The 70,953-nt window shown below is 43.2% G+C and overlaps 4 protein-coding genes and 1 pseudogene across 5 annotated transcripts in view; 1 reads left to right on the forward strand and 4 right to left on the reverse strand.

The window, feature by feature from the left end:
- Positions 1-3,230: 3,230 nt before the first annotated feature.
- On the reverse strand, positions 3,231-11,958 carry LOC149320653 (uncharacterized). The gene is made up of 6 exons (XM_089504950.1): positions 11,874-11,958; positions 9,738-10,193; positions 9,456-9,564; positions 8,506-8,579; positions 8,195-8,315; positions 3,231-6,550 (listed from the first exon to the last, which is right to left on the reverse strand). Exons 2-6 carry the CDS (start codon positions 10,161-10,163, stop codon positions 5,523-5,525), a joined length of 1,758 nt encoding a protein of 585 aa, XP_089361076.1. The 5' UTR covers positions 10,164-10,193; positions 11,874-11,958; the 3' UTR covers positions 3,231-5,522.
- A 6,450-nt stretch (positions 11,959-18,408) lies between these two features.
- On the reverse strand, positions 18,409-27,034 carry LOC149320654 (zinc finger protein 202-like). Its single transcript, XM_089505201.1, has 6 exons — positions 26,952-27,034; positions 23,155-23,663; positions 22,868-22,961; positions 21,135-21,208; positions 20,822-20,942; positions 18,409-19,552 (listed from the first exon to the last, which is right to left on the reverse strand). The coding sequence occupies exons 2-6, from the start codon at positions 23,455-23,457 to the stop codon at positions 18,570-18,572; spliced, it is 1,575 nt and encodes a 524-aa protein (XP_089361327.1). The 5' UTR covers positions 23,458-23,663; positions 26,952-27,034; the 3' UTR covers positions 18,409-18,569.
- A 1,738-nt stretch (positions 27,035-28,772) lies between these two features.
- On the forward strand, positions 28,773-42,483 carry LOC149320655 (uncharacterized). Its single transcript, XM_089504368.1, has 6 exons — positions 28,773-28,893; positions 29,426-29,943; positions 32,087-32,180; positions 35,514-35,599; positions 35,842-35,962; positions 37,449-42,483. Exons 2-6 carry the CDS (start codon positions 29,494-29,496, stop codon positions 38,726-38,728), a joined length of 2,031 nt encoding a protein of 676 aa, XP_089360494.1. The 5' UTR covers positions 28,773-28,893; positions 29,426-29,493; the 3' UTR covers positions 38,729-42,483.
- A 2,911-nt stretch (positions 42,484-45,394) lies between these two features.
- LOC149320656 (uncharacterized) lies at positions 45,395-56,003 on the reverse strand (annotated as a pseudogene). Its single transcript, XR_016279355.1, has 6 exons — positions 55,890-56,003; positions 53,279-54,139; positions 51,034-51,160; positions 50,213-50,416; positions 47,143-48,000; positions 45,395-46,974 (listed from the first exon to the last, which is right to left on the reverse strand). The product of XR_016279355.1 is annotated as an uncharacterized LOC149320656 (transcript).
- A 5,871-nt stretch (positions 56,004-61,874) lies between these two features.
- Positions 61,875-70,953, reverse strand: part of LOC149320657 (uncharacterized) — a 12,162-nt gene continuing 3,083 nt past the window's right edge. Inside the window, exons 3-4 of the mRNA XM_089504412.1 lie at positions 65,845-65,971; positions 61,875-63,411 (exon numbers count right to left, since the gene is read on the reverse strand). Coding sequence (XP_089360538.1) covers positions 62,243-63,411; positions 65,845-65,971 — 1,296 coding nt within the window. The 3' untranslated portion in view covers positions 61,875-62,242. The remainder of the gene's footprint in view (positions 63,412-65,844; positions 65,972-70,953) is intronic.

The raw sequence follows: 70,953 nt of genomic DNA on the forward strand, positions 1-70,953 counted from the left end.
TTTTTTTCCTTTTTTTATTTGAAAGCCTGTTTTTTCTTTCAGTACTTTCAAATCTTCTCTTGAAAGATTCATTGTTAGCATCGTTTTTTCTTTATTAATCCTATACCGAGCTACTTTAGAATAGTTTTTGAGTACTTGCATCACCTGTTCACAATTTTCAGTTGGATTAGCTAATGTTAATACAAGGTCATCAGCATAGGCTCTTAGTTTATATTCTTCTTTTTTCATTTTATATCCTTCAATTAAATGGTAATCTCTAATATTATTTAGAAGTATTTCCTGTGTTAATACGATAATAATGGGGATAATGGGCACCCCTGTCTTACCCCTTTGAATATTTCTCCATTCACTATTATATTAGCCTTCCAGTTGGTAATGGCACCTTGACGAGACGGACTCTAGCAGGGCTCCGTGGAGACGTCTCCTAAGTGAGGGAATTCTGACCCTTGAGATTCAGCAAATTCCTCTTAGGAATAGAGGAATCAGAGGGGGCTCAGCGGAGGGTCCTAAACCAATACCCTGGGCTAAGAGATCAGAAGTATTTCCCCTCCGTTTGGAGAGAAGAGGAACGCGGGATTGGGGACCTGGAGAGCAATCCACACCCGCACTTGAAAGCAGTGAAGATTCCTTCACACAGAGGCTCCACCAGGGATTTTAATTTGGATGTAAGTAGAAGAAAACTTAAAGAAGGAAGGCTACAGATTTTCCTAGAGTAACTACTACATAGTAACGCCTAAGATCGGGGGATAAAGCCGGTCCAGTTTATGTTGGACTATAAGAGGAAGTTGGATGAAACCAATAGAAACCAACCCCCTTTTTAAAATTATTGGACTTAGAGACTATTAATTCTATTTTTTTCCCTTTTTTCACCCTGGGTTTGAAAAAACACTTTGTGGACTAAGTTGCGATTATTCCATTCCATTAAAAGAAATAGAGGATTTAAACTGAGCTAGATCCAAATCCAGTGTTTAAAGAAAACTTTTTTTTTACTTTTTTCACCTTTCTGGGACATTGGGAGTACATTTTTGACTTTGCAACTCTCTGTCTTTGAAATTACAACAATATAAGACCTCCTTGATTAATAAGCAGAAAACTGTCCTTGGAAATGCAACTGTGTATGTAGGGGAAGAGCTAGAGGAGGTCCTTGTTTAAGCGTTGAACAGACGAGGAGAGGAAGGAGGAGACCTGGCAAGAGCTAGCGAGTTGATAAGAGAGGACTGGAGGAGGAGATAGGAGGAGGGGTCGCCGAGGACGGGAGGAAGAGATAGCATGAGAAGACGAAAGGAGGGGTCGACAAGAACGGGAGGATGAGGAGAAAATGCGAGAAGATGGAAGGACGGCAAGGACAGAGGCGGAAGTAAATATAAGGGACAAACAAGAAGGAAGGCTAGAGTGTCAGCTGACAGAGAGACTAACGAGGACATAGAAAGGAGCAGTTGGAAGAAAACGGAAGTACAAATGAAAGAGTGGAGAAGAAAGAGTGGACAATGCGGATAGAAACGAAATATAGAATAAAGAAAAGGAGGGGGGAGAAAAGAAGAGGTTTTAAAAATTCTTTTCTTAATAGAAGAAGCTTAAAGAATTATACACACACACACACAAATAAATAAAAATATTGGGACTTTAATACTAGGGCTTGAGTGAATATTGTTGAATTGTTACTCCTGTACAGAATTTTGCAAGGACTTTTTGGAATATTGATATATAGAATCTGGGTTATTGGGTTTTTTTTTGGGAAGGGCAAGTATTTGGGAATTATGGGAAAGGAAACAACAAGGATGGGGAATGTAAAAGTTTAAGGAGACCTTGCTGAAAAAGTAAGGAAATATAAAAGTGGTTTAATTATTAAGTGGGGGGAATATAGGTGGCAATATAGACTGATTAACGTATGTCAACATCTGTTCCCTGGTGGAGGGCTGTGTTTTATTTTAATAAATACTAGAAACGCAAACGCAAAAGGCGAATTTGCAGAATCAAAACCAAAGAAAAGCATCAGTAGAAAAACTGAAAATCCCAGACATGAATCAACTATTGTTAAAAAAAAATGGAAAGCTTTTCAACGAATTTAACAAATTTAAGAATGGATATGAACAATTTTAAGAAAGAGATCAAACAAGAAATAAAAGCAGATCTAAGTCAAATAAACAAAACAGTGGAGAAATTAACAATGGACATGCAGAAACAAAGCAAAGAGTAGAGATTCTGAAATTTAGAAATGAAAAATTAGAGGAGGCCATGACTCAGACTGAAAATAAAAAAGAAGAATTAGATGAAAAAATGATCTGGGAACAGAAAATGCGAGAGAAATGTATTAAAATTAGAGGTCTCCTGGAGGAAAAAAAATGAACATTTAGTAGAAAAACTAATTCCTAAAACTGCAACTTTTTTAGAAAAAAAGGTAGACTCTCATAATGAAAACCCATTCCAATACGAAGGTCCTGAAAGACATTCCAGGAAGAATTTTGCGTAAAAGAAAGGAATATATTGGATTGACGATGTTTCTAACTAAAGAAAGAATTTCATATCGGTGGGAGCTTCTGGAAGGAGTGACTTTTTGGTGGCAAAATAAGAGTGAAAATTATATCCCCTGAACAAGCTAGAAACTTTCTGAGAAGAAACTATAAGAACATAGTGACAAGAATAAAGAAAATCTGGAGTCGGAGGAACAAATAAGAGAAGGTAAAGGAGCATCAGCCGCAACCTCATTAATCAAAGTAAACAGGAAGAAGAAGATTCTGTGGATGAAGAAGGATTAACCCAAGACTCAGAGGAACTACTTTTACCAGAACCAGACTGGACATCATATGCCTACAGGAAACGAGAATAAAGGGATAAAAGACATCTGAGATGTGTAAAATTAGGACAAGCATTTCTATCAGCCACTAATTTTTTTTAAAAAAAGGAGTGGTAATATATGTCAATAGGAAATATGAGGTACAAGAAATAGACCCTGAAGGACATTATGTTATCCTAGAATTAATACATAAAAGTAAAAAAATTCTAATAGTAGGGGTGTATGGTCCACTAGAGAGCAAAGGCAAATTCTACAAAAAAATTAAAAGAAAAAATAATGAAGTTGGAAACAGAATCAATAATTATGTTAGGAGACTGCAATGGAGTGCTTGACCCAGATTTTCAGAGAAAAAGAAAAAAAGAGCGAGGGAAATTACAAGAACTATTTAATTTGATGGAGGGATTAGCAATAGGAGATGGAAATTGTAAGGATTTTACTTTTTTTTCCGAACCCACATAAATCATGGTCCAGAATTGACATGTTTTTGATTTCATATCATCTTTTTACTTCCTATCTGGAGTGAGTGGGAGGAGCATAACTCAAACTACAGGATGTGGGGGTCTTATCTAATGGGAAATAAGTAAACAAACATAGTGACCTACTGCTTTTAGAAAAGGCACCTTGGCTTTTCACAAGTGAATGACACACACACACAAAGCAAAAACAATTCAATGGAACACCTGCATAGAGAAGTATAGATCAGGAGAAGTCATGATACCATCTTAATCTATTTTGCTCAGTTTTCACTTGATATACTATACAGTTGGACCTCCACATTTGTGGCTTTGACTTTTGCGGATTTGACTATTTGCAGTTTTGATTAATACGCTCTCTCTAGGAATCTCTAGGTCCTCCAAAGCAACTCTGTCAGAAGTTGACCATAGAGTTGTGCTGGAGGACCTAGATGTTCATAGAGACTTCTCCAGGCATTTGTAGGTCTTCCAGCATGATTCTATGATCAAACTCTGGCAGATGTTGACCACAGAGTTGCACTGGAGGACCTGGAGATTCCTAGAAAAGTGTTCTCTAAGGCAAAAAGAACAGTGATTTTTATTTGCATTTTTTCTACATTCACGGGGGTCTTTTAACCCTAACCCCAGCAAATGTGGAGGGACTACTGTATCCAGTTCTGGACACCAGAGTTTAAGAATGGAACTGACAAGCTAGCGAAGACCAGCCAAAATGATAATAGGTCTAGATACCAAGTTGCCACATACAGAAGATGGAGTAAAAGTTCATCTTCTGCTGTCGAGTACAGGATCCAAACCAACAGATTCAAACTGCAGCAAAGATTATTACAACTCAACATTAGGAAATCCAGACTCCATTGGAAAGCTGTCCTTTATTGGAGACTTTAAAACATAATTTATGTGACCACCTTTTAGGGGTGTTTTACTAGTGGTTCTGGCAACAAGTTGGACTGGGTGGCCTTGGGGATGCCTTTGAAATCTAAGTTTCTATGACGGGATCAGAAAGGGATTGGGGTTTGTGAAAGGCTATGGGGAAGGAGAGAGACTTAAGAAACCTAGTGGGTTGAAAGGAAAGAGAAGTGGGGGAGGATATCATGTCATCTCATGATACATCCTAAGTATTATAAATTCAGTTTTGTTATTTTGGTTTCTAGGGAAAGTTCAGGCTTTATTTGCTCTTGGACCCATTTGTGCGCCTGTTATGTTCCACAGACCTGTCCGCCAGCTCCATATTTCAAATGAGTTCATTTCTTCCTATCAGCTTCCTATCATTTACCAGCTTTTACACCCTTATACAGAAATCAGAAACCCTATGGCCTGAATGATCCTGACATTAGTATTCAGTTCTCTATTTTGCTAAGTGTCATCAATCTTTTTCCCCCCTTTCAATTTATAGCAGTCTTATGAATGACAGCTCTGCAACAGACATTTGCAACCTTGTTCGGGTCTTACAAATCGTCGTGGTTTCCTTGAGTCAGTCCGCCTATAATGTGGTTTTCCTCTTTTATTATTGCCTTCAATTTTACATGACTCACTGGAAGAGACAGTAAGGCTCTGTAATTTCATGACATGATATATCTCTACACTAAAGGATCTCATCTAGTTCCTTCATAGATGGCCTTCCATTTTAATCTTCTTCTGCAGTCTCCATTTTGACTGAAGACTATGCCAAGGTATAGAAAAACTTTAATTCCAATGTTTTCCTCATCATCTGGGGGCATTCCCTCAGTCCTCCCACTGTTCCTGGCACATTTGGTGAAGATATAGGAATGCACCTTTTTGCTGGCTGCTCCCAGACTGTGGAATTCTCTCCATGTGAAGTGAGGTTGGCTGTTTCTCCATGTCTTTCCACCAGCAGATGAAGAAATTTCTGTTTACTCAGATCTTTGAGTAACACTTGTCTGATGTCATTATAATCCTATTATAATGATTTCAGACGGTTACACCAGCCTTATAAAATTGTTTTAAATCAATGTTTCTAATACTTTTTTTAAAAAAATGTGTGTTATTGTTTTAATTCCTGTGGTGAATGCTCAAACATTAAAATGCTGTTTTGGATGTTACCCAGCTCCAAACCAGCAAGAGCCCTCCCCAGCCAAAAGGGCCGCAAAGGGAACAAGAAGTGATGCTACATCACTTCTGCTCGCCCAGAATGGCAGCTCAGACAAAATGCTGCAGCTCTCACGAGCTCCAAAGGAGTTGAAAGCCAGGCGGGCAAGCCACATGGGCTCTACAATGTACCCACCCAATTTGAATTGTTACACCTTGGTGTGACTTGCTTGATGATAAGTGAGGCACCACTTCCGAATGAAGCTCTCCCCACACTCCAAACATTTAAATGGCTTCTCTCCCATGTGAGCTGCTTGATGAGAAGTAAGATGCGTTTTTCGAGTGAAACACTTTCCACAATCCAAGCACTGAAATGGCTTCTCCCCTGTGTGGGTTGCTTGATGACGGGTGAGGTGCACCTTCCGAGTGAAACGTTCTCCACATTCTGAGCATTTAAACGGTTTTTCCCCTGTGTGAGTTGCTTGATGACAAGCAAGGTGTGGCTTCTGACTGAAACTTTTCCCACATTCGGAGCACTGAAATGGCCTCTCCCCTGTATGAATTCTTTCATGAGAAGTAAGGTGTGTCTTCTGACCGAAGCTTTTCCCGCACTTCACACACCAAAATGGTTTCTCCCCTGTATGAGTTACTTGATGACGAGAGAGATCTGTCTTCTGAGTGAAGCTCTTCCAACATGTCAAACACTGAAATGGTTTCTCTCCTGTATGAATTCTTTCATGACGAGTGAGGGTTCTCTTCTGACTGAATTTCTTTTCACACATCAAGCATTCAAATGGCTTCTCCCCTGTATGGATTCTTAGATGAGAGGTGAGGTGTACCTTTAGATGGAAGCTCTTTCCACACTCCGGGCACTGAAATAGTTTCTCCCTAAAGTGATTTCTTCGATGGGAAATCAGTCCTTTCCTGTCACTGATGATTTTTCCACGCTCACCACCTTGGAAAAAGATCCCCCCCATGTGAGTTCTTACATGACAGTTAAGATTTGCTTTACAACTGAAGCTTCTCCCACACAGAAGACAAATACATTCCTTTACATTCTGTGTGATATCCTCCACTGAGATTCCACAGATCTCTCCACTTTCAGAAGCTGATGTTTTCCTCCTCTTTCCTTCAGTGCCAGTGTTTCTTCCATTATTTTCCATTTGTTCATCTGTGGCTCTTTCAGGCAACACGCTGTATGGTTCCTCTTCATTCTTACTCAGTTGTCCATCAGCAGCTGGAAGGCAGAAACAGAATTGGTCAGAACCCCAGAACAAAATGGAGGCAGACCTCAGAATGCTTAGACAATCAGCTAGCTGACACTCCTTTGGATCAATGCGAGAAAGCTGTAGGAGGAAGTGAAGGGACTCCAGAGCCTTTCCACTGAGTTCCTCCTTTTCTATAAAAATTGAGAATGCTAAGATTTTGTATCCTGAAAAACTGGTAGTTCTCTCTATTTTCCCCTTCTAACCACCCCACTGATTTTTGTCCCTGTGTGTCACTCCTTTCTTTTACACGCTTCTGAGCAGGAACTGTCTGGACTGTTTCTCATCTTGAATATTAAAAAAACAGTGCTGCTGGGGCATTTTTAGCAAGAATACAAATCATATCTGTTCTTAACAAATCAACTGCAATACCTGCTGCTCTAATAATATTTCTGAATTGTAACTCTATCATCCATATGTAACATAGCTCATGGTGAATGATAATGGAAGTTGCAGTCCAGCAACATCTGGAATGCCACAAATTATCCACTCTCAAAATAACATTTTTAATAGGAATAGTGAATTATATTTTACACCAAGCAGTGTTGAGTCCTAGACTGGGGCACTCCACTATCAAACGCAATAGGCATAGCTGGGATATAGATGTAAATATTGATTGCTCTGAGACTCCACAATAAACTGTTGTTTAGATTACAATTCCAGTCTCTGTGGATTCAATTAGGAACATAAAGAATAATTACTTCGCCTTGTTTGTGAAATGAACGCTTATTCCCTTTGAGCAGCAAAGTTCATACACATGTGAATCACTGAAACACTAGCTGGTTGTACAAAAAGATGCAAAGCCACTCAACAGTCTATACAACAAAACAAAAGACTTCCACTGTTTTGTACAAGAGAACAATTCTGCTTACTTAGCATAGAAAAACGTCCTGTTCACCTACTGAAAGAACCACAGAATAGTATGCTCTCTAGTGGGGCAAAGAGAGTAATTGTGTGGTTCTTCACTTTCATGGGTGAGAATGACACAATTGAGGATTAATATTCAAGCAAGATTTGCATCAGTATATCATGCAATACAGCTCCAGTTCTCCACTGAAGCCAACCCATCCCTTGCTTTCACTTCATTATGCAACTGTCCCCTTCTCTATACAGGACTGGACAAGTGATTCTTTCCATTCCAACTACCCACCTTCCTTCTGGAATATTTTGTCCCTTTGTGCGTCTTTGTGTAGCCATTGGGATAAACTGGACTCTGCACTCCTGTCATCAAAATCTGTCTGCTCTTCAGTAAAGGGTGAGCTCATCCTTTTGCATTTTCATCTGCCCTTAATTTAGTCAATCTATCATTCTTAACAGTGCCTGAGTAGAACTACAGCAGCAATTGGGGGAGGAAAAGCAGACTCTCTCAAGGATGCTTTTGGGGGTCTGCAGATACACACACACAACATAGCCCGTTCTTGGCAGTACATTTGAACCTGATACCATATACCATAATCTTGACCAAGGTCTGTCAGCTTAGGGATACCTGAGAAGAGGCTCAGAAACCTGCCAGGCTGGAAGACAACTCAGCCTTCTGAAATACAGTTCTGAGTGAAAAGGTAATAATCATTTTTGGCACTTATAATCTATGAACCACAAGAAAGAAGTCGACTCACCCATAGAAGACACAAGACCCCAATTCTCTCCCATCACTTCCCAATGCAGGGCCCATTCACTTGGGCCCATTAGGGCCCATTCCTCCTCAGTGAAAAACACAGCCACCTCTTCAAAAGTCACCTGAAGAAAGATACATTATCCATGAGCACAAATAGCTAAAAGTAGTTCAGAAAGAAAACAAAGTCACTTGGGGTTCCCTAACTGCATTTAAATTCTTAAACAGGATATTCACCATAAGGAACTGTAAAGATTACTTTAGGCCCAGGGACACCTTCAGGAGTCAAGGGCCTTCCGGGATCTTGCTCCTTACCTGACTCAGTCTTGTGAGAGGTGCATCAAGAGCACCACTATCAAGAGATGTTGGCTGTGTCAATATTCCATCTCCTGTAAGGCACACAACAGGTAAAAGTGGGACTGAAATTTTTCTGCATTCACGAAAACACATACAATATCATACCAAATACACACAGAGTAAAAAGCAGCAAGAGAATTAATGTAATTCCAAAGTTGGCAGAGGTTCCAAAAAAAGAAAGAAAGAAAGAGTAAGAATATATATTAAGGGAGAACTAAATAGCCCCAGAATATTAACTGACTTAAGAGGGTGAAAAGCTGAAATTTTCTAGTGATGTTGGTACAGACAGAAGACCTAGGAAAGAGTAAAAAATATGGGAAAGTACACATGATGTTGTCTGGATGGATTATTTCCTGATTCATCCTGAGAATCCATAGATTAGGGATGGAAACGAGAACTGCCTTGAGTGCTTCCTTCCTGAACCCATGGACACACACACACAATACTCCAAAGTAGAACAAAAGTAGAATTCATCCTGCCTCATTTTGTTGCTGATCCCTACTAGCTTGTCAAATTTATACCCAAAATTTAAAACCACAAGTGACTCCCAGACTATCTTTCAATACAAATCCACACAAGAAAACAATATCATTGAGGAGTCTTTGGTATGCTTCTGTATGTTAACAGGGCAGAAGGTGTTTTTTCTAGCTGTGGTCTTTTGAGTTACTCTCCTGGTTCCAGGCTCTTCCCCACAGAGGAAGGGGACAGGAGGTGAAGACGGACTCTGGGATTGTCTGGTGACAAGGATATCTACAGAAGCAGCCCTTCCATTAATCTTTCATCCCTTATACACAAGTAGTTTCGGGTTCTGGCCACACAGAATTGTTAAAGTGTGGCAGCTCCCACAGTCTACAAGGTTTAGACATGCTCAAGGGGAGGACCAGCAAACAGTATCCCCTTCATCTTACCCATTGAAGTGGAAGCTTTGTTCCTGTCCAGCATCATCCACTTGGTCTCAGAAGGGCATTTCTCCATGTCAGCCATCTCCATCACAAACAGGTCCTGTCCCAGGAGAAGCTGCAACAAAGATCACAAAGAAAGGGAAGAATTATGAAAGAAATGGAGGAAGACAAAATCCTGGGGAAGCATCCTCTGGATGATTATCAGGAAATAAACTGGCACAGTTTCAAAATACCCATAAAAATAAGTACACCTAGCCCCCAGAAACTACCAGGATAAAACACTCTCACCTGCTGTTTTTCTTCCTCCTGCTTCTCCTGTGCCTGACTCAGGAGGAAACCTTCTGCCAGGGCCACCGCCTGGGAACTGGTCTCTGCTCCACACTCTCGGACCCAGCTCTCCATCTCTGGTGGAAGGATAGCCAAGAATTGTTCCAGGACCACCAGGTCCAGCATTTGAGTCTTTGTGTGCCTTTCTGGTTTCAACCACTGGCGGCAGAAATTGTGGAGTTGGTTGCAAACTTTTCTGGGCCCTTCTGCCTCTTCATAGCAGAACTGTCTGAAAAGCTGGGACTGTAAATCTGAGCTGAGCATATCCTCCCCAAAGTTCTTTGGTATGATTCTTTCCCAGAATGCCCTAGTGTTCTCAACCTGAACAAGAGGAGTGTCTTTTCCTAATTTGGACCCAAAGGACTCCTGCTTGACTGGTGCTCCCATTCAGACTCTATAGAGACAAAGAAGCTTCTCCTGCAAGGCAAAAGATTGGAAGAATTACAGGTGACAGAGAGCACTACAAAAAAAACCAACAAAACCAAATTGTTTGGTGAGAGAGCTATATGAACACTTTCCAGTCCTAGGAAGTTGTTTTATAAATTCAAAATGGCAATTACAGCAGAATGACATCCCTGCAAAGCGAGCAAAATGGCTGAGGTGGAAGCTCTTATACTTCATGTATAGGGAGATGTTTTACAATCCAGTGCAAGTGGCACTGTCTTGAACACAGCTCTGTCTCTAACAGAAGAGCATCTGTGACTTTGCCTCTTAACAACTGGTGCCTGAGGCAACTGCTTTGTTCTGCCTAAAGGTGGTGCTATTCTTTGTGGTTGTTAACTGTTTTCAAACTGACTTCCACTTACGGTGACCCTATGCATGAGAGACTTCCAATGACAGCAATGTCTTTCAGTTCCACCACTCCACAGAGGAGATAAGTGAAGAGATAACAAAGTGGGTAAGGCCACATTCTTCGCCAAAATCTTTGGAGCAATAGCAAGTACATTTCTATGCTTCTTTTCAGTGAATTAGCACTCCCTAAATGAGAGCATAGAAATGTACTTGCTATTGCTCCAAAGATTTTGGCGAAGAATGTGGCCTTACCTACTTTGTTATCTCAACTGCCCCCAACAAGCTGGAGACTCATTTTCCCGACCTCTGAAAGGATGGAAGACTGAGTCAACCTTGGAGCCCCTGGGATCGAACTCACAACCCTGTGACTGGAGTACTCACATTTAACCACTGCACTATCAGGGCTCCTTGCAAAGGCAAGATGGGATCATAATCAACACATGAATAGAGCCAAAAACATGTTCCCTTAGATTCAAGGCCAGGGAGGAGGCCTTACTTGATTTCCCCAGACTTAGAACTGCAGAATCACAGAACTGGAAGAGACCCCAAGGGCCATCCACTGCAACCCCATTCTGACATGCAGGAACTCACAACCAAAGCACTCCTAATAGAAAGCTATCCAGCTTCTGTTTAAAAACCTCCAAAAGAGGAGACTCCATCACTCTCCTCAAAAATGACATTGAGAAACTGGAGCATGTCCAGAGGAGGGCAACTAAAATGGTGAAGGGTCTGGAAACCATGTCCTATGAGGAAAGACTCAGGGAGCTGGGGATGTTCAGCCTGGAGAAGAGAAGATTAAGAGGTGATATGATAGCCCTGTTTAAATATTTGAAGGGATGTCATATTGAGGAGGGAGCAAGATTGGTTTCTGCTGCTCCAGAGACTAGGACCTGGAGCAATGGATGCAAGCTACAGGAAAAGAGATTCCAGCTCAACATTCGGAGGAGCTTCTCCCTGGGAGGATGGTGGGGTGTCCTCCTTTGGAGGCCTTTAAGCAGAGGCAGTATGGCCGTCTGTCAAAGGGGATGCTTTGATTGGGAGTTCCTGCATGGCAGAAGGGGGTTGGGCTGGATGGCCCTTGGGGTCTCTTCCAACTCTATGATTCTATGTTGGTGGTGAGGCATGATGGGAATGGTAGTTCCTCAGGACCCGGAGGGCCATGGCTTCCCTGTGACATAGAGAGACCCCTGTCTGCCCACCCTATTGGCAACCTCCCCTTCCCTTCTCAGTCCGTCGCCATCCCAAAGCAGAGGCTCTGGCCCGGGTTTGTCTCTGAGCGGAGGGCGGAAGAGAGGGGGAACTGACCAGGGAGGGGAAAGGGCTCCTGCTCCTGCTGCCTGCCTTCCGTTCTCTTCCTCCCCACACAAAGGGGCGAACACCTCCTTCTTCCCAGTCCTCCAGGTAGGAAGCAGCCTCAGCAGTGCGTCCTTCCGGTTTCCCCAGAGCTCCCTCACTGCTCCTCTCTAGGAATACTCTCTCTTGTGGCCGGAAGAGGCGGGGCCAAGGCAGATATGACAGCTGGGCTAAGCCTGAGACTCAGTGGCAGCTGTTCCCCGGGAAGGGCGAGTCTGAGGAATGGCGCTCTAGGAATACTCTCTCTTGTGGCCAGAAGAGGCGGGGCCAGGGCCAACAGTGACGTCTGGGTGGGGCATCTAAGGGCCTCTGGACTTCACTTCCCAGAATCCCAGGCTATTGGCCAACATGGCTGAGGTTTCTGGGAGCTGAAGTCTAAAACCTCTTAAAGGGCACAGTATGACGAGAGCAGCTAGGCTCCTAATAGCTCAGAAATGGAAAGAAACTCCCACTCCTTCAGTAGAAGCCTGGCCATTAAAACTATCAGAGGCGGCTGAATTAGCTAAGTTAGCATGTCTTTTGAAGGAAGGAAAAATTCAAGATGTTGCAAACATTTGGGAACAAGGAGCTTAAGTAACACAATACTTAAGTAAGGCACTGGCCCCCATTCTGCACTATTGCACCATGAACTGGGGATAACAACACAATGAGCTGGGTACCAAGTTGGCTCTAAAATGCTGCTGTGCTGCAAACAGCTGGCTTGACTCCTGCATCTGGGGCACAGAGACCTGTTGATGCAATCTCTGCTGCTGTTCATCAAATCATGTAAACAAAGCTTCTGAGACATTGGATCCTACTTGGGGCACCATGCCTGTATTCTTCACCATTGTGGCAGAGCATCCTCCCCTCCTGTGCTGCTGGTGGTATTTATTCAAGGTGTTTATACCCCTGCTCTGGGTTTCTACTACCTGTCCCTGGATCCACAGGGGACATGGCAGAATGGGGTTGGACTGGATGGCCCTTGTGGTCTCTTCCAACTCTATGATACAGCACCCCTACTTGGGGAACAAGTCTTAGCTGTATACAAGTTAGTCCATTTGCCTTAGCCCTCCATGGATCATCTGCTTGGGGCTTACAGCAGTCACACCGCATCTGTACATCGGGATTTGGAATAGAGATCAGTTGCCTGAGCCTCGGCATGCCCAGAAAAAGTTAGAGCCCATACAGACAGGCCAAAATAAAGCTGCTTTGGGTCATTTTGGAAGTATAAATGATGCATGCATCCTAAGAGGCCAGAAGCCGTGCTAAAGCCACGATCCAGCCCTAAGGACTGAAGCATAGCTTTGGCGCAGCTTCCAGACTCTTAGGGCACATGGATCATTTAAACAGCATACCCCCAAAGTGATCTGAAGCAACTTTATTTTGGCCTGTCTGTACAGGCTCATAGTCTTCTTACTCAGCTGTTCCTCCTTCTCCTTCCACCCTCAGTGCATTTTCTTGAAGCTAAAATGACACTTCATAATCATAACAAAAATGAGTTTGAGGCCGTTCCTAGAAAACAGGATTAGGGCCTTAAACCTGGCTTTTAGTTTCTGAATCTGAATATTCAATATTCAACATTAGGAGGAACTTACTGACAGTAAGGGCTGTTGGACAGTGGAACACACTCCTTCAATGAAGAATGGGGGAGTTTCCTTCTTTGGAAGTCTTTAAACAGAGGCTGGATGGCCATGTGTTGGGGTGCTTTGATTGAGAGTTCCTGCATGGCAGGGGTTTGGATTGGATGGCCCTTGGGATCTCCCCAACTCTATGATTCTGTGAGTCTAATATCTTTGGGAAACTGGTAGGGTTAAAATCAATTAACCATTACTTTTAATAAACAGTGAAACAACTACAGGCATACCTGTTAGCAAAGCCTCTGACAAAGAAGCTCCTGCTAACAAAGTCTTTTACACCCAATCAGCCCCTCTTATCCTCTCAGCCCTCTGTCTAGTGGGAAGCTGTTGTTTTTTTAAAGCAGCATTAGCATTAGGAGGATGTTGAAGGAGCACTAGGAAAAAGTTTTGGTGCTGTATTACAGCGGCATATCTGCAGCAAACTCTGCAATAACACTTTAGCTGGGGGAATAGCTCTGTGTGCCTGTCCACAACAGGCAATGGGAACAGCAGCTGGCTCCAGAAACAAGCATGGACAACAAAACAGAGAGAAAGGGAAAAAACAAACAAGCTTTCCTCACAAGTTCCCCTCTAGCATGTTAAAAAGTATAGATCTATAAGTCTGGCCACCAGCAAGGACAGCCTAAGAAAAGTGAAAGCTGGTGTAGAAAAAATGTTTTCTTGAAGAAGCTCTCAGATTGCCTTTAAAAGGTTCAAAATGTTTTTATTTACTCATGCATGGCTTACCTGACCTGATTTTTTTTCATGGGCGTATTGTTAAGTTTTGGATAAAAAGTCCGTAGAAACATGTTGAACTGATTTTTTTATAGTGCAGAGACATATCCCTTCCATGTTTGTTAACCCATCTTCTTCGTTAACTGAGTTATATCTGTATAACATTTTAGATCAGACAAGGCAAGTCATTTGTGAACCTCCAGATATGATTGGGCTACATTTCCCATCAGGCCTTGACAATCTAACCAATTGTGGGGAATCATGTGAATTGCAAGCCAACTAGGACTCTCAGACCTGTTCTTTTTTTCTTTTTTTTTCTTTTTTTTGGGGGGGGGTTTGAACCTTTGAGACCAGGCCATTATTTTGCTTACTCACAGACACATTTTACACACAAAAGAGAGAGAAAATACATAATAATATTGCATTAAATAATAACAGCAACTATCAGCTGAAGCATGTAACAATCTGACTACCATGACAGCATAGTTAAAAAATAAATATTGCAAAATTGAGTAAATAAAAGCACTTATCAAAAATACAGTTAATATATCAAACAAAATAGAAAAATGTAAAAACCTTATTGCATACCTGGGAGTGCTCAACTGCATGGTTTGTTAGGTTTGGGAAGGCTCTTAAATAGTTGTGCTTAGAGAGTGATGGATGCAACGGAGCTATTCCATCCACCCATTCATTGATTCTTCCCAGAGAGCGCCTAAAGAGGACTAGTAGAGTGTATTTATAGCGTTCTGTTACTGATTTGCACTAATAGAGAAGAATGCATTTGTATCCATCTGTGTGAATCCCTTCACCACAGGTCCAACAGTTTGAAAAGCACTCACATCAAACTTGTTATATACTAAGAGGATCCTATGATTATGTGCATCAAAGTAATCGTATTTTTCAAATGCCCATCTGTGATCACAGATGAAAATACCATAATACTGTTACTACTAAGAGGAAAATGGAGCGAGGAGAATTATTACTAAGGGCTAATTATTATTAAATGATTACTAAATTTTTACTAAGGGAAAATAGAACAGATAATGCAGTAGAGAAAATGAAGCAAAGATTGGATAAAGCAGTAGTACAGGAAAACCCGGCTACGCTAACTGCCTTCCAGTCTCCATGGTCAGTGAACTACATACAAGGATATAAAAAGAACTAGAAGAAGTAATCTCAGAACCACAGACAATGGACTTGCTAATGGAACTTCTAAAAAATTCCCACATGGCCAGAAGAAGGAGGGGTCTGCCTACATGAATGTCCCGCCAACAATAACTGAACTGAGAACAGCAACATTTTGACAAAATGCAGGTGTGGAACTAATTTTTTCCCCTACTGTATGATTTTTAACCTATATGACTAATGAAGAAGCCATGTATTGCACCATGTATTTTGTGCATTTTGGTTGGCCAACAAAGATATCACTGTTTTGTGGATTTTGGATGTTATTGTCCTTTGCTGCATGGCCAACATGTATGGATATGTTTTCAAATTAGAACAGTTTTATTTAAGTAAGTATTAACTCAAAGTATTTAACACAACACATGTGTTCATTTTACAGATAAAAAAGTTTGGGAAGAGGAGGTGGTGGGATCAGATCCTCCAAGTCCTGTCTCCCTTGAGCAAATCTTGCAGGGGGCCCAGGGGTCTTGCCCCACCGTTTGAGTACCACTGATTTAAGGTAATGCATGTGAGCAGGGAACATCAGATGCACAGACAGAATCACAGAATCAAAGAGTTAAAGAGACCACAAGGGTCATCCAGTCCAACCCCCTGCCATGCAGGAACTCTACTCAAAGCATACCTGACAGATGGCCATCCAGACTCTGCTTAAAGACCTCCAAGGAGGGAGTCTTCACTATATTCTGAGGGAATGTGTTCCACTGTTGAACAGCCCTTGCTGTCAGGACGTTCCTCCTAATGTTGAGATGGAATCTCGTTTCCTGTAGCTTATATCCATTGTTCCGGGTCCTGTTCTCTGGAGCAGAAAACAAACTTGCACCCTCCTCAATATGATATCCCTTCAAATATTTAAGCAGGGCTATCATATCACCTCTTAACCTTCTCTTCTCCAGGCTAAACAGACCCAGCTCCCTAAGGCGTTCCTCTTAGGACATGGTTTCCAGACCCTTCACCATTTTTAGTCACCCTCCTTTGGATACACTCCAGTTTCTCAACATCCTTTTTGAATTGTGGTGCCAGAACTGGACACAGTATTCCAGGTCAGGCCTAACCAAAGCAGAATATATAAGATGTATGACAACTAGCCAGGCAAAAATGAAGTGAAAAGAATCTAGGTGTCCTGGTAAAATCACAAATTAAGTGAGTCAACAGTATGACACTACTGGCAAAATAAATCCAGTTCAGTTGATGCTGAACTGGTGGTCTAGGATGAAGGAAAGGAACAGTTCCAATCTGCTCTACCAGACCTCACTTTGAAAACTCTGTCCAGTTCTGCACACCACAATTCAAAATAATTATTGACAAGCATGAAGGTGTTCTAAGGAGGGCATCCAAGAGGGTAAAGGTTTTGGAAGTATACTCCTGTGACGAGCAGTTGAAGGAACTGGATGTGTTTAGCCTAAGAAGGGAAGACTGAGAAGTGATATGATAGTCACCTTTAAAGAGCTACAATGGGGAATCTGAACTCATTTTGTGCTGAATCAGAAGAAAGGCTCCAAAAAAGAACTTAAACTCCTACTAAAGAGATTCCAACTAAACATGAGGAAGAATCTACCAATAGTAAGAGCAATTTGATAGTAAAATAGAGTACCTTGGAAGTTGTGGGCTCTCCTTCCCTGGATGTTTTAAACAATATTTCAATGACCACTTCTCAGAGGTACCTTTAGCAGCTGATTCTTGCACTGACAGGAACTAGGTGGCTTTTGAGGTCCTTTCCAATTCTATGATTTTGTGAGAGAGCCAGAGAAGACTAAGGATGTAAGAGGACAGTGGGGAACAATGTGATGGAAGAGAATGCATAAGCCAAGGTGCATGGAAGGAAAAGCATGAGGGGAGAGGATGACAGGAAAAAAATTAATACACAGATGGAGGACTAAAAAAAACCTAACTCATAATGTTATAACTGTAATAAATTAAAACAAAGAAGGATTGCTTGAAGCTAGCAAGGACCTCAGCTTAACTTTAAAAGTGGATGGTTACAATGGACCAGTGGATGGAATTTGTCAGGCAACCTTGCGACTGAAACCACCAACTAGCCTGCAACACAGACAAATACATGGCTTGCATATTGCACAGATTTCAAAAGGGAGAATTAAGGGATTTAAACTGCAGTTACTTATATGCTGTCCAATACATAAAGTGCAAAATATTCTTACATCCAAAATGGGATCAAAATTTTAAGCATACACTTTTCAGGCTATATAATATTATTTCCAATTCATAACTTTCAGAAAACAACACAAAATGTATTATATGATCTAGCATATCACCTTTTCTAAAGATTTCCATATCAGATTTTCAACTTTTTATATTTTTCACATACTAAATATTTTTGCCAAGTAATAGTTTGTGCAATAATTGCTAAGCAAAAATCTGAAATGCCTTTCTATCCTTTACAATAAATATTTGCACTTAATCTTCATTTGATCTATCATTAAGAGATTATTATATTGTTTACAAGAATTCCAATACAGCTGAAGCAAAATGATATTTTATAAGCATTTTCTAACAAAATCCAGGTCTTCCACAAGTTTTGATGTGAAAAACGAGATCTCTTCCTACTACAGCTTTTCTCAAACACTCAGTACATAAATGGTCTCCCTCCCACCCCCTTGTGAATTCTTTAATGAGAAATGAGATCTGTTTTCTTATAGAAGTTTTCTCCACACTTCTTTAAATATAAAGTGGCAATTGTGTGGCCTGCAAGCCACATGTAAGCCATAGAAGAGCCACTGTGGTAGGACCCTGAATATGGTCCTTGCAACCTATTTTACAGCAAAAAAAAAAAAAAAAAAAAAAAAAAGACTTTAAAATGCTTAAATTGCACCTTGTCACCTGAAAACAGCAAAAGACTTCCTCTCACAATGGTTCCAAAGGACACTAAAAGTAATGTCATATCATTCCAATCACGCAAAATGGTAACCACGATCTTCTTATGGTGGAGCCACCTCAGCTTTGTTGTTGCCCACTCCAATTTGAATTGCAACCCTCTTGTATGAGGTGCTTGATAGCAAATGAGGTGTACCTTCTGAATGAATTTCTTTCCCCATTTCAAGCACTGAAATGGTTTCTCTCCTGTGTGAACTGCTTGATGATGAATGAGGTTTATGTTTCAACTGAAACTCTTTCCACACTAAAAAAATTGAAATGATCTCTCCTCGTATGAATTCTCTGATGACAAGTGAGGTGCAGCTTCTGAATGAAGTTCTTTCCACACTCCAAGTATCGAAATGGTTTCTCCCCTATGTTGAGTTGTCTGATGATAAGTGAGATTTGCCTTCTGTCTGAAGCACTTTCCACACTCCATACATTGAAACAGTTTCTCACCTGTGTGAGTTGTTTGATGATAAATGAGGCCTTTCTTGCGACTGAAACTTTTTCCACACTCGGAGCACTGAAATGGTCTCTCCCCAGTATGAACTCTTTCATGACATGCAAGATTCCCCTTCTGACTGAAGCCTTTTCCACACTCCAAGCATTTAAATGGTTTCTCTCCTGTATGAATTGACACATGACGAGCGAGGTCTGTCTTCTGAATGAAGCTCTTCCCACATTCCAAGCATTTAAATGGTTTCTCTCCCATATGACCTTTTGCATGGCGAGTGAGGGTTCTCTTGTGATTAAATCTCTTTTCACACATCAAGCATTTAAATGGCTTCTCCCCTGTATGGATTCTTTCATGAGAGGTAAGATGCAGCTTTTTATGGAAACTCTTTCCACACACCAGGCACTGAAATGGTTTCTCTCTAATGTGATTTTTTTTATGGGAAACCAGGTCCTTCCCATCACCGATGATTCTTCCACACTCGCCATTTTGGAAAGACATCTCCCCTGTGTGTGTTTCCATATGACAATTAAAGCTTGCTTTACAAGTGAAGCATCTCCCACACAGAAGACAAACACATTCCTTTCCATTTTGTGTGACTTCTTCAACTGAGAACTCTCCACTTCCAGAAACTGATGCTTTGCTTCTCCTGTGTTCTTGAGTGTCAATGACACTCCTCTGTCCTTTAGTGTAAATGTTCCTTCCTTGCTCTTCTATCTGTTCATATGTGGCTCTTTCAGGCAACCCCCTGTATGATTTCTCTTTATTCTCAATCAGTTGCCCATCAGCAGCTGGAAAAGAGAGACAGAACTGGTCAGAATCCCAGAGAGAAATGAAGGCAGTCCTCAGAGTATTAACACAGTTGGTTACCTGACATCCATTTGCATCAATGTCTGGAGATTCCTCAGTGAGAACAAGAATCCTATTTTTGTTAATCTGTAATTTTCACAACTATATCTTTGCAAAACTACTACTCTTTCCCTCTGTGAAGCAAAACCAACACACATGAGGCACTGAACCACCAGCTGATTGTTCAAAAAGATCCAAAGTACACAATCACATCTTCTAATCCAAAAATGTCCATACAACAAAGAAGGAATCTTCACTGCTTTGCACAAGTGAAAAAGTCTGCTTCTTTGGCTCAAGCAACAATCCTGTTCTCCTACTAAAAGAACTATAGAATACCATGTTCTTTAATGGAGGAAAGAGAATAACGGGTTCCTCTCCTTCATTGGTGAGAATGACACCATCAAGGATTAATATTCAAGCAAGAATTTGTGTAAGTACAACTAAACACATTGCACAGCTTTTCCCTTCTCTTTACAAGAAGGAATGGACAAGTGATTCCCCCCATTCCCTCCAACTGCCCCCCCTTCTGGAACATTCTAACTTTATGTGTACTTTTGGGCAACAAGAGGAGAAATTGGACTCCACTCTCTTGTAGGAGTGAGCCATTGAAATCTGTCTGTTCTTCAGGGAAGAGTTCCCCCTTTTGTCTTCTTATTTGCCTGCCAGCTAGTCAATCTCTCACCCTTAATGGTTACTGGACAGAACCACAGCAGCAATTGGTGGAGAAAAACCGGGCCTTCGGGGGAATACCTCTGGGGACCCCCAGTTCTCCCCCACAATGGTCCATGCTTAGGAGTACATCCAAACCTAACACCATTTACTGTAGCTTTGACCAAAGTCTGCCAGCTTAAGAATTCCTGAGAAGAGACCCCAGAAACCAGCCAGACTGGAAGACAACTGAGACTTATGAAATAATTCAGATCAAAAAGGTACAGTCGTCCCTCCTTATTCATGGATTTTTTTATCTACGGATTCAACCATCTACAGCTTGAAAATATATTTTTTTAAATCCAAATAGCAAACCTTGATTTTCCATTTTATATAAGGGACACCATTTTGCTATGCCATTATATTTAATGGAACTTGAGCATCCACAGATTTTGTTATCCACGGAGGATCCCGGAACAAAACCCCAGTGGATAACAAGGGCCCACTGTAATACTAATTTTGGCACTTATAACTTATGAAGCATAAGGAAGAAGTAGACTCACCCACAGAGGACACAAGACCCAAATTCTCCCCCATCACTTCCCAGTGCAGGAACCATTGTCTTGGGTCTAGCAGGGCCCACTCTTCCTTAGTGAAAAACACAGCCACCTCCTCAAAGGTCACCTGAAGAAAGACACATTGTTTATGAGCGCAAAAGGCCAAAGGCAATTAGAAAAGAAAACAATTTTGCTTGGGATTCCTTAACTGGATTTAAATCTTTAAACAGTGCATTCACCATAAGCAACTGTAATGAAAGGCCCAGGGACACATTCAGGAGCCAGGGGCACCCAACCCGCCATGGATCTTGCTCCCTACCTGATTCAACCTCACTGAATGGGCATCAAGAGCATCACTATCAAGGGATATTGACCATGGCAATATTCCATCTCCTGCAAGGGACACAACAGGTAAAAGGGGACAGTTACATACAGTTTATTTCTGATTGATGTCTTTCCATACTCACCAAAACATAGACGTTATCATATGAAATACCTACACTACACTCCTGCTTCATTAAGTAGCAGGAGAGGATGGCAGGGATACCAAAATCTTAAAACATGCAAAGAAAGAAAGAAAGAAAGAAAGAAAGAAAGAAAGAAAAGGAACTGAGAATCTGTTCAGGGACAACTGAGTAGTCCCAGAATGTTAACTGATTCAAGATGGGAAGAACCTGAAATAGAAGTTGGTATGGAAGGAAGACCAAGAAAAAGAAAGGAAAAAATGGCTCACTTCCTGATTCACCCTGAGAATCTATATTTAATCCTTACCAGGGAAAGAAGTGATAACTGCTTGGTGTTTGTCTTCCCAAAACATATACATACAAAAACTAAAGAAAAACAAAGACATAGCCATGTTAGTCTGAAATATCAGTATGCAAAGGGATTTTGTAACACCTTTGAGAATGAGCAAAAGACGTAGCAACTACGACTTTTTTCCCCTCGGGGGAGTACATCTACACCGGGGCCCTTAATCTTATTTAACCTTAATTACTTGCTAATTAGCTTACTTGCTGTTCACCGCTATGATCTTTGGAATAGCGGTATATAAATAAAACAAATTATTATTATTATTATTATTATTAATTAATCTGGAGCATTACTCTCATGAACTGCCTCCAGGTTGACACAGGTGAAACATGTCCAGACAGGCAACCAGGCAACACCAAATTGCCTTCATTGGCTTCTCAGTGCTGCTGATGCTGTGGCCTCACCAACCAAATAGCAAGTGCCTGGCTGTTGCTTCTCCTGAGGTCAGAACGGGGCACCTGTGTGATCAGTGAAGAAAGGGTAAAGCAACCCCATCCATGTTGATCACATACTGGGGAGCTCTGTTTTCAGTAGAAACAATGGCAACAACCAGGCTCTCTCAGGGAGCTGCTTGGCTGGCAAGGCCACAATGGAAGTGATGGCACCGAGACAAGCCAGTAGGAACCATGAGATGAGTGTATACATGCATGGACGACTGGATCACTCTGGATCCAGCCCAATTCAGCTGTCCTCACATCCAGCACAAATGGATTCACTCCAGAGTTTCCTGTTAAACCAGATTAACACTTTAAAGAAAAAGTTTCACTGTATACGTCATGAGGACTCATAGTACCAGATACAAGGTGAATCCAGGGGTTTTGACCTGTATAGACAAGCCCCCAGTTAGTCTCAAAGGTACTACAAGATCCCTTTGCATATTAAAGAAAATCAAGTCTGCCAAAGCACCCAATGAGGACTGGAGATGCTCAGTGGGGAAGGAATATGGACTGAGTCAGAGGTGACGGTGATGTTGGGGGAGAGAAGACCACAGAAGCAAATTGTGGGAAAGTTGAACACTGATTCTCCATATTGTGCTTACACTCTCATCCTGTCACAAATCCTTGCTGGCTTGCCATATTTACATCTCTAATTAAATCAAGATTGGCTCTTACAGCAGTTTTCACTTCAAACCCACATAAGAGACTAACATTATTAAGGGTTCCTCGCTACTCCTATAGTCCACAAAAGTTGGGGCATATTCAAGAAGAGGGCCAAGAAGAGACTTATCCCTTTCATCCTTACCTACTACACTGGAATCTCTGTCCCTGCCCAGCATTATCTGCTTGGTCTCAGAAGGGCACATCTCCATGTCAGCCGCCTCCACCACAAACAACTCCTGTACCAGAAGAAGCAGAAAGGATGACAAAAGACAGAGGAGGATTACAAAAAGAACAGAAGAGCACAAAACCTGGCTGGACAATCCCCACTTTGGGTTATAATCAGAAAATAACTTCTGTACATAGTAGTTTGAAAACAGACTCAAAAGGAAATATTCCCACTCCTTTGAAACAATGAGAAAGCATTCCCACCTGCTGTTTTTCTTTCTTCTGCTTCTCCTCTGCCTGGCTCAGGAGAAAACCCTCTGCCAGGGCCACCGCCTGGGAACTGTTCTCCGCTCCACACTCTCGGACCCAGCTCTCCATCTCTGGGGGAAGAATAGCCAAGAATTGTTCCAGGATCACCAGGTCCATCATCTGAGCCGTCGTGTGCGCTTCTGGCTTCAGCCATCGGCGGCAGAGATTGTGGAGTTGGCTGCAAACCTTTCTGGGCCCGTTGGCCTCCTTGTAGCGGAATTGTCTGAAGCGCTGGCACTGTAAATCTGAGTTGAGCATATCCTCTCCCAGGCACTTCTATGTGGTTCTTTCCCAGAATGGTCCACTGCCCTCAGCTTGAACAAGAGGAAGACTTTTTCTTAATTTGGGCCCAGAGGAGTCCTGCTTGACTGACGCTCCCATTCAGATTCCAGATACACTAAGAAGCGTTTTCTCTTTTGCCAGGAAAGGCAAAAGACTGGAAGAATTACAGAATAATGACTGCCCTACAACGCGAAGAAGATATTTGTTATGGGAGCTCTTACAAACCATTTCATGTACTATGGACATATTTTACAATTCGGTGCAAGGTGGTGCTGTCTTGAACACAGCTCTCTTCTTCAAAAGAAGGGAAGAGCATCTGGGAAGAGCATCTTTGGCTCCAAGCAACTGAGGCAGCTGCTTCACTCTACCCAAGGGTGGTGATATCCCTGCCTATGTTTAAAACTTCATCAATAGCATCATCGCCAAGAGCCAGTGTCGCATAGTGGTTTGAGTGTTGGACTATGACTCTGGAGACAAGGGTTCAATTCCCTGCTCAACCATGAAACCTACTGGGTGACTTTGGGCAAGTCATATTCTCTGCGCCTCAGAAATTGTATTTCAGGTTATGAAGCCTTAGAACCCCCAGTTTTTGCATGAGGAGGAAAGCTTATGGTACACCTTATGTATTCTTGTTATTATTGGAGGGGTACAGACTGCCAGAAAGAGGCACCTCCCCGGTGCCTCTTTGACCACAGGAGTGCTCCAGCAACCAAAAATTGTGCGTCGCTTCTGCGGAGCAAAAAAGGAGCACCCTGTCTGGAAGCGGCACAGCTGTGACGTCACCGTTACACACCCTGTCTGGTGGGCGCACCGCAGCTGTGGCACCCTCGTCATGTGCGAGGGTTGCTGGGCATGTGGGTGCAAAGGCCCGTCTGTTCCGGGCCATTATTATTTTATTATATCCTGCTTTTCTCCCAACATAGGGACTCAAAGCAGCTAATAACAAATTTAAAAACAATACAATTTAAAAAGAATACAATTTAAAAAGAATACAAACTTTAAAAGTATAAATATAAAATTTAAAAAACAGTTAAACAGTTTCAAAAGGTAAAACAGTTATGAATTAAAATATAAAATATTAAAAATATAAGCCTTAAAATGTATAATGCACAATACTTAAATCCCAGCCCTTAGCAGCTTGAAAAGGCCTGATGGCATAAGAATATCTTTACCTGCCACCAAAAGGATAGCAGGAATGGAACCATCCTGGCCTCTCCAGGGAGGGAGCTCCAAAGCTTGGGAGCAGCCACAGAGAAGGCCATCCCTCTTGTTCCCACCAGATGCACTTGAGAGGGTAGTAGGTCAGAGAGAAGGGCCTCTCTGAGTGATCTCAACACCCTAGTGGGCTCATAAAGGGAGATATAGTCCTTCAAATAACTTGGACCCAAGCCGTACAGTCTCAAAGGTGCTACAAGACTCCATGGCAATGTGTTGTTGTATGCCTGTCAGAACCAATGCACTATCTCAATAATAACAGTTATAATAATAATAAAAAAATTATTTGTATCCCGTCTCCCCAAGCAAGTCGAGGCGGCTAACAATAATAAAACACCCTTAAAACATAATAAAATAGTTATCATTATTATAACTCAACCCTCCCAAACCCACCCATCCACAAAAAAATACAATTAAATATTAAACATTATTTAATATTGTTAAATAGTCTTAGTGAAGAGAAAACAAAAGACTTTTATTGCAGACATCAGAAACAGATGCCATCAGTAGTGTGTTTAGATCAGATCTAACAGGTCTCATACCATATACTACCATATACTAAAAGCACAAAAATCTATAAACTCCACTCCTCCTACTTGGCGAGCAAACTTTATTCCCACAGCTAAACCTCACAGTTTCTCCTCTCTCCCCTCTGCCCACTTACACGCCTTTCTCAAATATCAAAGCTCTACAGCCTGACAGAAAAAAATCCTTCAGTAGCAGACTCCATTAGCAAGCAGATTAACCCTTGATGGCACAATGCCCCAGCACTTTCACTAAACTACATCATACCCACCCTCCCCAGTAAAACCAAACCCTCCCCTTTGCAAGCCACCCATACATTATGGCAGACTTTGCTACAGATTCTGACAGCATCTTCAACTTGTTTCTGACTTATGGGGACCCTAAAGCAGACCTATCATGGGAGTTTCTGAGGCTGAGAGTGTGTGACTCAACCAAAGCAAGGAATTGAACTCCTTAGCCAAGCGAGGAATTGAACTCTGATCTCCAGAGTCCTAGTCCAACACTCAAACCATATGGTTTGGCTGGCCCTTTGCAATAAAGAGGATGTAAGAGGCCATTCACAAGTTCAACCTCGAGAATGAAGAAATAGAAATAGTAAAAGAATTCCCATACTTAGGATCAAACATTGATAGAAATGGGGGCTGCAGTCAGGAAATCAGAAGAAGGTTAAGAATGAGGAGAGCGGCAATGAAAGACCTAGAAAAGATTCTAAAATGTAAAGATATTCAACTCAGCACAAAAGTTAGAGTCATACAAGCCATCATATTCCCCATTACCAGGTATGGATCTGAGAGCTGGTCTGTTAAGAAAGAGGACAGGCAGAAAATCAATTCATTTGAGATGTGGTGCTGGAGAAAAGTGCTGAAGATACCATGGACAGCCAAAAGGACGAAACAAATGGGTCCTAGAGCAGATCAAAATGGAAATCTCCCCGGAACCCAAGATGACCAAACTGAGGCTGTCGTACTTTGGACACTTCATGAGAAGGCAGGACTCATTGGAAAAGACAATAGGATAGTAGAATCATAGAGTTGGAAGAGACCCCAAGGGCCATCCAGTCCAGCCCCATTCTGCCATGCAGGAACTCTCAATCAAAGCACCCTCTTTGACAGATGGCCATCCAGACTCTGCTTGAAGACCTCCAAGGAGGGAGACTCCACTACACTCCGAGGAAGGAGTGTCTTCCACTGTCCAACAGCCCTGACTGTCAGGAAGTCCTTCCTAATGTTGAGCTGGAATCTCTTTTCCTGGAGCTTGACTCCATTGCTCTGTGTCTTAATCTCTAGAGCTGCAAAAAACAAGCTTGCTCCATCCTCAACATGACACCCTTCAATAACGCTGGGAAAGGAGGAACCTCCTGACGGTCAGGGCTGTCGGACAGTGGAAGACACTCCTTCCTCCCTCGGAGTGCAGTGGAGTCTCCTTCCTTGGAGGTCTTTAAGCAGAGGCTGGATGGCCATCTGTCAAACGGGGTGCTCTGACTGTGAGTTCCTGCATGGCAGAAGGGGGTTGCACTGGATAGCCATTCTATGATCCTATGAAACTCAGTGGCGAAAAGCCAGAATAGGATCATAGGGGCTGCAAAGAAACTGCCTAAAGAGTCCTGGGGTGGGGTGGCCTAGAGCTCCCTTTCAACCCCAGTGCTGGCTCCATTCCCCTTCCATTAGCCTCCCAGCCTAACCTCTTCCCCTCCAGACAAAAGCAAAGAAGGGGAGGCAAGGCCGACTGACCAGAGCCCTCCAGCTGGGAAGGACCAAGGCTCCACTCGTTCTTCAGGGTGGCTCAGTTCCCAGCTCCTGCTTCCGGACTCCCTGCTGGGGCCGCTCTAGGAATATTAGTGAGCATGCGCATAGGCATTCCCGGAAGGGGCGGGGCCAAGGTAACAAGAGTGACAGGCAGAGGGTGGGTCAGCTCCCACCTCCATCTTCAGATCAGAATCCTCCAACAGGGAGTCAGGTCCGAAACACGCTGCAGAAATCGCTTTAACTGCCCTGCCTCAGTGCTAGGGAATTCTGGGAATTGTGGTTTGTTGTGGCACCAGAGCTCTCTCTGACAGAGAAGGCTCAATGTCTCACAGAACTACAGCTTCCTGAGTTCCCTAGCATTGAACCAGGGCAATTAAAGCGGTCTCAAACTGGATTATTTCTCCTGTGTGTTTTGGAGCTCAGAGTCCCTTTGTTGCAGGGCTTCGCTAACTTTAGGCCTCTGGAGTTCAGCTCCCAGAATTGTTGGGTGAGGCTTCTAGGAGTTGAAGTCCCCCCTCCCAAAAAAACACCTGGAAGACCAAAGTTTGGGAAACCACTGGTAGAGTTGGAGACACATCAGGCTATCAGTAAATAAAATAATAACAACAACAACAACAACAACGTCTGCTTGACAGCTCTTCTTCCAGGTTCTCTGCAGTGCCGCTCTAGGAATATCCACATGCAAGTGCACACTGGTCTTTCTTGCGAAGTCAGGGTCCCAATAGTCATAGAATCATAGAGTTGGAAGAGACCCCAAGGGCCATTCAGTTCAACCCTATTCTGCCATGCAGGAACTCTCAATCAAAGCATCCCTGACAGATGGCCATTCAGCCTCTGCTTAAAGATCTGCAAGGAAGGAGACTCCCAATATTATATCTCCCACTGTCAAACAGCCCTTACTGGCAGGAAGTTCCTCCTGATGTTGAGGTGGAACCTAGATCCCTTTCACGCGTAAGTCTCATTGACCAGGTGTTCCCTATCCTATATCTGTGCATTTCATTTTTCCGCCTCTCAGTGCAGTACTTTACGACGTTGAATGATTTCATGGCCGGCATCCATCTTTTTTTGTGGGTTTCTCTCATGTTCTAGAAGAGTTTCTTCCTGACGTTTAGCCACAGATGCCAGCCACAGATGCTGGCGAAACGTCAGGGAGAAACTCTTCTGGAACATGGCCACATAGCCCCAAAAACCCACAAAAAACTATGCAGTACTTTACATTTCTCCCTGTTGAATTTCATTTTGTTAGCTTTGGCCCAGCTTTCTAGTCTATTCAGGTCATTTTGAATCTTGATCCTGTCCAATGGGGTATTAGCTATTCCCCCTAATTTGGTGTCATCTGCAAATTTGATAAGTATGCTCCCAATTCTGTCATCCAGGTCATTGATAAAGATGTTGAATAGCACTGGGCCCAGGACAGAGCCCTGTGGGACCCCACTGGTCACTTCTCTCCTGGATGAAAGGGAAAGGCAGGAAATAAGTAAACAAGAACAAGACCATCCGCAAAGTTTGGGAGCCACTGCTATCTTGGGAGAAAGGCAAGATATAAGTAAAGTTAATAATAATGACAACAATAATAACAAAAGCAATGTTTTGAAAGGCCTTCTTCCGGGTTCTGTGCAAGGCCGCTCTAGGAACACCCACGTGCATGCGCATGCGCACACGCATTCCCGGAAGAGGCGTGCATGCCAGGCGGGATTCCCAGTACCAGCTTGACGTCCCTTCTTCCGGGTCTCCGCTCTAGGAATACCCAGGCGCATGCGCACACGCATTCCCGGAAGGGGTGGTTCCAAGGCAGCAAGAGTGACAGGTGGAAGGGAGGGCAGGCCTGTACTGGGAGTAGACCGGGTCCCTTCAACTCAGAGGAGGCGCAGCAGCCTTTTGTTCCTTTCACTTCATCTTTGGAGGCCGAGGGAGGAGGAGGCGAAGGGTAAGAACTCAGTCAGGAATTGGGGGGCAGACTCAGAAGGAGAAGGAGAAGAACAACAACAACAGAGGGGGACTGGGGCTGCATCCACACTGGAGAAATAACCCGGTTTGGCAGCGCTTTAGCTCTTTGTCTGGCTCTTTGCTATGGAATTCTGGGAGTTGGAGTTTGTTGTGGGCCCGGAGCGGAGCGGAGCTCCGCTCTGGGCCCACAACAAACTCCAACTCCCAGAATTCCATAGCAAAGAGCCAGGCTAGTGCATAGTTGTCTAGTCTCTAGTGCATAAAGAAAGGAGGCACTTTCAAGCTTGCATTTGGTTGTGTAACATTGCTGCTGCTGCGTGCCTCCAAGTTGTGTAGCTCTGTGTTGTTGTTGTTCTGTGTCTCCAGGGTTTGCCATTGCCTCCCCCTGAGGCTGAGAGCGTGTGACTTTCCCAAGGTCACCCATCCAGTGGGTTTCATGGCCAAGCAGGGAACCTTTACATCAAGAAAGTCTTTGAACAGATCATTCACAACTGATCTTGTTTTCCGTTTAGGGCTTGGTGTCCCCAGTCATTTTGCCTTGGACAAAAGCTGTCAAAAGACGAAAGTGGTTCTTTTGGCCATGATGGAAACTGCCTCCTGGGAGAAAAGGACAAACATGGAGAAGACAGGCTCAGCTAGGCCTGAGTTAGAAGAAAGCCCTGGCCCTATTCAGGGGAAGCACAGAGATGAGGACTTCAGGAGCAGCATGGAGAAGAGCCAGGAGGAATATGTGCTCAGCTCAGACATACAGCGCCAGCGCTTCAGACAGTTTGGCTACCAGGAGGCTTTGGGACCTCGAGAGGCTTGCAACCATCTCCACAATCTCTGCCGTCAGTGGCTGAAGCCAGAACAACACACTAAGGCCCAGATCCTGGACCTGGTGATCCTGGAGCAGTTTCTGACCATCCTTCCACCAGAGATGGAGAGCTGGGTTCGAGAGTGTGGAGCAGAGACCAGTTCCCAGGCTGTAGGCCTGGCAGAGGGATTCCTGCTGAGCCAGGCAGAGGATAAGAAAAGGGAAAAGCAGCAGGTGAGAGGGATTCATTGTGGTCATTTCAAAGGGCTAGGAATATTTATTTGTAAGGATATTGAAAATGCTTTAGGGACTCATCCTGTGCTGGATGGGATTAGCTTTCCTTACAAGACCCAATAAGTTCACAGACTGACTGAACTGAATTCAGCAATGAGCCTGGTTTCAGCGGTGGCCAGGAGTGCTTTTGCACTGCGAAAACTAGTGTGCCAACCAATTCATGGAATTGTGTGACCTGGCCATGGTGAGACATGGTTGCATCCTGTTTGGATTACTGTAACATGGCATACGTAAAACATGGGACTGCTTTTAAAGAATGTTCAGAAACTTCAGCCAGTGCAAAGAATTGCACAATTCAAAATGCCGCTCATATGACTTATATATGATTTAGGTCCCACTATCTGATAGACTGTATCTCTCCATACAAACCTGCAAGAAGTCTAAGATCATCAGGGGAAGGCTTTCTCTCCACTCCTGCCACCATCACAGGTTCACTTGGGCCCGAAACACACAGGCCAAATAAAGCAGCTTCTAGCTGCTGTGGCCGCGTGGCATTCAAATGACACATGCCCCCAAAGCATCCAGAAGCCGCTCTGAGGCTGTTTAAGGAGCTGGGATAATCCAGCTCTTGGCAGTGGGCTGTGTGGGACTGCAATGGCAGCCCGCTTTGAGAGTGGGACATGCATTCGCTGCAGTCCTGGCCCATTTGTGGCTGGAGCAGCCAGAGGGTGCTCCTTGCCGCCTATCTGCTTCACCCCTTGATGAGGACATGAGTGAAAGCCTTCTCAGGAGCTGCTCTCACCCTCTGGAGCTCCCTTCCACAGGAGGCCAAACTGGCTCCCTCCCTTCTTTTGTTTCGCCAACAAGCAAAAACATTTTTATTCAAGCAGGCTTTTAATATTCAGTTGTTGTCCGAGAGCCTTTTATATGTTGTGTGTGCTCTATGTTTTTAACTTTTGTGTGGTTTAAGTTTTTCATAGCTTTCGCAAGATTAGTTTAATTGTTTTTACATTTTTATTGTAAAGTTTTAAAACGATGTTATCTGTGAGACACCTTAGGCCCCTTTCTGGAAGAAACCTTTTATATAAAATAAAATTGTATTATTAGAAAATAAAATAAAATGATAAATAATCAACAGCTGATGATAGTTACAGGGGACATACGACTCCCTTGTAACAGCAGATCCACTGATGACCAGTCTGATTCCAGGCATGATTCAAGGTGCTGGTTATCCCATGTAAAGCAGTAAATAGCTCTGACTGAAGCTTTCTGAAGGACTGTTTTTCTCTTATGAGTGTGCTTAGCCTCTTAAGTGCCTCAGCCTTCATGGGCACAGCTTGTGGTAACATGTTTGCCCCCAGGCACTGGACTTCCTGTCCTAAATTGGACAGATTATTTCCCACCTCATTGTCCTTCTGTTGGCCAGTAGAAACTTTATTATTCTAGTTTTATTCTCATTCTGAAAACTGTCGGAAAGGGATTTGTGTTGTTCTGTTGTTTTACTGCTGTCTTTGGATCCATATGTTTAGATTGGTTTTAATTCCATAGTTATCTTAATTGGGATGCAATGGCTGAAGTGTTCAAGATGCTGACTCTGTTGATCGGCATGTTGGCAGTTCGAGGCCCGGATGCTGCATAATGGAGTGAGCTCCTGTCACTAGTCCCTGCTTTTGCCAGCCTAGCAGTTCAAAAGCATGCAAATGCAAATAGATAAATAAGTACCATTTCTCAAAGGGAGGGTAACAGCGTTCAGTGATGTTGGCCACATGGCCACCAGTGTAGTCCTTGGACAACGCTGGCTCTTTGGCTTAGGAATGGAGATGAGCACTACCCCCTACAGTCAGTTATGACTAGACATTCATGTCAAGGGACTACCTTTACCTTATCTTAATTACTTTTTATCTGTTATTTTTGTGTTTTAATTTCTAAGCTATCTGGAGGCTACTTGAGGGAGAAAGATGTGATATAAATGAATATAGCAGTAGTAATGATGGTGGTCATGATGATGATGTAAAACTTCTCACCACTTTCTTCTTATTTTTTCTGGAAATCTTATAATCCAAAGTGAGGACATAGTCCACACAGACCTTCTGGCACTTCCATTCTTTTTTCTAATTCTCCTCTTTCTTTGCTATCCTTGCAGCTGCTTCTGGTGCAGGACTTGTTTGTGGAAGAGACAGATGAGGTGGAGGCCAAGAGGAATATGAAGGAAGGGGATGAAGTATCCATCTCACTGGGTAAGGGCGACAGGAGCTTTTGTATCCTCACCAACACTTTGAAATACATATTTAGAAAGGAGAAGGGCTGCTTCTGTGGGTTGATATCCTGACCAGTAGAGCCCTCCAGAGTCCACCCTCAGGTCCTGCCCCTTCCTCATCCAGGGAACAGCTTGGAATGCGGACCATATCATTATCTGCAAGAGCCAGAAAACCCTTCTTCCCCTCTAAATACATTGAACGGCACAAACAGGTTTCTCCAATGTTATTGTTCTTTTGTGGATGTTTCAGCTGAAATATCCTTTGGGACCTGACTAGTCAAATTTGGAGTTCCCCTTACAAACCTGCAAGAGCTCATAAGATCTTCAAGGGGAAGGCTTTCTCTCCGTCTTGCCACCATCACAGGCTCACTTGGATGAGGACATGAGAGAGAGCCTTGTGGCGTACGGAACACCTGGCTGACCAATCACACGGCAGCTAGAGACCAGCCAATAGAATGTGGGCTGGGATTGTTAAACATTCCATGGGTCAGTTGGGTTTTGACAGTTGGAATGTTGGGGCTGGACTGGGGACAGCTGGTTCTAATCAGAGAGGGTTCTGATTAGTCCAGGGAGTGGACACAGTTCTAGGAGTTTCAGAGGGGGACTGAAGTTTAAGTCTAGAAGGAGAGGCTTAGAACCTGGCCTATTGTGATAAGTCCAGAGAGGGACTATCTTTGGAAAGAGTCTAAAGGTAAGAGACTCGGTGTTAACCAAGCTCTAGGAAGGGAGTTTGGGGGTTCTTATGATCCTAAGGGATTGCATAGCCTGAGTGGTTTGATTTGGGTTAAGAGTGACAGGAAGGATAAGGAGAAATCTGTAACTACTTTGCCAAGTAAAGATACAATAACACCTGTACATAAAAGATATTTAATATACTTTTGTTATTTCAATAAATTTTAAACTTTGTTTTAAAACCTGCTTGGCCTGAGTGAATAACTCAAAAACACGCTATTATAGGAGAAAGACGATCATAGGAAAGGGTTGTGTCACATAATTTTGGTGGCAGCCCAATAGGAAAGTGGTGGTGATCGTTACAACCCACCTCAGTGGTTGCTCCCAATCTCTGGAACTCTCCTCCGCAGGACATTAGATGCCCCCCCCTCTGCTTTTCTTTCTCCAGCAACCAGAAGCCTTTTTGTTTCAGCAGGCTTTTAATATGTAACTGTACCACGGAGGCTTTTTTATTGGGTATGTATTTTTTTTAGTTTTTTTAAATTTTGTATGTTTTGGAAGGATTTTGTATTGTTTTTAAGACTGCAATGTGGGTTTTATTTAGTCTCCTGCTGTGAGCAACCTTGGGTCCCACTATGGGAGAAAGTGTCAGGAAATGACATTGGTGTGGCCACTAGGGGGAGCTGTTGTGCAGATAATTTACAGCTCCAGTGGCAGCTAATGTGGCAGCATTAAAACAGGGCATCATCGGAATGTTGATGCAACTGTCATCTGTCAGTTCTCAACTGTCACTGAGAGAGAGAGACAGTTAGTGCCTCAGAGAGTGGACTGTGTCTGATACAGAGAGACAGTTGGTGCCTCGGAGTGGGCTGAGTCTGTTACTGGGAGGCAGTGAGATAGTTGTGTGTTAATGTGGCTGCCTCAAAGGTTGTGTTATTGTTGGTTGGTGTAAATAGTGTGTATTAGAGACAGATGTCCAATACACAGTGTATATCTATGTTGTAAATACTGCAAAGGAAGATTAAAGCCCTCGTTTAGAGTGAAGACTTGTAAGAGTCATTATTAGTTGAAGACATCTTCACAGATTCCTTCTTCTTGGTGTCCTGTCGACGTGGTTGAACTCTGCAAGTGGTCGTGGTGGACACTGCGTGTCATTTCCATACTCCCCAACAAGGGTTATGGGTGCAGCACATGGGCCACAACAGAAAGGTGGCATATTGAATGAATGAGTGAATGAATGAATATGAGAAGCTAGCAGGGACTTGGACCAAAATATGTCAGTGCTGATCTCTTCTCCTTTCCCTTCCAAATCCTTCCCATCACTTTCTTCCAAGAGCAGTGGGCTCTTGTGGAACATCTTTTCCCACTTACCATCTCCATTCCTCAGCCAGTTCCTTGGGGGAAGTATTTTTCTCCATTTCAGACTACATTAGCCTAAGACTGATGAAGACAGCTCACACGCCCCTTCATGGTAACATTTAACAATACTTTCCTCAGCATAAGCCAAGAAATGGCCAATCCCCAAATTTTACTTTGCCCTTTTTTGTATGTATCAGACTCTTTCCCAGTCTATCTCATCCCAGTTTTGGTTAGAATCATAGAATCGTAGAGTTGGAAGAGACCCCAAAGGCCATCCAGTCCAACCTCTGTCATGCAGGAACTCACAATCAAAGCACTCCCGACAGATGGCCAGTCTCTGTTTAAAAACGTCCAAAAAAGGAGACTCCACCACCTTCCGAAGGCGTATGTTCCACTGTCAAACAGCTCTTACTGTCAAGAAGTTCCTCCTAATGTTTAGATGAAATCTCTTTTTGTGTAGCTTGCATCCATTGCTCCATGTCCTACTCTCTGGAGCAGCAGAAAGCAAGCTTACTCCATCCTTAATATGACATCCCTTGAAACACTTAAACAGGGCTATCATATCACCCCTTAACCATCTCTTCTCCAGGCTAAACCAACTCCTTTAGTCTTTCCTCATAAGGCATGGTTTCCAAACCCTTCACCCTCCTCTGGACACACTCCAGCTTCTCAACGGCCTTTTTCTTTGTTTCTTCCATGTCAGTTAACATTGGGGGGGGCTTCTATATTATGTCATATAATATTATTATATTATGTCATATATCCTCATCTCTAAACAAAATGCATTAGATTTACTGTTTTTCATTATAATGCAAAAAAAATTATTTTGATATAGTAGTAAAACCTATAGTTACAATGTTCTCTTTTCCCTTATTATTATTATTAGTTGTTGTAGTAGTAGTATAAGTTAAATTACTGTAGTCAGGGAAGAGAGGGAAGTCAATTTGAAATGGGTGCTGGAACATGGTATTGTTCACTGTATTTGTTTTTTATTTTGTGTGTTTAATGTTTGTCCATTGTTTTGTGCAATTTAAACACTCAGTGTGATATGAAAATTTAATGCAATAAAAAAATCTCTGAGCTATTTGTTAGGTTGCATTATGTTTATTATTATTTTTTCTACCTATGTCAGCCTCTAGGTTCCTTCATTTCTGCTCTTGCCTTCAAGTTCTTTGTGTTTGTATGGTATGGTATCTGCTACACTTGTGTTAGCCTATGAAAAAATATGAATCAGAATCAGAGAGTAAATAACCTTCTCTTTTGCCTTTTCTGTTCCTCCTAGGAGATGGAGTAATGTCAGGGCCTGTATATATAAATACGTCTCTTCATTATGATGGACTCAGAACAGCTTCTGAAAGACTGGATCAGGTACAGGGCAGGATCCCTCATGGGCTAGGAACGGGACACACTGGTTGAAGATGTCCCCTTCATTTCTTTATACTCTCCACAGAATTGTACTCTTTTACTTTCCTTCCATCAAAGTTTCGTACTATGAAAGAGTCAGGAATGGCATCCAAAAATTTAAGATCTTTTGAGCAACCCAAAACATTGGTTCTGTTTTCTGACTTGGTTTGACATTCTGTGCTCATGAAAAATGTGTCTTCCTTCAGGTGACTTTTGAAGAAGTGGCTGTGGATTTCACAGAGGAGGAGTGGGCTCTGCTGGACCCAGGCCAAAGGGCCCTTCATTGGGAAGTGATGGAAGGGAATTTGGGGATCCTGTCCTCACTGGGTAAGGTTTCCTCTTTCTAGTGTCTGATCAAATAAGTTGACAAGTGCTGAAAAATAACTCTCAGATTTCTTCAGTCTTGCTGTAGTAAAACAGACTGAGGAGTTATCTTCCAGCCGGGCTGGTTTCTGGTCTTTCTTAGCAAAATACCCTTCACTGTCTGACCCTGGGATGATGTGAGTCCCAAGTGTGCTACTTAACATGGACCATTGGTGGAGGATTCAGGTCGCACCAGAGTTATTCTTCCCCAAGGGCCTGCCTTTTAAAATTTTAGGGACTGGATGCCATACATTACAGTCACTTTAAAATATTTTTGCTGTATGATTATTTTCTAGGTGGTTTATGTGGTTTTATTATTCCACTGGATGGTTTAAATTGTATTATTAGAGTAAACATAAGGAATATATGAGTTTAATAAATTTTTGAATTATTGTTAAATAATTATTCATACGTATCAGGCTTTCCCTGTTAGTCTTTCTTGTCACTTGGTTTGGGGACCTATATGTAAAAGTATATTATCTTATATTACTTTGTCACCTAAAGATAGAAAAAGAATCCTAGAGTTCCAGGGAGATGATGATCAATTAGAGGGAGTAACTGCCTTCACTTGACCAGTCCTTCCTGCAAAGGAAAGGGAAAAGCCAAACAATGGTATCGAGACAGAGGTAGTTAGCATGAATGGAGGACCAATATTGTATTGAATCTTGTAGTGAGACTAGGTATATGCAGCCAAGCTTCTGTTATTTTCATGCATGAAGATTAGAAACCACTTATTTGTAACTTATTCTTCTTGACCTGTTAGAGAGCAAAGTATTTTATAGAAAAGTGAGAACAGTTTCTTGCACTAAAAAATAAAATTGTCCAATTGGACAAAATAAGTAATGCCTCTGCTTTTTCACCAACCTCTAGAATAGAAAAGTTGCAACACAGAAGATGAGCTTCTAAGGGATTTGTTCTAAGCAGTCATTTCTCATTAGCACTTTTCAGTGATGAATATATCAACCTCATTATTTATAGCACAGCAATACAGATTGTCAGACTAGAAATCGTTGGAGGGGTGTTATTTCACAATTTGCCTGTCACATGGGGGTGTGGGAAGGGGAAGGGAAACATTAAACAAGATTTATTGTGCTGTGGGCACAAGATTGAAGTTTCATGATCTAGCAGCAGAAAGCAAGTAGAAGAGAGGGCACTGGAAACCACACATTGAAGCCCTGTGAAAATATGGGAAATAAATCTTCCTGGAGATTTCCTTTCAGACTGATATTATAGCTAAACCAAAAAACTGCAATATTTTTATATATAGTAAATCTTGTTACTGTTTCAGGAGTAGAGAGAAGGCTTACCCAAATTGGCCTTTTAGGAGAAGCAGTGGAGGGGCTGTAAAATCCATTGATGCCAGTTGATGTCAGCAAACAAATTGTATTACCTATTGACCTTCAATCTTTACTTCTCTTTTATGTTCTGTTTCATTTTTTACCCCTTCAAGGTGGAGATGAGTCAGACAGTGAGAGTGAAGAAGAAGAAACAGGGGACTTCCTTGAAATAGATCCATATGAACTGGAGAAAGATGATGGGACAAAAATGATCGCTGAAGAAAACAGTTGGAATAAAGTCCCTGTTTTTCAAAGTAGTGACATCTCTGAAATCTCATACCAAGAGATAACACAAAAAGGGAAAGAAATCAGTATATGTCTTGTGTGTTGGAAAAGCTTCAGAAGTAAAGCAAGCTTTTATCTTCATATGAAAACTCACACAGAGGAGCAGTCTTTTGAGGGTGATGAAGGCAGAAAAACCTGCAGTCTAATGTCACGTGAAAGAATTCACTCAGGAGAGAAACCATTTAGGTGCTTGGGATGTGGAAAGAGCTTCAGCTGGAGGTCACACCTTCTGATGCACCTGTCAACCCACACAGGGGACAAGCCATTTAAATGTTTGGTCTGCGAAAAAAGTTTCAGTCGGAAAGAAACCCTCCTTCGTCATCATGCAACACACACAGGGGAGAAACCTTTTAAATGCTTGGAATGTGGGAAAGGTTTTAATCGGAAAATAAACCTCACTCGTCATGGGGCACTGCACACTGGGGAGAAACCATTTAAATGCTTGGAGTGTGGGAAAAATTTCAGATGGATAATAAGCCTCGCTAGCCATCAAACCACACATGGAGGGGAGAAACCATATAAATGCTTGGAGTGTGGAAAGAGCTTTAGTTGGAAGAATCAGCTCTCTCGTCATCGAGCAACTCATATAGGGACTAAACCATTTCAGTGCTTGGAGTGTGGGAAAAGTTTCCTTCAGAAGACTGACCTCACTTACCATCTAACGGTTCACACAGGGGAAAAGCCATTTAAATGCCTGGAGTGTGGGAAGTGTTTCAGTCGGAAGAAAGGCCTGAATTATCATCAAACCACGCACACAGGGGAGAAACCATTTCAGTGCTTGGAGTGTGGAAAAAGTTTCAGTCGCAAGACAGGCCTCACTTATCATCAAGTGACACACACAGGAGACAAACCATTTCAGTGTTTGGAGTGTGGGAAAACTTTCAGTTACAAAATAAGCCTCACTCGCCATCAGGCAATGCATGTAGGTGAGAAGCCATTTAAATGCTTGGAGTGTGGAAAGAGTTTCAGTCGGAAGACAGGCCTCAGTTATCATCAAGTGATCCACACCGGTGAGAAATTATTTAAGTGCCTTGAGTGTGGGAAGAGCTTCTGTCGGAAGAAAGCCCTCATTTGTCATCAAGCAACTCATGTGGAAGAAGCTGTTTAAATGTTTGGGATATGAGCATAGCTCCATCCAGAACAGATGTCTCACTCAGCAAAGATTTTCATACAAGCAAGAAAAAGTTGAAACAACTGAAATGTGGAAACAGTTTCAGCCTGCAGAAATAATCCAGCTTGACACCACTTTAATAGCCATGGCTCAATGGTATGGAATTCTGGGAATTGTAGTTTTGTGTGGAATCTAGTCTTCTCTCTCAAAGCTAGCTCTGGTGGCACAGCAAACTACAATTCCCAGAATTCCCTAACAAGTATTCTTTATTTCTTTTTCAACATGTAATAATATCAAAACAGCATTTCTCAACTTTTCTGTACCATTTCCTACATTAACTCTACAATTGTATCCATGCCTCCATGTACCAAAACATAAAATAACAGTATCATCATAAACACTGATAAAACTATGACTTCCTCCCTTTTCAGTATTGGTTATTTCTACACCTTTTTTTTCTCAATTTGTGATTAATTTACCTGAAACTCTACTTACTTGAACTTAATATATTTAATATGTAATAAATCCCATTACCTATTTTTCCTTTTCCTATTTACCATCTTCCGTGGAATTCCCAGGATTCCATAGCATAGAGCCATATCAGTTAAAGTAGTGTCCAACTAGATTATTTCTACAGTGCAGATGCAGCCTAAATTTGAGTTGATACCATATAAAACATCAAAGAACTCCTAGGATAATCTACTTAAATGCCTGGAATATGGAAAGTGCTCCAGTCATTTCTCACCCTTTGCAACTCTTACAGAAATATATTCTTAAGAGAAACCAGGTGCATTTAAGAAAAGCAAGAGAGAGGCAACCATTTAAATGCTTGAGAGTATGGTACTATCTACAATAGGAAATTGTTCATTATCAGACAGTGAAGTATCCAGAAATTCACACTAGGTACAAACCAAGAACAACACAGAAGCGGAGTTTTTTAACATTAAAGAATCCAGACAGGATTTATAAATATTTGTAAAGTGGACTGAGCTTCAATCAGGCATGTATCCTTATGTTACACTAAAGACTGCAGATAGGGGAGAACCCTGACAAAAGCTTGGAAAGTGGAAAATGGTATTGCAACCTTGCACAGAGGAAAAGCACTTAAATGCTTTGAGTTGACTGTGACGAGACACTACGATATATTGCATGAAAAACTATACAGCGGGAGAATGGGATCATTGGAAATACCGTATATACTCGACTATAAGTCAACCTCATATATAAATAGAGGGTAGGTTTTGGGGCCAAAATTATGGATTTTGATATGACCCGTGGATAAGTCGAGGGCAAAACGTAGGAGCATGTAACGAAGAATGTAAAGGATGATGCAAAGGAAAATGATGCCAAAGAACATTCTGGCATACATAACCGTTTGTGCTCATCCTAAAGGCTGGATGGATGACAGAATAGAGAAGGTCCATGCTTCTTTTTGGTACTCCCAGGATACACTAAGCCCTTGCCTTTTATCACTCTATTCAGAGAAAGGGTATGGCTATATATATATGAGTTAAAGTACAGTACTTACATTGACCCATGGATAAGTCAACCAGGGTTTTTGGGTCAAATTTTTGACTAAAATTTCTAGACTTATACATGAGTATATACAGTAATGTTTCTTGTTTCTTATTGTATCTCTAAGAAATCACTTGGGATAGGAGTGGGAAAATGCAGGAGGCTAGGAGGTTGCATGAGACCCCCCCCCCACACACAATTTTTTTTTGCCACCCAGACACCCTCAACAGGGTATTGTGGGCATTTTAACCATGTTTGCAGTCCATCCGGACCATTTTTAGTTCCAGGAGAGGAACAACTCCCTGTGGTTTTAAAAGTTACTCCTAGGCCTGAAATAGTGGGGAGTAGTCATTAAAAATGTCCCTCACACTCCTTTGGGGGGGCCCTATTGGCCACACAAATAGCCCTGAGGGGCTGCATGTGGCCAATAGGCCACACTTTGTCCACTCCTAACTTAAGGGATATATCACACAAATGCTGTGACTCCAGAGTGTGTGTAACTAACAACATATATTTTACTAGAATAAATTTTCTAATTTATTGGCCTTGTTGGTAATGCTACAAAGAAGCGGCTAGCCCACCTCTCTCAAAACTATATGCTCAAGGTGGAGAACATTTGACATTCCTCCTGGACAGAAGGTTGAAATGTGGGACATGTCTTGGAAAAGGAGGACATCTGGCCCCCCTGCGTGCTGAAAACTAAATGGGCGTGTGGCCTTGCTAATATCTAGAAGAGGAGAGGTAGACTTCAGAACCATCTGTAAAGGTCAATAAACTGAGCAACAAAAGGTTGTAAAATACAGTGTTTTGTATACAGCTATAATTTAGAAATCATTTTATCCTTAAAGACATTTTTGCTTTAATGGTAGGTAACTGTTGGGCAATACATTTTGTGTAAAATGCAAACAATAAAAAAATCACATATACAGATCTATAGAAATGCTTATATATTTAGGTTTAAAAAGTATGTCTTGATTTGTTTTATTAGTGATGTCAGCAACTTATCTGACCTGACTTAAATTATATAATATCTAGGGGTTGCCATGTTGGCCATATAGCAAAGTACAGTTGCCCAAGATCAGCCAATGTGTTTAGGCCAACCTAGTAATGGCCTAGTAATGGTATCACTGTTCGGTGGATTTTGGATGTTGATTGTACTTAAGGTATAAGCTCCTTTTTGATGGTGTGAAGAGAGTCCACCAGAAGATCCAATGGGAAAGTTCAGCAGGTAAGAAAGGGAAGTGTAGTCCCTTTCTCCTTTGGTCGTGAGATTCTTGTATGCCTCTGCATGATTTCTTACCTCTTTGGTCCATCATCTTGCACAGCCATTGTGCTTCCTCTGGTGGTGCCATTCCCTTCCCCTGGGTTGAAAGAGATTCTTCATAATATAATATATTTATTTCTTACCTGCCTCTCCCCGTGGATTGAGGTGAGGGACGACAACAATTAACAAACAACTTCAGTTAAAACACATATGTATCATTTTATAATGACAAAATGTGCTCATATGAAAACAATCCCCATCTAAAGTTCCTCATTTAAAATTCACAATTTGAAAATCAGCTGAATAAGCTTGATATAGCAATAGCATTTACATTTCTGTACCGCTTATCAGTAAACTCAGCACTCTTTAAGTGGTTTATAATCTGTAAGTCAATTGCCCCCAACGAGTTGGGGACTCATTTTACCAATTTACAAAAGGATGGAAGGCTGAGTCAGCTTGAAGCCCTCTGGGATCAAACTTACAACGTTGGGGCTGCAGTATTGCCTAAGTGCCATGCGGGTTCTTAAGGCTTGGGAGAGTTTGAACTCAGGTCTCTCAAAGTACTAGCCCTAAAATCACTGCATTGCACTGACTCCGGAGATCTTCCTCAACTATAACTTGATTCTACTGCTCTTCCCCACAACTTTGAATCTTCAGTTCCTACTCTTCTGTCCGTCTTCTATTTTTCCCTCCTATCCTAAAGCAGATAAATTCTTTCTCACGCAGAGAATGCAAAAGGGCCTCTACTTAATATTAAGTATTATGTGTGCACAGATGTGATCCAATTTTTTTTCATATCTAGGCAGCTGTCCTCTGTTGGGTTTAATCCTCTGAAATACTGAGGACAAAAGAAGATGGGTTTGATTTATACAGCTGGGGAGCAGATATTAAATACTTGGTTGTTGTCACTAGGATTGTTATCCTTTGTTATTGTTGTACCCTGCTTTGAGAAGAGGTGGATAAGAAATAAAATTATTATCATCATCATCATCCTAGGCTTTTCTTGGAAAGGTTTTGTTGTCTATTCTTGCATGGCAGAACAGGACGGCCCTTGGGGTCCCTTCCAACTTTGTGATTCTAGGATTCTATTAATTTTTTCAGATGGCTGAGTAAGTCCAAAACAGCAGGGAGAGAACAGCAAGGTGTCCCACACTATGTATCCCAAAGTCCATGTAATGACTAATGAAGATACTGGAAAACCTTTTGTATCAAAATACACTCACTTGCGTTTACACCAACAATAATAATGAAATATTCATGGGGGTCCTGTGCCCCTATCCTCAGTGATTGTGGAGGGGCAAACGTAGTGTCAAACCACATTATTTCTACAATGTAGATGGACCCTGGCCCAAATTGGCTTTTATTCATCCCCTATCCCCACTGGACATCACTATTCTATATGAATTGCTGCCATCCCAGACACCATATCTAAACCCAAGCTTTTCAACATGTAGTGTTCAAGGAGTCAATCCCGGTTCCCAGACCACCAACCCCTCCCCCCCGCTGGAGGATGACACAGACAGCAAGGCAGACTAAGAAGATGGCAGACCTCGCGCTCAAGACCTGGGGCCATGGAGAGGGACATGCCCATGCAGGAAACAAACAGAAATACCTTCCAACAGATATAGGACACTGATATAAACCAGATAATACCTACCACACGTGAATTCAGGGAAGTTGGGGTGATTTATATTAGAGCATTTGTTAGTTGTTGTTTTGTGTGCCTTCAAGTCATTTCCAATTTAAGACCCTAGCTGCACAATGCTTTCATGGGGTTTTCTTGGCTTTTGCCATGGCCACCCTCTGCAACTGAGAGAATGTGACTTGCCCAAGGTCACCCGGTGGGTTTGCATGGTCAAGCTGGGATTCGAACCCTGGTCTTCACAGTCATAATCAATTTATAGGAAATGCACTGAAATTGGGCAAGAGCTGTGGCACTCTATATCCCAGCCTCACCTCCAGAGGATTATGGTACAGCACCTTTCGCTCAGTCTCAAAGGTGCTACAAGATGCCTTTGCATATAGAGAGAGGATGTTGTTGTGCACTTTCATGTTGTTTCCAACATATGGCAACCCTAAGGTAATCCGGTCATGGGGTTTTCTTGGCAAGATTAGTTCAGAGGAGATTTGCCATTACATTCCCCATAGGCTGAGAGTGTGTGACTTACTCTGGGTCTCCCAGTAGGTTTCCCAGTTTAGCTGGAAATTGAACCTTGGTCTCTAGAGTCATAGTACAACATTCAAACCACGGCACCACGTTAGCTCTAGGGAAATAAGATGGCCTGGATCTAGGGATGCCATATCCCGCCTGGGGGCGGGACTTTCCCGGTTTGGGGTGGATCCGCACGGTCCCACCCCAGTTTGGCCCCGCCCCCAGGACACCCCCCCCCCCCCGTGACAGACGCCAGGCAGGGAAAGGGGGCTCGCATGAGCGAGGCCTGTTCCCTGCTTGGCCTCCTCCGCCGAGGGAGGCAGCCTAGCTCTGCTCCCTCTTTCCCGGCCTCTGTGAAGGCCAAGCCTCCACAGAGGCCGGGAAAGGGAGGGGGCCACCCGCGATCGCCACGATCGCGGGCACTCTCCTCCCTCTTTCCAGGCCTCTGAAGGCCAAGCCTCCACAGAGGCCGGGAAAGGGAGTGGATTGCTTCTCCACTTGGGCTCCGTGAACGGAGCCCAAGCGGAGAAGGAATCCTCGCTGAGTGGAGGGATTCTTTTCCCCTTGGGCTCCGTTGGCAAAAACGGAGCCCAAGGGGAAAAGAATGCCTCCCTGGGGGTGGATTCCTTCTCCGCTTGGGCTCCGTGAACGGAGCCCAAGTGGAGAAGGAATCCTTCCCTCAGCGAGGCTCTTTTTCAAATGTAGGAACCCCCCCCCCCAAAAAAAGGTCCTACATTTGAAAATTTGGTCCTACATTTGTCCCAGTTTGGAGTTCCTGACTAATGGCAACCCTACCTGGATCCTAGATCAGCTACTTAGTTAAGCAGCCATGTTTCCTGGCCAAGCACTCCCCACCCCAAAAGCTAGCAATCTCTAGTGTGAGGAGGAATTCTGAAAGGGATCCTGCTTCTCATTTTTCACATCCAGGGGATGTCTATAGGGGTGTGTGGTGGGTTCGGACTTCACCAGATGATACCCCAGAGGAGGAGAGCAGGGTGGTACACCCAGTAGGACTGGCATGGCTGCTGAGAGAGAGAAAAGGGGCATTGCCTCCCTTTCTCACTCACCCAACAACTGCTGGACCCAGAATGGATCACCGCAGCACTGTCACCCTTCTTTCATTCTTGGTCTGGCACAACTACTGGGTGAACAGCCATATCAGTCAGGCCCAGAATGAGCCACTGGGATGCTGCAGCACTGGCCAGGTTGCAGGCAAACAAGTGGGAAGGAGGAAAAGACAGTGGGGCAGTCCACTTTTGTCATGGACTATGCTAGGGAATACTGAATAATGCAATCATCATATCTGTACCTGATGACACTAATGCTAGTGATGTCACTGGTCACACCAGAGCCTGATGGCAGGAGTGGAATGGATGCACCCCAATTGACAATAGAACAGACATCGGTGTGGCTAATGCCTGGTAAAGCAGGATTGGGACACTTTACAATCAGTGCCACAATTGTGAATATGTAAGGGCAATGAATGCCAATCAGTTACAGATCCATAATTCTAGGCTCTGTATCTGTAACTGTGATCATGAATTCCAGCCAATGAAATATACAGAAAGGGAACGCACCATTTTATTAGTAAGGGCAAAGACATTACATGAAGCACACTGTTATGTATTGTTATGTGAATTTGGCAAGGCTGAAGTTGACCCCAATAAATCATGTCAAAAATCCATCAGTGATAGCTTTATTGGCCAACCGAAATACACAATGTTATAAGCTTTCGAAGCTTCATGAGCTTCTTTATCAAGCAAGATGTTACAAACCAAACAGAAGAAGAAGAAAAAACACCATTGGAGATGTTAGTCAGATACCTGAATGTAGTTTCAGTTCTTAGTAAAGATGTTATATCTTTTGCAGGCAGGCTCCTGCTCTTTCTGGCCATGCTGCAAAAGGGAGTTATTCAAAGTCCAGGAAATTTAAAGTCCATTTGCATCTCAACAGGGACCCCTCTTTTGCAGACCAATATGTCTCTATTCCAGTGAGGTCACAGGCCTCTTTGTAGGCAGATAACAATGGATTCCTCAAAAAGTCTCCATGTTTTTGCATAAGAACATTTTGGTGGTGTAGAGGTAAAACATGCAAATTCAGTCCAAATGTAAGAAGAAAAATTGTTTTACCTTGCTTGACATTCCTTCATGGTTCCCCTGTTGCAGCTACAATGTGGTATCTCATAATACAGAAAACATGCAGGGGTAGCTGCGTTCGCCATTTAACAAATACAAACAAAAATCTCCCTATTGCCACATGGCCAGAAGGAGGAGGAGCCTGCCTGCAAAAGATATCCTCACCATCATAACAATCTAGAGAAACAAGAGATAGCTTCCAAAATTTGTTTCCAGTCTCTCGCTCTTTCTTCTATGTATATTTGAGTTTTTGCAGTCATTTCTTATATAACTGCCCTGATATATAAATCTCATAATCATAAAGGTACCCATCACTAACTGGGTATTTAGGGAGCCCTTCTGATGAGAGAATGCCCTAATGCAAGGATGGAAACTGCAATCCTACAGATATTGTTGAACTGCAACTACCAGTATTCCTCAACAGTGACTACAGTGGCTAGGTCTGTTGGGCCTTGTAGTCCAACATCTGGAGGGCTGCACAATTCATCCCCCACTGAATAGCTAAAGCACTCATCTGAAGTCATGTAAAAATAATCTATATAATGGAGGCAATATTGATTCCACCGCCTGCTGATAGAGTCATCTAGATGGGTATGATTAGTCTATTAATAGGGCAGGAATTTAAAGTTTTCAGTATATAGATTATTTTCATATGACATCAGATGATTGCTTTAGAAGTTTTCTTATGTATTTTATATACTTAAATTTTACCACCTTCATTCCAGTCAGAAAGGGAAACCCACAAAACTGTCCTCCTAAACATGCAGTTAAAGCCAGCCATTCCTCCAGAGAGGATAAACACTAAAAATGCTCTGCTTCATGGGATTTCCTCCCAAACTAGATACTCAAAGCAGGGGCCATATAGTAGGTTTCACACATATGAAAGTTCATAAAGGAATTTCTCCTTCTATGTGGATTCTTTGGTGTGAGGTAAGATCGAAGTTCTTGCCACACTTCAAACACTGATGTGGCCTCCCTCTAGTGTATGTTTTCTCATGTTTAGTAAGGCTTGATTAATCAACAAAGGTCTTACTGCACTCTGAGCATTCATACGGCCTGTTGCCGGTGTGAATTCTTTGGTGGGCATAAAGACTTGTCTTGTAATTGTAGCCTTTTCCACACTCTGAGCATTTGTGAGGTTTCTCTCCTGTATGGATTCTTTGGTGTGAAACAAGGCCTTTGAGCACACTGAAGCGCTTTCCACATTCCAGACACTTATGGGGCCTCCCTTTAGTATGGATTATTTCATGTTTACTAAGGCTTGATTTATCACTAAAATTCTTGCTGCAATTTGCACATTTGTATGGCCTCTCTCCTGTGTGAATTTGTTGGTGTGCACAAAGGCTTGCTCTGTAAGTGAAGCTCTTTTCACAGACTGAGCATTTATATGGTTTCTCCCCTGTGTGGATTCTTTGATGAGATGTCAGACTAGTATTGTGAATGAAGGTCTTTCCACACTCCAAACATTTATATGGTTTCTCTCCTCTGTGAATTCTCTTATGCTTAATAAGACTTGATTGAATTAAATAGCACTTGTTACAGTCTGAGCATTTGTATAGCTTCTCTCTCGTGTGAATGCTTTGATGGGAACGAAGGCTTGCCTTGTAAGTGAAACTTTTCCCACACACCGAGCACTGAAATGGTTTCTCTCCTGTGTGGATTCTTTGATGTGAAACAAGGCTTGTGGCATGAATGAAAGTCTTGCCACACTCCAAGCATTTATATGGCGTCTCCCCTGTATGAATTCTTTGATGTGTTATCAGGTGGACTTTCTGTCTAAAGGTCTTTTCACACACAGAACACTGATATGGTTTCTCCTCTGTGTGTATCCTCTTGTGCTTAGTAAGGCTAGACTGATCATAGAAGCCTTTCCCACAATCAGAGCAGATATATGGTTTCTCTCCTGTGTGGATCCTTTGGTGTGAAGTAAGGCTTTTGCTGTGGTTGAAGCCTTTTCCACACACTGGACATGTATGCAGTCTCTCCCCTGTATTAATCTTATGTTCTTTTTGTACTGGATTTTCAAGGGAGTCTCTAGTGAGATGAGGCATGAGTGCATCCCTTCTCTCCTTTGTATGCTCTCCTTCTTGCTTTCTTGATGCATCTAGATCCCACAAGTTCCCCTTCGGTGCTTCATACTCAGCTTTTTCAGATAATAACCCAAATGGTTTCCCCTCACTCTCCATTTTCAACCCATCATCATCTGAAACAGAGAGAAAAATCAGAGAAGAAATAGAATTCCAAGTATCACAGGTCTCTTTCACAGTACAGTACACATTTATAGCACTTTGATAATAATTAAACTACTACAGCTGCATCTTATCAAATCCTGACATGTAAGTTTGGTGAGGCATTAAAGCTCTCTGGCAGAGAATTCTACATAACCTCACAAAATTACAAATCCCAGGATTCCATAGGATGAAGCCATGACAGTTAAAGTGAGATTATATACAATTTATATAACTGTAGTGTGGAAGAGATTTCACTCTTTACATAAGGTTGCAACATTCAATGGGTTAAATTTTTGATTGATTGATTGATTGATTGACTGATTGAATTTATACTCTAACTTTCTCCTGAGGTTGGGATCCAGTAAGAAAGACGTACACTTTGAAATAAAATGAAATTATGACCCTCAGGCAGCAGATTTTTTTGAACTCCTACAACATGCTTGCAAATTGTAAAGCAACACTCAGGTAGTTAAGTGGCAGCTGTGCTACAGTAACCTTCTGTTAACTATCAACTATCAACAGTGTGCAACCACTTGGGTATCTGTAAATGAGCCTTGCGTTTATACAATCCCAATAAATCAAGTCAAACACAGATGGAACTAAAGAAGAATATGCATGTGCAACAGCTACACTTGTAGCACCTGCTTATGCGACACTGAAATGAAATACAGTGTGCCTGCACCATAGGCAGGTGCACTATACGCAGCTGAAGCTGTGCTGCAATACAATGAATGGTGCACATGTCCTTGGCACCCGAGCTCCATTATATTCAATAGGGCTTGAGCATACGCATTATTTGCCTTACACGGGGGGGGGGGGGGGGCGTCTGTAACAGATCCCCCATGTAAGGCAAGGGTCCACTGTACTGATGTTATCCCATGACCAAAACAGTACTGTACAGCCATGCGTGTAAGGGAACTTGCGTGTGCATAAAACACCAACTGGATCCCCACCATTATTTTATTCCTTTAAAACATTTATACTACAGCCATGTAAACCCACTGAATCATAACACTTACATAAGTGTTGTCTCATCAAATTCCCATTGATTAATTGGGTCCACTCTAATGAATTCAGACCAAAGATGTGATTCAAGTACTCTCTAGAATTATGTTGTTGACTGCAGGTCCCCGTAAGCCCGGCTAGCATAGCCAAAGGTGAGGAATGCTGGGAGGTGCATCTAGAGAAACACATGATTCTCATCCATAGTTACTTTATATGTTACATTTTAAGACATATAAGAGATTTCCCCCCTATGTTTTGTGCCATTCTTTTAATAATAATAATAATAATAATAATAATAATAATAATAATTTGTTTTATTTATATACCGCTATTCCAAAGATCATAGCGGTGAACAGCAAGTAAGCTAATTAGCAAGTCCATAAAGCCTAGCCACATGCCTTCAACTGAGGCATAGAGAACTTGATACTTTCCTGATGTTCTGGAATTCAGGTCCATTTGTTTTTGTTGTTATGTGCCTCCAGGTCAACTCTGAGTCCTATCCTTAGAGAGTCCCCCCCCCCCCCCCACCAAAGGTTTATTCAGAGGAGATTTGCCATTGTCTTCCTCTGAAGTTGAGAAAAGGATTTACTTAAGATCACCCAGTGGATTTCTATGGATGAGTGGGGATTGGCACCCTGCCAGCATGGCAAAGTGATTTGAGGGTTGAACTCCTGGCCATGTAAACCCACTGGGTGACTTTGAGCAAGTTATACACTCTCAGCCCCAGAAAATGGACATGGCAGATTGAAAATTGGAAACAGCTTCTGTATTTTTAATTATCATGTAGAAGATGCAATTTTAGCAAGTGTCGCTTGTCACGCAACCAGTTAACAAGTAACATCTATTGAAATTCCTGCTTCTACATAACCATTAACCAGTGGCCCCTGCTCCTGCTGCTCCACAGCCTTTTCCATGTCTGGCAGAGCTGCTGGGTGAGCAATAGAGTGAAGATACTCTCTTTACTGCTTGGCCGACAGAGCCAAGACCCTTCCTACCAATGCAGCATGTGATGCCACCCACTGAGGTGTAACCCAACGTGGTTAATGACACCCCTTTCCAGCATTCAAATCACTGTGCCACACTGGTTCTTAACTTCCATATGTTCCATAAGCACTAGCAGATTTTATTCCTTACCATTACCAACCCCTATTCACACAGTAGTTTTGGCAAGGACCTTACCCTCTTCCTTGCCTACAACAGGGGACATGTTTTCCTTCTTGAAAGATGCTGAAAAATTCTCTTCCACTTTCCACATTGATGGACTGTACGATTTCACCACAATGGTATTTTCTGGCACGAATTTCTCACCATCATCTGGAGTCTCCCACTCTTTTTTTGCTGAAGCCAAAGAGGAAATAGAGAGAGAATAATAAAGAGTAAAGTCTTTTGGATACACAGAAAAAATATTATTACTATCATTATTACTGGTAGTGTAATAATGATCCTATTAAATCAAGGTAGGAATTCTGATATTGTTGGACTGCAACTCCAAGCATTTCTGGCCAGGGCTGCTGAGACATGGGGTCCAACTACATCTGGAGGACTAGTGAATTAGGAACTTTTAATTAATTTACCTTAAAATGTTAAGAAATGTAATTTGTTGATATCCTGATAGACTTGTTAAATGGACTTGATATTTTAAACTTTAAAATATCACATACAATGGCTAAAATAGGTCATAATGTCAACGTGAGAAATAGCGAATTAGCCTTGTTTGGCAGTTTAACTATTATAATATTATTTTTAAAATTTATTGCTGACAAAATTAATGAATTAGGCCAACAAATTAATTTTTAACACATTTTCCCAAGCTCCTGCCTTCTTGGGTTCCCCTTCCCAAGTTAGATATATCCATGCTTTTGTAGTAAATCAGAAAAGACTCTTTCAGAGATTATGTCTGGTCCATGAGACAGAGGTTACATATCCCTGGTTTAAAGTCTCTCTACCCTGCATTTAAACTTTCTAAGCACTCGCACACACAATTTCACATTGCATCTTACCAAACAGGTTGGTCTGTTCATCATTTGTTTCCTCCTTAATTCTGGTAGACAGCTGCTGCTTTTGTTCACCCATCACAGTCCAGTTTGCCTCTGAGGAAATCACAGCTGCCGCTACCGCTTGTGGCACCTGGAACAGAAGAGAGCAATAGGGTTGCCAGGTCTCAGGGCTGAACCTGGAGTCTCTAGTTTTTGTGCGTCACCTTCAGGCGGGAGACGAGGTTGCAAATTCTCCATTTGATGAGCTTAGCTCCAGATAAGAGGAAAAGATTGTAGAACAGCAGCTTGCTACAGTTTTGCAAGGTTGCTACATTAGCACTGATTAGCCTTTAACTTTAATTTGATAGCCTTGCCTGATTTTAACCCAGAAATCCTGACAGACATACACAAATGTCTTATTCAGATCTTCCTTTTGGTGTCTCTTTGAGGAGCTATGCCAAAGAGCCACCACCATCAACATTTCCCTGCCCAAGCAATCAAAAATATCAGAAGAGATGCTGTGATTGAGAGAGCAGAGGTTGTTAGTGCTTCTTTTAGCTTCCCCTGGAATGGACTAAGCTTTTGCCTTTCGCCACTCTACTCAGAAGGGGATGGGTCCTTTTTTGGTAATAGTTAAAGTACAAAATTTACACTGACCCAGTTTTTTTTTGGGGGGGGTCAAATTTTTGACTACAATTTCTTGATTGATACATGAGTATATACAGTATATTTTAAGCAACCTTAGGCACAGTAGACACTGCCCCAAAAGGGTGGCCTGCCGGTGGCCTTTTTCCCTCCAGAGGGACACTGTAGCCACCAGACCACGCAGCATCCATCAGGTGTAAAAAGAACCCGGAAAAACCAGGGGGTTTTTGTGTCGCCGGGCGGATGTAACAAGTGTGCCAATGGCGCGCTCATTACGTAAATGATGCGCAGCGACATGCAGACGCAGCGTGTCGCTTATGTCAAAATGGCAGCTGGATGGGATGTTGCCATTACTACGCCGCCGGCACATACTAGGATTAGGTTTGTGCAGTTTGTGCATGATTCCTAAACCTAAAATCGGCGCCAGCATGGGCATTTGGCTTGTCTGTTCTGGGCCTTAGTTCCCATATTGGGAGAAAAGTGAGACATAAACAAAAATATAAATATTAGTATATTCAGCCTTTCATATCCACGGATTCCTCATCCACAGATTCAAGCATCCATGGACTGAAAACATTTTCAAAATATATCAGTTCCAAAAAGCAAAACCTGATTTTGCCATTTTGTGTAAGAGATGCCATTTTTACTGTGTCATTGTACTTAATGGGACTTGAGCACCCATGGATTTTGGTATACACAGTGGGTCCTGGAACCAAACCCCAGTGGATACTAAGGGCTCACTGTAGCAGTAGTAGTAATAGTATCAGCTGTTGGAGCAATTCCAAATTAACTGCCATCGCCAGTCTCTGAAACTGAGAGTGTGTGACTTGCCTAAGGTCACACAATGGGTTTACATGACTGAGTTGGGATTCAAACCCTGGTCTCCAAAGTTATCGTTTGGGGATGATTTGATTGTGTATTCCACCATGGCAGGGGGTTAGACTTGATGGTCCTTAAGGTCTCTTCCAACTCTATGATCCAATGAACTGGAAAAATATTTGAATTCAATCATCATACATAGGATTACGACAGCACTATTACAAAAAGGGATACTGCTTGAAACATACCAAGTTATCCAGTGACACGTCACTGATTACAGTCGGCCCTCCATATCCACGGATCCTTCATCCACGGATTCAAGCATCTATGGCTTGAAAATGTTTTTAAAAATATATACATTCCAAAGCAAACATTGATTTTGCCCTTTTACATAAGGAACACAATTTTACTAAGCCACTCTATTTAGGGGCTGGAGCATCCATGGATTTTGGTATCCGTGGGGGGGGGGGGGGAGTGTCTTGGAACCAAATCTCAGCGGATACAAAAGACCCACTGTACTAGAGGGATAGAATCTGAATTCCTTGAGGGTCCATTCAGCAACACCTGCTGAAGCGTGAAATCAAGTCAGTAATAATCATGACTACAACACCACCTTGAATGGATAGCTAGGGGCGAGGGAGAATCTGCAGCGCCATTTCAAAGTGTTTTGGGCCAACCCTAGTTGCAGACAAATGAATAACTAACACAACACCATCTCACCCACATAAAGCAGTTCTTTCAACCTATCATTGTTGTTTCCTAGATCCTGACATGGGTAAAGATCTTTTGCCCAAAATGTCCTCACCTGTTCTTCCTCCTTCTCAGCCTCTTGCTGCTTTTGCAGGAAACCCTCAGCCAGGGCCACTGCCTGGGGACAGGACTCTGGGTAATGCTCCATAACCCACTTTTGCATCTCCAAGGGCAAGATGGTCAGGAACTGCTCCAGAACCAGCAGCTCCAGGATCTCCTCCTTGGAGTGTTTCTCAACCTTCAGCCACTGATGACAAAGTTCATGAAGCTGTCTGTAACCATCTTTCAGTCCTTTGGCCTCTGGGTAGCAAAACCCCCTGAAGTTTTGACGGTGCTTCTCCTGGATCATGGCGTCCCTTCTCAAGATGGCCTCCTTGACACTTCCATAATCCTCTCTGTTTCTGATCTCCAGGTCCAGAAAGGCCTGTTCAGCATCCCCACTGAAGGCTGGCAGGAGCTGGGCTGCCCACTCTTCTTTCGGCCAACGACAGGCCTTGGCCACTTGTTCAAAGGAGATGAGGAAGGCCTGAGCGTCATCCCATGGGCTGGTTTCTATTGACAGTGGTGGGCTTAGCCATTGTGATTGAGGAGACTCCACCGTCTTCAGGAACATCTGCCATTGGGATTCCCAGTGCTTGGCCATAAATCCTTTTTGGGGCTCTTCCTTCACCTGAGTTGGAGTTATCCTTGAGAGGGGGATTCTCACTTCATCACAACCCATTGCATCAGAGTCCATGTTGGGGTTGAAACCTGTTGTGTCCAGGTGAATGTGTGGGGGTTTTCTTGTGCTTTCCAATGCCTCACCTGTGCTCCTAGGCTCTTCCGCTTCCATTTTCATTCTTTGCAGTATCACCTGCTGGAAAATTCTAGAAGAATTGACTACAACTTGGATCAGAAAGATGTGCCAAGCTTTGTTCTGGAGAAAGAAGAGGAGAAAGATTTAACACTAATAAAAAGAGTCCATTGCATATGAGGAAAAAATGGAATAATAATAATAATAATAATAATGGCATTCCTGCATTAACAAAAGTCCAAAACACACTGCAGAAATCATCCAGTCTGAAGCCACTTTAACTGCCCTGGCTCAATGCTAGGGAATCCTGGGAATTGTAGCTTATTGTGGCACTGGAGCTCTCTGACAGAGAAGGCTAAATGTCTCACAAAACTACAGTTCCCAGAATTCCCTTGCATTGAGCCAGGCCAGTCAAAGCGGTCTGAAATTGGAATATTTCTGCAGTGTGTATGGAACCTATATCTCTGATAAAGAAGCTCCTTTCTACAAAAAAAAAATTAAAAGCCCTCCCCAGCCCCCTGGTACCCAAAATGCCAGAGAGTTCTAGTGCCACAACAAACTACAAATCCTAGGATTCCATAGCATAGAACGATATTCTCATCATTGGACAGCCCCAGAGTCCTGTCTCTTCTCTACGCAAGGAAGAACCAGGAACCTGGACTACTTGCAACTCCACTCCATTTGCTTCTCACCAAAATTTTGGTGCTTTTTCCTTCAAGTCTGTTAATATTTTTTGTGGCTGTTTCATTTCTTGTGGGATGCTGGCCTATTTGCTTTGCATATCTATTAACAGTTTTTTAAAATCCATGCCAAACTCAGAGTTACTTTGATTCTACAGTAACTTCTTAGTTCTTTTTGTGCATTTATACACATAGGAGGACCTTGAAGGTGGAAGAAAAGAAACAGGTTAGTAACATTCTCTTTCCTTTTCTGTTCCTCACAGGATATGGAACAAGGACTAGGCCTATGTGTACAAGCACATCTCTTAATCCTGATGGGCTCATAACAGCTCCTACAAGTCTAGATCAGGTAGGGAACAGGATCTCAAGGGAGGCAAGAAAAGAGTGGGCTGGTGCCTGTCTCCTTTTGACCACTCCCTGGTCCCCAAAGAATCTTGTCATTTTCCTTTGCTTCCATCAAAGATGCCACTGCAAGAGACATGTGGATGGCATCCTATAAGAATTTCAATTTTCTTGAATAATCCCAGGATACCATAGCATTGAGCCATGGCAGTTAAAGCAGGGTCAAACTGCATTAATTCTTCAGTGTAGACTCAGGCCAAATAGGAATTTAAATTTTGGTCTGCCAGGCTGCATCTACCCTGCAGAGTTAATGCAGTTTGAGACTCTTTAACTGCCCTGGCTTAATGCTATGGAATTATGGGGATTGTGGTTTCTGTGGGATATTTACCCTTCTCTGTCAAAGACCTCTGGTGCCACAACAAACTACATATCCCAGGATTCCATAGCAGGGAGCCAGGGCAATGAAAGCCATGCAGATCTACCTATCTAATCTACTTGAAAGAGTTTGCTATGAGTTTTAAACAGAGGAGAGAAAGGTGACAATGTTTGCTGCTCCAGCCTCATAGAATGAAACACAGGAGGCAAAAGCCAGCGTTGGGAAAGAGTTGCTTTTAGGCTACAACTCCCAGAACCCTCCAGCAGGCATGGCCTGGGCTGTGGGAATTGTAGTCCAAAAAAAAGCACAAAAACATATTAGGAAACATTTATTTCCTAACTCTAGCAAATGTATATACTTGAATACTGCTAGGACCTGAACAAAACTGAACAAAATGAGGGTAGGGGGGGAAAAAATCTCTGTCCTCCTTCCCAGTTTGCTGCCTATCCTTTGCAAAGGCATGATCTGATCTTACCTTTTGCACTTTTCGTCTTTCCCCTTCGTCCTTTCTTTCTCTTGGATGCAAGCAAAGAGAGAAAATTACCAAGGCCAGACCCCTTCCCTCCTTCTTCCCTGAAGTTAAACAAGAACAAAAGCCTCCCCTGTTTTTGACAGTGTGCATGCAACCTTCCCCCCTTGGCTTCCACTCCAGCCTCCTCTCTAGGAAACCCAGCTCTACCAGCTTAACTCTTTGAAAACCCTGAGAAGGAAAAGGAAGAAGAGAAGGTGACCTGTCACTAGGATAGGAGTGGAAAAACATGCCACCCTCCAGATGTGGTTGGACTGCACCTGACAATATTCCTGTGTAGGGTTGCCAGAATTAAAACTGGAGGAGGCTCCTATACTTTCACATCATCATGGGGGGAAATCGGGGGTTTAAACAGTGACTATCCTGTGAAAATCATGCAATTGCAATTAAAATTTTCACACGCATCACAATTAAAGAGTCATTATCCCAAGAATAACTAGGGAATAAAAAGCAACAAATTATTTACGAGAGTTCCCCGTGAATGATTTGTTGCTGATTATTGCCTGGTTATTCCCATGATAATGGCTCTTTGACTGCAAAGTTGTGTGAAAATCTTAATCGTGATCGCACGATTTTCACGGGATAATCACTGTTTAAACCCCCGATTTCCCCATGTAATAAAATCCCTAAAACCATAAAGTTGGAAGGGAATTCATGAGCCAATCATAGAATCCTAGAGTTGGCAGAGACCCCAAGGGCCATCTCTTCCAACTCCCTCATGCAGGAACTCTCAATCAAAGTATCCCCGACAGATGGCCATCCAGCCTCTGTTTAAAGACCTCCAAAGAAGGAGACTCCACCACACTCCGAGGAAGTATGTCCCACTGTCGAACAGCCCTTACTGTCAGGAAGACCCTCCTAATGTTTAGGTGGAATCTCTTTTCCTGTATTTTTCTCCATTGTTCCAGGTCCTATTCTCTGGAGCAGCAGAAAACAAGCTTGTTCCATCCTCAGTATGACACTCCTTCAAATACTTAATCCAGTCCAATGCCTGACTGCCATGCAGGAAGACACAGGAAATTATCACACAGGGATAAGAAATGGGGGGGGAAAGGAATGCTCCCATCATAATCGCAAGAAGATTGTCACACGAAGTCACACTCATCCAGTACTTCTCCCATGAATAAACTATAATGATTCTGAAACTTATTAACAGAGAAACTCCGCAAATCACTTGCTATCAGGGCTTCATTATGCTATCATGAAGGTGTAGAAATCAGTAACAATTCATTTGCACTATTGCAGAACAATCTGGGAACATATCACGGAGTGCATTTTGCTTCTCATTGCTAGGATTGTTTTAGAAGTGGAAGTCTTTCTTCTTTTGACCTGTGGGGAACGGTTTTATTTGAACTGGGGAAAATAATGTAGTGAAATATACAAATTTTATTTTGTTGGGTTTGGCACAGAAGAATGATTTTCAGACGTGCTAAGTAGTGCCGAGACGGTGCATGCGTGAAACATTCAATAACACTACAATAACGATACACAAATGCATCTATATGGAATGCAATTATTATTCTTTCATTTTTATATCATCATTATAGTGTCATTGAGCAACTGTGTGAAAATATCAATCGCTATAGCACTATGCTTCTGTTATCTTTCAATAGTGCGGGAATTGGTCCTAGTATGATAATCTCCACAATGAAAGCACCCTCAGCAGATGGCCATCCAGCATCTGTTAAAAATGCTCCAAGGAAGAAGACTGTGCCACTTTCCAAGGGAGTGTCTTCCACTGTCAAACAGCTCTCACTGCCAGGAAAATCCTCCTAATGTTTAGGTGGAATCTCTTTTCCTGTAGCTTGCATCCATTACTCTGTGTTCTAGTCTCTGGAGCAGAAACTAGTACTATAATGTCTGTATAGAGAAGGGAGCCAGTGTGATTTAGCACAGTGGTTCTCAAACTTTGGTCTTCCAGACATTTGGGATTTAAACCTCCCAGAATTCCTGAACATTGGCCAAGCTGGCTGGGGCTTCTGGGAGATGAAGTCCAAACTACATGGAGGGCCAACATTTGAGAATCACTGGTCTAGTGGTTTGAGAGCTGCTCTATGTCTCTGGAGACCAAAGTCTGAATCCTCACTCAGCCATGGAAACCCACTGGGTGACCTTGGACACTTGCCCAAGGTCACCCAGTGGATTCCCTAACTAAGTGGGAATTTGAACCTTGGTCTCCAGAGACATAGTCCAGTTTTCCAACCACTAGACCAGTGATTCCCAAACATTGGCCCTCCCCAGCCAGCTTGGCCAATATTCAGGAATTCGGGGAGTATAGCAAATTATGCCCTAAACACACCAGTCAGGGTCTGTGGTCCAGGAGGGAGCTGATCCCACAGTGGTGGGTTGAGCTGGGACCACAACCCACCAGTAAGTACCACCAGTACCTGGAGGGCCTCCTTCTTTCGGTGAAACATGCCAACGCTTGCTCTGGAGAACTACAACCACTGTCTGTGGCAAACGTCACATCAGGACAGGAAGAGACAGCCTTGCACCCTGTAGGTGGCAAACACAGGCTAAGTCCTTTGCCTTCACCTGCACATGTCTTCTTTTGTCATTGTAGAAGTTGGTACTTCCTCCCTTCACAATTACTAAAACCTCTCAATAGACAAGCTTTTCTTTTCTACGGTTTCTTCTTTCCCATTAACACAATACTTACCAATAATTTTAACACCTTTATACAATACATTTTATTATATAATACATTTCATAATACACTTGTCCCTCCATATTCGCTAGGGTTAGGGGCACAAGACCTCCGTGAATGTGGAAAAACCACAAATAGGAATCTCTAAGTCCTCCAGTGGAACTCTGTGGTCAACATCCGACAGACACTGACCACAGAACAGCACCAGAGGAGCTACAAATGCCTAGTAGAGTATTCTCTATAGGAACCTCTAGGTCTTTCAGTGCAACTTTTAGTTAAAGTTGACCATAGAATTACACTGGAGGAACTAGACAGTCCTAGAGAGAACATATTAATCAAATCCGTGAATAATCAAATCCGCAAATATCAAAGCCGCAAATATGGAGGATGTGTACATTTCATAAAAACACTTTAAACACAACAGTAAAGATCCTGTAATACCTTTGAGACTAACTGAAAGAAAGAAGTTGGCAACATGAGCTTTTGTAGACTTAAGTCTACTTCCACAGATGCATCTTTGTTTGTTTGTTTGCTTGATTGATTTCTACCCGTGCCTTTCTCCCCAAAGGGACCCAAGGCAACTCACAAATAAAATCTAAAATCATAATACAATGAAACAATTAAAATATCATCTAAAAACAGTATAAAATTACAGACATTAAAACCACACTAAAACCATAGTATCCACCCAAGCCACCCTATGATTATACATCAAATGCCTGCCTGAAAAGAGCTGTTTTTGCTTGCCAACAAAAGGCAAGCAAAGAAGGGGTCAGCCTTGCTTCTCGCAGAAGGGCATTCCAGAGGGCAGAGAAGCCACAAAAAAGGTCCTCTCCCTTGTGTCCTCACCAGGCAAGCCTGGGCTGGTGGCAGGACCAAGAAAAAGCCTTCCCTGGAAGATCTTAGAGCTCTAGCAGGTTTGCATTTGGAGATCACGTGCATCAGATCCAAACACATCTGAGGAAGTAGACTTTAAGCCTATGAAAGGTCATGCTGCCAACTTTTCTTTTGGACTACAACTCTAGAGACCAAGGTTCAATTCTCAGCTCAGCCATGAAACCCACTGGGTGACCTTGGGCAAGTCACATGCTCTCAGCCTCAAGGGAAGGCAATGCAAACCTCTTTTTAACAAATCTTGCCAAGAAAACCCCATGAGAGGGTCTTAGAGTCACCACAAGTTGGAAATGACTTGAAGGCACACAACAACACAGTGAGGACATAGCTAGACACTTTTCTGATGCCACCCTTCCATGCTCTATCAGCCAAAATAGCCATGGACAGCCGGTGAGTGCTCTGTGGTAAATACAGGAGGCAGTGGATGGCCAGCTATAGCATAATTCCGCACATGGAACTACTATGCTAAGCTGGACCGTACAAGATTCTGTCCACAGAGTGCACAATTATCCTGTGAGATTAACCGCCACAAGATGTACTGAGCTCCAACCACCAATAACAACTCATTTGCACCTGTAGAAAAACACAATTCGATTAACCCCTTTTTTCACCTTTGCCAAAACTGCTCTCCAACAAAAACATAACCTTAAAATAACTACGGTATACTCTCAAAGTAATTAACAGCACCATCATTTATTGTATTCATGTTTGTTATGTATTATTGTTGGTTTTCATTTTTGTAATAAAGTGGCAATCAACCATACAAAACCAATCAATACAATTTAAAAAAAAAGATATAGTGAAGGCCAACTACTTTAGAGGGATCAGAAAAACAACAAGCAATACCAAGTGCATATCTATACTGCTTGTCAGTGCATTTAAGCACTCCCCAAGTGGTTTACAATGTGAAAGGTAATTGCCCCGAACAAGCTGGATGCTAATTTTAGCAAGCCATGGAGGACAAGGTTTTAGTGTTAGATTACTACTCTGGAGACCAGGGATCAAATCCCTGCTCAGCCTTTGAAACCCACTGGGTGACCTTGGACAAGCCACAAATTCTGAGTCCGAGGAAATCCCATGATTTTCTTAGGGTCACCATAAATTGGAAATGGCTCAAAGACACACAACAACAAAGGTTACAAATGACCACACTCCAAGTAACAAAGACAGTATAACGCTCTATTATCAGCTGCTTGGAAACATGAGGAGGGTCCAATTGGATGCATATACCCTTTCCACACTGCACAATTATAGCCCTCTGATTTCACTTTAATTGCCATGGGTACATCATATGGAATTCTGGGATTTCGAATTTCATAGAATCATAGAGTTGGAAGAGACGACAAGAGCCTTCCAGTCCAACACCCTGCCATGCAGGAACTCATAGTCACAGCACCCTTGACAGATGGTCATCCAGCCTCTGTTTAAAGACCTCCAAAGAAAGAGACTCCAATATACTCCAAGGGAGTGGGTTCTATTGTTGAACAGCTAACTGTCAGGAGGTTCCTCCTAATGTTGAAGTAGAATCTCTTTGCCTGTAGCTTGCATCCATTGTTCTGGGTTCTGTTCCTTGGAGGAACAGAAAACAAGCTTGCTCAATATGACATCCCTTCAAATAGTTAAACAAGGTTATCATATCACCTCTTAACCTTCTCTTCTCCAGGCTAAACATCCCCAGCTCCCTAAGGCGTTCCTCATTGGATATGGTTTCCATACCCTTCACCATTTTATTCGCCCTCCTTTGGACATGTTCCAGTTTCTCAATGTCCTTTTTGAATTGTGGTGCCCAGAACTGGACACAGTATTCCAGGTGGAGCCTGACCAAAGCAGAACAGAGTGGCACTATTACTTCCCTTGATCTCTAGACACTATACTTCTATTGATGCAGCCTAGAATTCCATTGGCCTTTTTAGCTGCAGCATCACACTGCTGACTCATGTTCAACTTGTGGTTTACTAGAACTCTTAGATCCTTTTTTACTTTGTTGAGGCACTAGCATTCTCTCCCAAAGAATTTTAAATTTCCTCACAAAACTACCAGTCTTAGGATTCCATGAGATGGTACAATGGGAGATTCAATGCTATCAGAGTGCTATAGTTGTACAGTGTCAAAGAGGCCTTGCTGGTGGCAAAAGGTAGGACTTTGTGAGAATACAATGCTAGACTAGTGAGACCTTCGGTTTGATCCAGCACAACTATTATGATTGGAGAAGTAATCATATAATCATGCCCTCTGAAAAGAAAAAATAAATACAAGGAAATCTCTCTCCATGACAACAAAAACAGCCCAATGAGGACTGAACATACTCAGTAGGCACAGAATACTAACTGTTGGTGGGGGAAAGAAATGGAGTATGCTTGCAACATTTTGTTGTAGCATCCACTTGCTTCTCCTCTGTGAATATACTCATGCATATTTCAAAATATGCTTCAGCTCAGTCACTATCTCACATGTCACACATCTTTATATAATTTTATTATTTTTTTACACATACCACTGACATACAATAATAAAATTACAATTAAATTATTCAAATCATCTCGCTAAAAACACACACTCAAAGCCACAGACATACAAGGACAGAAAGTAGACAGAAAGGTCTGGAGGAAATGAAGCAACTGTTTTGATTCTTTTTTTTAACTATTGTAAGCATAGAAATGTAGAGTCCTTGAAATGAAATCTGTTGACCAAAGTGTAAGCATGTGAGAAAGGGAGCTGAAGTCTAAGGTATCTTACAGCATAAGATATATATCTGTTTTTAAGATGCCATTAAACTTTTTGTTGGATTTGCTGAAAAGACTAACACAGCCATCCCAGCATTAAGCACATGCTGAGGTTCATGTGAAAGTTTCCCCTCAGCATGGATTCTCTGATGTAAAGTCAGATTGGTGCTCTGGCTGAAGCTCTTTCCGCACTCGGAGCATGTGTACGGTTTCTCCCCAGTGTGGATCCTCTTATGTCTGATAAGGCTGGATTGATCGCGGAAGCTCTTGCTACATTCAGAGCATGTATATGGCCTCTCCCCTGTGTGCATTCTTTGATGTGCGCTAAGACTTCCTCTGTGACTGAAGCTCTTTCCACATTCCATACATGTATATGGCTTCTCCCCTGTGTGAACTCTTTGATGTTGAATAAGGCTTGGCTTGTCAGAGAAGCTCTTGCTACAATCTGAGCATCGGTGAGGTTTCTCCCCCTTATGAATCTTTTGATGTCTAAGGAAGTTAGTACTCTTGTTGAAGCTCTTTCCACACTCAGAACATTGGTATGGCTTCTCCCCAGTGTGGATTATTTGATGCGACGTGAGGTGAGCACTCTGGACAAAGCTTTTCCCACACTCTAAGCACTGGTATGGCTTCTCTCCTGTGTGAATGATCTGGTGTGAAGTAAGGTGTGCACTCCGGCCAAAGCACTTCCCACACTCCAAACATTTATAAAGCTTCTCCCCTCTTTGGATTTTTGGATGCTTCGCTTTGCTCAGATCTGAACATGCATACTGCCCGTCATCTGCACAAATACTTTGATATGGTTTAAGAGCTGTACTAGGAGTAAAGTTCTTTCCACACTCCAGATATATGTGTGAGCTGGTCCCCTCGTGGAGCGGTTCACATTCTGCAAGGTTTCCACTCTGGCTGAGGCTCTTTGTGAACATTAAACTTTTGCTTGGTTCTTCCTCGGGATGGATTCTCCAATGAATACTGGGTAAAGCAACCTCATTTTTTTCTTTCCCATTTTCTTGTTGGACTGAAATTTCGTGGAAGTTGCCAACCTGAAAAGGGAAAGATGGGGCTTTCTGCTCCTCCGTGTGGTTTCCCTCTTGGTTCACAGACCCATCTTGGCTCCAAACTTTATCCTTCAGCTCTTCATACTCTGTTCTTTCTGACAAATCCTCGCCCAGTTGCCCCTCATTCTCACTTCTCCACTCATCACCTGTTGGAAATGAAACAGAAAACAAATTAAGAGCCTTTCTTTCAGTGCCACCACCTTCCTAGGAAGGTTTGGTTGGAACAAGAGGCAGAGTTTTATTAGGCGCTGCTGCCAAGCTTTGGAACTTCCTCCCAAATGAAGGCCAAGTGAAATTTTCCAGTCTGAGATGTTTTCTGACTCTTGAATAAGAGCCCCAAGAGAAATTAAACCCCACAATGTTCTTCTAAGTACAATAACATTCTACAAAATAGTGATACATTATTGGCCAACCAAAACGCACAGAATGCACAAAATATGATTCAATCTTTCAAAGCTCCACTGGATCATTCATTAAAGCAAAAAGGAATTAAAAATCAAACAGAAGAAAGATATTTTTTTTAAATGACTTTGGTGTTATAGGCCTACATTTTATCAAAATGTTGTTATAGTTTTTCTCAGTTAAGATGGTACAGAGGGATATCCATGTAAGTAGAGACCATTCTTCTTCCTTGGCCATGCAATTCTGGTAGACAAAGAGTTGTTCCATTAGCAACACATAAAGAAGCCGACATTGAGATCCATGTTTCTTTTTGTGTCGCTAATAAAACTGCATTACTTCTGCAGTGCAGATGCAGCCTTGGTTTAGTCATTTTGGCCAGAAGCAGTTGGCTTCTCAAAACTAAAGTGGGAAGGTTTTGCTGCACTCATTGGCTATTAATGGGCCTCCCATAGGCAACGTGTTGGCCACAGTATGAACAGAATTCTGGGCTAAGTAGGCCTTTGGTCTGATCCAACAGGACTCTTTTTATATTCTTACAACCTGAACATTTTCTAGAACTATTCTGTAGCCTTAGTTATATCAACCAAAAGAGATCACAGAATCATAGCGCTGGAAAGGAGAGGAAGAGCCATCCAAGTCCAACGCGTACTATGAAGGAAATCACAGCCAAGGCACTCATGAGATAACTATCCAAATTTTATTCAAAGAAGCAGAGTCCTCCCTGCTCTATTCCCACAATGAAATAATTCTTACCCTCAAAAAAATTCTTCCAAGTATTTAGATGGAATCTGTTTACTTGTAGTTTGAATCTCTTGGTTCATGTTCTAGTCTCTGGAGCAGCAGAAAACAAGCTGCTTTCATCTTGTACATAGCATCTTTTTTGATATTTAAAAATGGCTATCAAGTCATCTCTCATGGACAAATTACCCAAATTCCACCCCTCCAAGGCTCGCTGCTTCCAGTTTATATGATGCAGGCCTAAACCCAGAATCAGGTCTGGACTGTCTTCAAAACATCTGCACCCAATTCAGGGCTTCCTTCCTCAACCTGCATTTAAATAACTCACTTTTTCCTGCCAGTTTTCAGCTCTTTCTGCAGCAACGGTGTCAGCTGCCTTCTCATGCAGTCCCTGTGAGCAGTTCAGTGCCATAGCTGTGGTTGCAAATCGCTCTGAGGTCTGAAGAGGGATCCAGCATTAACAGCATAGCTGGGCCTCTCATTCAGATCTTAGCAGTGGTACTGGGCAACGAACAGGAACTATATAGCAGATGCCCTTTGTTTGCTGTGAAAGCCGAAAACCCACAGCAAAAGAAAGCAGGTAAAGGGAGAATTTGGAGGAGGGTGAGATTCAGGGCCAGAATACTCCAGGGGAAGCCTCAGTCTTCTCTTCTCCAAGCTTAATGTGTGTGTGTGTGTTTGTGTGTTGTGTGCCTTCAAGCCATTTCCAACTTATGGCAACTCTAAGGCAAAACCTATCATGGGATTTTCTTGCCAATATTTGCTCAGAGAAGGTATGCCACTTCCTATCTTGTTCCTCATACAACTGGCTTTCTAGACTTTTTACCATCTTGGTCACCTTCACTTGCCAATATCTTTCTTGAATTTTGGTGACCAGAATTGGACACAATAATCCAGGTGTAGGCTGACCAATAATGATGAGGATTTCCAGGCCAGAGGTACACCCATGCCATGCCTTATCGTATCTGAAGGATGGGGAAACATTGGCCTTCTAGATACTACAGATTTCAACTCCTTCCAACTGTAGTAAGCCAGCATGGTCACTGGTAAAGCATTATGAGAGCTGGGTGTCCCATGTATCCCACCTCTGGGCTTAGTCATAAAAAGGTTTTCCAACATTTCTAAGAGAAGGGGGTGCTGAGGGGCAGAAGCAGCTACAGTGCTGAGGGTAGTCTGGGAGAGCATCTACACTGTAGAAATATTGCCATTTGACACCACTTTGTGTGCTGATGCGCCATCCTATGGACTCTGGGGATTTGTAGTTTTACAAGGTTTTCCACCTTCTCTGGCAAAGGGTGCTGGTGCCACACCAAACTATAAATCCCAGAATTCTGTATGATGGAGCCATGGCAGTTAAAATGGTGTCAAACTGTAATGTAGATGCACCCCAGGAAGAACTTGCCCAGAATTCAAGGACACAGAAAGCCAGTTCTTCTTACCGAAGAGGCCAACATCACTTTCGTCGTCTTCTTGTTTAGTCTCTGTGCAGAGCTGCTTCTGATCAATGTCCGGCAGGGCTTGGCCTATGTCAGACGAACTCAGCGTCTTCTCTCCCTCTAACGTCACCTGAAACATTTATCACTTGTTAGCTAAGTTTATATCCCACCAATTCTATTACAGTGGATCCTTGTTATACGCGGGGGATCCGTTCCGGACCCCCCCGCAAATAACAAAATCCACGTATGCTCAAAGCATATTTGTCCCAATGGTCCCTTCACCCACCCCTCCCTGGCTTCCCTCCTCCCTTCCCTCCCTACCTCCCTTCCCTTCCCCTTACTTACCTGAACTCCCTCGGCGGAGCGGCTTGGCCTCTGCCGCCGCTGCTGCAGGGAAGCTGGGTGGCGGCGGCGGCAGCAGAGGCCAACCCTCGGCTTCCTTGCCACTGCCGTGCAAGGCCGCGATGGCGGTGCTGGAGGCCTCTTGGCCCCCAACAGCACTGCCACCGGGCCTTTGCCACAGTGGCGGTGAGGGAGGAGGGCTGCTGCGCCGGAGGCCTTTAAGGCCTCCCGTGCCGGCATCCGGCCTCCTCCAGGCCGCCGCCGCTGCGGAAGGGGCGGGTGTCGGTGCTGGAGGCCAAGAGGCCCCAGCACCGATACCTGGCCCTTCCGTGGCCGCGGAGGCCTGGAGGAGGCCGGGTGTGGGTGCTGGAGGCCTCGCAGGCCTCTGCTGCTGCTGCCCTCCGCGCCTCCTCTTCCTCACCTCCGCGCCCAAAAAAAGGCGCGGAGGTGGGGAAAAGGAGGCGCGGAGGGCAGCAGCGCCGGAGGCCTGCGAGGCCTCCAGCACCCACACCCGGCCTCCTCCAGGCCTCCGCGGAAGGGGCGGGTGTCGGTGCTGGGGCCTCTTGGCCTCCAGCACCAGTATCCGGCCCTTCCGTGGCGGCGGAAGCCGGGTGCTGGCGCTGGAGGCCTTCAAGGCCTCCGGCGCTGCTGCCCTCCACGCCTCCTCTTCTCCACCTCCGTGCCTTTTTTTGGGCGCGGAGATGGGGAAGAGGAGGCGCGGAGGGCAGCAGCGCCAGAGGCCTTCAAGGCCTCCGGCACCGACACCCGGCCTCCTCAGCGCCACGGAAGGGGCAGGTGTCGGTGCTGGAGGCCAAGAGGCCCCAGCACCGACACCCGCCCCTTCCGCGGAGGCCTGGAGGAGGCCTGATGCTGGCGCTGGAGGCCTTCGAGGCCTCCGGCGCTGCTGCCCTCCGCGCCTCCTTTTCCCCACCTCCGCGCCTTTTTTTGGGCGCGGAGGTGAGGAAGAGGAGGCGCGGAGGGCAGCAGCAGCAGAGGCCTGCGAGGCCTCCAGCACCCACACCCGGCCTCCTCCAGGCCTCCGCGGCCACGGAAGGGCCAGGTATCGGTTCTGGGGCCTCTTGGCCTCCAGCACCGACACCCGCCCCTTCCGCAGCGGCGGCGGCCTGGAGGAGGCCGGATGCCGGCACGGGAGGCCTTAAAGGCCTCCGGCGCAGCAGCCCTCCTCCCTCGCCGCCGCTGTGGCAAAGGCCCGGTGGCGGTGCTGTTGGGGGCCAAGAGGCCTCCAGCACCGCCATCGCGCCCTTGCACAGCGGCGGCAAGGAAGCCGAGGCTTGGCCTCCGCTGCCGCCGCCGCCACCCAGCTTTACTACAGCGGCGGCAGCGGAGGCCAAGCTGCTCCGAGCGACTTAAGGTAAGTAAGGGAAGGGAAAGGAGGGGGGCAGGGAGGGAAGGGAGGAGGGGAGGGAGGAGAAGGAAATTGTCCCCAATGGTGGCGCGCGTGCACGCGTGCCGCCATTGGGGACAATTTCCCCATTTGCCATCCACGGATGCTCAAATCCGCGTATGGCAAATCCGCGTATGGGGAGGTTCGACTGTAATAAGATCCAAGTGACATATACAGTTCTCCTCCTTTCCAAGCTCTTCTCAAAATATATTTATGAGGCTGAGGGAGACAATGACTGGCCCACAGCAACTCAGTGAGTTGCAAGGCCCAGTGAGGACTAGACCCCATATCCCCCAAATTGCAATTCCACACAAAACCACTGAATGGGCAACTGTTGAAGAGTTATTTGGCTCTCTGCAGGATCTCAGACGGTCACCCTCTCCCTCACTGTGCCCCCAACCTTTTTAAAAATTAAAAACTCAGTATGCCAACCCCACCCATGGGGAGATTTAGAGACAATTTTGCCATGTTTGCCTCCTTCCAAGACAGTTTCAGGTACAAAAGAGACTTTTTTAAAAACCAAGAAGCAAACTAAGGGAAAAGGGACATGCTGGTAATGCTATATAAAGACTCCTTCAAACAAGGCAAGTACAGGCTCTCTTGCATATTCCAACACATCACGTCTAAACTATGCTCATATAATATAACAGGACTTAATCTACCATAGGATCCCAAAACCTACAGCCTTACACCCTGAATACACCTGATCTTGTCTGATCTTGGCAGCCAATTAGGATCAGGCCAAGTTATTTGAGCCAGTGTGATGTTGTGATTTGAACATTGTACAATTAGCCCTCCACATTTGCAGTTTGACTTTTGCAGATTTGATCATTTGGATATTTGATTAATATGTTCTCTCTAGGGATCTCTAGATCCTCTAGAGAAATTTTGCTAGATGTTGACCATCGAGTTGTGCTGGAGGAGCTAGAGATTACTAGAGAAAACACTTCTATATGCATTTTTAGGTCCTCCACAATGATTCTATGATCAGCTTCTGGAAGATGGTGACCATAGAGTTGTGCTGGAGAACCTAGAGATTCCTAGAGGGGTGTTCTCTCAGATTAAAAAACATTTTTACCTGTTGTGCTTCACCTCAGGGACCCTAATGGGCTGGGAGGGGATATAGGAATGCTTTAAATAAATAAATAAAGCTGCTACTTTGCCTGACTAACTGCAGTCTGTGGCTGCTGCCTAACTGCAGAATTAATGCAGTTTGACACCACTTGAACTGCCATGGCTCCATCCTATGGAATCCTGGGATTTGCAGTTTGCTGTGGCACCAGAGCTCTCTGACAGAGGAGGCTAAATACTGTATATACTCAACTATAAGTCGACCTCATGTATAAGTTGAGGTCAGGTTTTGGGGCCAAAATTATGGATTTTGCCATGACCCGTGGATAGGTCGGGGGTAAAACTTGGAGGCTCCTTCAGCGTGTGTATGTGTGCATATGGCAAGAGAGACACTCATTGAGGCTTTTTGCTTCAGCGTTTCAGCCAGACGTGTGGGCAGGAGAGAACTCTTAACTGAACAGCAATATCAATAAATCACCCAGGACTCTTTCTGCTTGGTTTCAGAGAGAAATAAACTTCTCTCCCCACTGCATGGGGAAATCTGAAAGAGCTACTATCACATTTCCATAGTGACCCATAAATAAGTTGACCTGGGATTTGTGGTCAATTTTTGGAAATACATTTTTAGACATAGAGGAGTACATATGGTATCACACAAAACTACAAATGCCAGAATTCCATTGCACTGAGCCATGGCAATTAAATTGGTGTCAAAGTGCATTAGATGCGACCTCAATTGTCCCTTCTGATAGGTTGCCAGAGTGAAAACTGTTCACTCTGGCAACCCTGTACTTGTCATGGCTGTATAGAAGATGCAGTTTCAGCAGGTGTTGCTTGTTACCTAGTGGCATGGCAAGCAACCCACCCCACCCCGTTCTATATAACAATGAAAGGCACAAGAGCCCTTTCCAGTTTTTGGTCAGGCAACCCTACCTTATGAACAGGTCCCAATCTCCACCCATACTGTCACAGAGCCACACAGGATCAAGGCAGTCAATTATCCTCATCTGTTTTCAGGCTATGTGGCTGTGTTCTGCAAGAGTTTATTCCTGATGTTTCGCCAGCATTTGTGGCTGGCATCTTTAGAAAATGCTGGCATGGGAGTGAGTAGGGTATATATTATTATTATTATTATTATTATTATTATTAAACTTTATTTCTAAAGCGCTGTAATTATACACAGCGCTGTACAAAGTCGGTAAAATTAAAGAGTATATAAAAGCCTGCCCATGGCGTACATTCTAAGATAATAACAATTAAAAGAGGAATAGATAAAATTACCATATAGAAAAGAAAAACAAATTAAAAACATCAAATATAAAACAAATCACATCACATCAAATGTTATCAGACAGCCAGATGACAATCACAAATTCCCTGAGAACGCTTCCATAAACAATATGGTTTTCAGCTCAGCCTTAAAACTGGTTAGGGAAGTGATGAGCTGTGCAAGCAGAGGAAGAAGGTTCCAGGAATGAGGGGCAGCAAGAGAGAAGGGATGGATCCGGGAAGGGGCAGAGAAGATCCTGGGTTGGGAGAGGAGACTTTGGCTACCAGAGCGGAGAGTGCGAGTAGGGATGTAGGGAGAGAGAAGATCGGTTAAATAAAGAGGGGCCAGCCCATGCAGGGCTTTGAAGGTGAGTAGCAAAAGTTTGTACCTGATGCGGAAAGGAAAAGGGAGCCAGTGAAGGGAGGACAACAGAGGGGAGACATGATCATAACGGCGAGCGAGTGAAATAATGCGTGCAGCTGAATGCTGAACAGAAATGAATGGGTGGAGATGAGAGAGGGGAAGCCCTGCCAAGAGGAGTCTAGTCATGAGACCACTAGGGCATGGACCAGTGTCTTTGCGGTAGAAGCTGAGAGATATGGACGGATTTTGGCGATATTATAGAGAAAAAATCTGCAGACTTTGGCTGTAGTCTGGATCTGAGGGATAAATGACAAAGAGGAGTCAAAGATGAAACCAAGACTACGGGCTTCCTGGACCGGCTGGATCGAGATGTTATTGACGGAAATAGAAAAGGAATAGTGAAGGGTGGGCTTAGGAGGGAAGACAAGAAGCTCGGTCTTGGACATATTGAGCTTCAGACGCCGATGGTGCATCCAGTGGGAGACAGCTGTTAAACAGGATGACACTTGCTGCTCTAACTCTGGCGAAAGATTAGGGGTGGAAAGGTACAGTTGGGTATCATCGGCGTAGAGATGGTAGGAGAAACCAAAAGAACTTATAAGTTTGCCAAGGGAGAGTGTGTATAAAGAGAACAGAAGGGGACCCAAAACAGAGCCCTGAG

This window comes from Sceloporus occidentalis, unplaced genomic scaffold (genome assembly GCF_023333645.1).
Source record: "Sceloporus occidentalis isolate IW3139 unplaced genomic scaffold, rSceOcc1.0.p SCAF_1, whole genome shotgun sequence".
Classification (NCBI taxonomy): Eukaryota; Metazoa; Chordata; class Lepidosauria; order Squamata; family Phrynosomatidae; genus Sceloporus; species Sceloporus occidentalis.

Bases quoted from the DNA above. Each gene is read 5' to 3' on its own strand.
- LOC149320653 (XM_089504950.1), bottom strand. From the start codon at position 10,163: ATGGGAGCACCAGTCAAGCAGGAGTCCTTTGGGTCCAAATTAGGAAAA. The intron at 8,580-9,455 runs GTAAGATGAAGG...TGTGCCTTACAG, and splicing joins CAAAGCTTCCACTTCAATGG to GAGATGGAATATTGACACAG. The intron at 8,316-8,505 runs GTAAGGAGCAAG...ATCTTTCTTCAG, and splicing joins CTCTCACAAGACTGAGTCAG to GTGACTTTTGAAGAGGTGGC.
- LOC149320654 (XM_089505201.1), bottom strand. From the start codon at position 23,457: ATGCTCAACTCAGATTTACAGTGCCAGCGCTTCAGACAATTCCGCTAC. The intron at 22,962-23,154 runs GTGGGAATGCTT...CTTCTGGTACAG, and splicing joins AGAAGAAAGAAAAACAGCAG to GAGTTGTTTGTGGTGGAGGC. The intron at 19,553-20,821 runs GTGAGTCTACTT...TCTCTTTTCCAG, and splicing joins GGGTCTTGTGTCCTCTGTGG to CTGCTGATGGGCAACTGATT.
- LOC149320655 (XM_089504368.1), top strand. From the start codon at position 29,494: ATGATGGAAACTGCCTCCTGGGAGAAAAGGACAAACATGGAGAAGACA. The intron at 29,944-32,086 runs GTGAGAGGGATT...CTATCCTTGCAG, and splicing joins AGAAAAGGGAAAAGCAGCAG to CTGCTTCTGGTGCAGGACTT. The intron at 32,181-35,513 runs GTAAGGGCGACA...TGTTCCTCCTAG, and splicing joins TGAAGTATCCATCTCACTGG to GAGATGGAGTAATGTCAGGG.